The 72,089-nt window shown below is 35.8% G+C and overlaps 1 pseudogene; it reads right to left on the bottom strand.

Moving 5' to 3' along the window:
* Positions 1-21,657: 21,657 nt before the first annotated feature.
* LOC149141381 (heterogeneous nuclear ribonucleoprotein 1-like) lies at positions 21,658-30,264 on the bottom strand (annotated as a pseudogene).
* Between the last annotated feature and the right edge of the window lie 41,825 nt (positions 30,265-72,089).

Here is a 72,089-nt window from a genome sequence, read left to right as displayed (position 1 = left end):
CTCAACTCTTATGTCTTTATGTCTCTGACACATTTCACATCTTCCCACCAAATGTTTTTTTTTTCCTTTATGACTAAAAATAACTATCATGGCTTTCATATTCTATGTATAATCATGCAGCTCAAAGAACTTCTTCATCCCAAACATCCATGGATCTGCATCTTCTAGTTTCTTCATCTCTCCATCAAACTTAGGAGGTCTGAATTTCTTGAACTAATATGGAAAGTATCTCCTCTCACTCCTCCTATAAGGATGATAGCGATGATGTCCATGATACGTACCTGAACTAGAACTAGAGTAGAACCCATAACTACTACCTCTCCTGTTAGGTGTATCCAACCATCTGCCACCTTTGACCATGTATTCCTTGTCAAACATGTTCCCTCCATGAGACATGCTACGATATTCCCCATTATTCCTATCTTCCTGTCCATAATTGATCCATCGTTGTCCCTATCTCTGTAAATCTGATAGGCTCTGAAGGATAACTACATTAACCTCATCTTGCTTTTCCTGTGCCCTGGTAAGTCATTCTTGTGACTAAATTATCCTATCATTATCTGCTTTGCAATTTATGATTTTTTCCTTTAGACTTCTCAAGGTATTCATTATGTCAGGAGATTTCTATTCCCCATGTTACTCAGTTGATCTATAAGGAGAGTCACATGAACTGTAACCCACCATTCTGCTAATCATCCCTAATCTTCCTCTTCCCGGAAACATACCATGTCAGATAACAAAATATAAAAAAAATAAACATACCTTAGTGAAGTTCAGGGGAGGCTATCTTGTCTATACAATCAGTCTAGATTATCACGATACATGTATATACATAACCATATCAATATATCAAGATCATGCATGATATCATTAACTATATACAGTGACCTCACGCATGATAACCAATACCATGACAATGCATGCATAACAACATGCATCTATCCCATCCAGTCCAAGTATTTCAACCATGCTCTGATACCACCCTGTGGTATCAAATATCACCCAAAGAGAACATAAACCCACTCTTATACCACCATGTAACCACCTCCTCCTAGATTTACCCACTTTAGCTAGCCTACTAGGGTAAACATGAGTTGAGGGCTACTATGACATGAACTTACCTCCTAATTCCAGTTAAGGAAGTGGAGTCGACAAACTGAAACTTTACTGACCTTACTGAGGAGCTAGAAGACACTCAGGGGCCAGGGAAACACCCCAGGTGGCCAATCCCTTAGGTGAGTCTCTTTTTCACTAAGAAAACTCCCCAAAAGCATGCTTGACAAGGCAAGGTAACGATTATGAGCATATAACCACATGCATAAGCCTACTTCCCAACAGTTGTGACCCAAAATCTATAGTTCAGAGGGTGCAGTTTTGGATTCTGAGCCACCATTTCAGGCTAGCCTCCTTACCACTGCCCATAAATCAATGAGACTTTCCAAAATGATAAATAACATAAGGATAAATCCATTCATACAATACTTGAACAAGAACTTTACCTATCCAGGCCTAAACATAACAATCATTTCATCAAACACATGGTAATCATGTAAGCTACAGGTCATGAATGCTTATTTGATCATAGGCTTCTACAACTTATCTAAGAATCACCAAGAAGGTCTAATGCCCTATCATAATAGCTGCAATAAAACTTGTTAGCCATGCATTTACGAACCATCAAATACTTATCATATCCTTAACAAAGCCATAACTAGAGCACATAACAGATCCATGCTTATAAACAACATATAACCAAATTATTAACCATGATAGAACAACCATCAAATCATCATAATAACAAGTACAAGTGCTCATAGATTACCTTAAGTAAATAGCTCTTATTAATTGATGCAAAAGCCAACCAAGTTAGGGATTTCCACGTACCACCCGACCATGTATTAGGCTGAACCAAATATTTATTTCATCCAATCACCCTCGTGCCATATTCCAAGCATGAATGTGGGATCTCAAGACATAAACAACCAGGTATTCCTAGAGATTAAACCACATCCACCCTCATGCTACCACGATCATGCCAAAACCAGTCAAGAGATCACATAAGCAAACCAAGACAAGAACAAACAAGGCTTCTCGAATATTAAACTACCTCCACCCTTAGGCTATCGTAATCTCACCAAAATCGGTCAAGAGACCACTGAGCCCAAAACAAGCTTGGATGCCTCAGAATTTATTCACCATTACCTTAAGTAATTTTCTTATCTCCACCCACCTATTAAGGGATTCTCAGAGATTAAACCACCTCCACCCCCAACCCTTGGAAATTTTCCTAAGACCACCTCACCAATTTCCAAACCCCTCCTGCAATCCAAAGCTCAACCAGAAAAGAATCCCATCACACCATGGTTATCCAGGAAATGGAAAGGCAAGGCTGAAACCATTATCTAACCAAGAAAAACCCATTCCAATGACAACAAATGAACCAAATGAACAAATGCATGAACCATGCATTCACACCTCAGCTAGAAAATCACACATGTAACTTATTACCTACAATATTCTCCTATTGAAGATTCTTGATCTAACCTTCTTTTCTTTTCCTTTTCTTTCATTGTCCTTCCTTGGCTTCCTTTCTCCCATGCTACAATGCTCCAAGAATTCTCTAAGTGTGTAAGAGTATGAGAGAACCAAACTAGAACTGACAAAATCTGACAAAAAGCTATGAAATGATCCTTAGAAGCCTTTTTATCATTGACGCCTCTAATTTCTTCATTTCCCTCTATTTTTCCTTCAATTTTCTCCTCATGCAAATTTGTGACCCTTCATCTCCCTTTTCTCCTATTTTCCTTTATTTTCATAAATAAATTCCAATTAATTCCTCTTTGCCTTTCCAAAGCCTTTGCAAATGCCTTTGCCAATTTCCTTAGCCATAATAAATAGGTTATGCCCACTAGGATGTTTTTCCCAACATTCAACTTGGAATACGTGCCCCATGACCTTGGTCTTATTTTGCCTTTATTAATCTTTATTACATGAACATTTAACTCAGGGTTGTTACAAACATGGTTAACTTATCCGAAGAATAATCATATGAAAATATTTTTCAAGAAAATAACATGGTTAACTTTTATTTTTACGCACAAGAACCATGCAACCTTTTTCAAGAGGTTAACACACAAGAACCATGGAATTCTTTTTCAAAGAGATTAACACAATAATTTTATCTTTCTACACATAGAACCATGCAATATTTTAAAGAAAAAATAAACATATTTAGCCTATGTCTTTGCACACAATAATTCATGGAAGTTTTTCCAAGAATTTAATATAGGTAACTAGTCTTTGCATACAAGAATGCATGAAATATTTTCAACAAAGTAAACCTAGTTTACCTATGTCTTTGTGCACAAGATTTCATGAAATATTTTTCCAAAAATTCAATATAATTAATGCATACTCAAAATCATGGACGACTAACCTCTTCACGGATGTTCATGGCCTTGTCCTTGGAATTGCCTCATGGTAGCATGCAAAAGAGAGTGGAATATGTCTTTGACCTCATCAGCCCATCTCAGATATGTTAAATTCCAAATATTGTGGCATCCCAACTCTGCACATATGGGATTTATTCTCACAGATGACAAATCCATTACTTTTAAACCTACCCACATGCCTGCTCTATTCGTCAATATCACATCTCACCTTGTACACGAGATATTTTTGTCTATATAAATCTTGCAAATTGAGTACCCATCTGCCAGTGTAACATAGGAAAACATGGAAGAGAAATTGAGATATCAAAGGAGTGGCTATGGAATAACCACTTAAACCTTAGAAACCCTAACATAATCATAATACTTCAATAAAATGCAAATCTCAAATAAAAATAAACGATTTTCCACCACTGCATGGATACTTATCATCACTTGAAGTTACTATGCAACCATTATAGCGAACAAGCAAATCTAAAATTAACTCTAATTTCAAGAAACATTATCTGTCCAAGGGAAATGTACCTTTCATGGTAATGGTAAGCGGTTAAGAACCATAATGGATTCTTGATGCCGATCGTAGCATGTTAAGGGAATGATCACATGTCAAACACATTAAAGTAATATTATTTTCATATTATATAAATGCTAAACGTTAATATGCAATTCTAGGGATATTACAAATAGTCCCTTACCAAGTTTAGCTAACTTGATGTTGGAGTGAAGTAGCATATTGATGAAGGCCCAATGATCTATTTGGCCTTGGTTTTCAATACTTTATCTTTAATTATAATACATTTTCATGGTTTTGACATTTTAAAAAATTGCATATGTGTGTGCTAATAATTGATTCTGACAATACATGATGGCTTACATTACAGTATAATGAATGAGTATTCTTTCCAATTGTACTGAAAGAGACCTAAAACCTAATAACAAAATGATTACTAGTCTTTGAATTTTTAAACATTCTTATTCCTAAAATTTCCTAACAATAGCTAAAGTGCATAGATTAACCAAGCCAATAATAATAACTTATATCGACTAGATACATCACTTTTTTATTCAAAATACTCTTTAATATTTTTCATGCATTTCCAGTCAATATTTAATTTAGGAAACCTACCTTTAAGGATTAATAGTGAAATTTCATTTACATGATACACTGAGGAGTTATTCATCGTGCACTAGATAGATGAAGCAAGGAAGTTTGACCCTAATTCTAGAACCCATCACCATGATAATGTAGAAGTTCACTAGGAGATCATAACAATTCATTTGGTTAATATTGGGAGTGCAATATACATGCTAGTGGTTGGTATGAAGAAAACCTAATTATTCATAAAGCAACCTCACCACATGAACCACTTCACTGTAAGGTTGTATAAAATCTAAACGTTAATTGTTTAGAGCCTAGAGCTAAAGGGCCATGACAATGCACATCCAAGTATCTAGAAATTTGGTTATATAGAAGTGGGCCCTCTTTAGGGATCCAAAATATGGATCCATCAGAGCTAATAATTTAATATGTGGCCCTGGCTCAAGGTCATGATGGCTTGATGGCTTAGCCTTGAAGTTGGTCATAAATTGAGTATTTGGAGTTTAGGTATTATCAAGAGTGTCACCCTTTGTATACTCATTGTCTACCAAAATTTATGTGTCTTTTTAAAATTGATTATTCTTTGTTGATGGAATATTGGATGAATATTGACTTGATGTTCAAATTAGAATGGCTTCCACTGGGTTCACGTGCTTAACCTATGGTGATGAAGTAGATATCATCACAACATTCATCCTGTAAGGAACTAATGCAGTGACTAATTGATTCCTATGTTTTTCCATACCCATCTTTGTCTTTGTTCTTAGCCCATTGACATTTTTCAAGGGGCTAATCCATTATACCAAACTTCCTTTCAAGCTTGCATTTGTTTTCTATCTTCAAAAATTTTAATGAAAATAAGAATTTGACAATCCTAATCACACTATACAACCAAAAGTATTGAAATGGCAATTTCTTCTAGTAAATGACACTGCTTGTGTATAATGAACCTTATTTTTAAGCGACAACGTGCTTACAATTTTTGCCCTTTTATTTTATTCCAATGAAATCACACATTATTATTAACATGTGCATGCTTTTAACATGGACATATTGTTGTTATAACATATAAATTGGCCCGAAAAACATTAGAAGGAACTTTGTACAAAATATCTAGTCCAAGAATGGAATACGAGACTTATTAAAAAGGCTTGGAATACCAATATTGGGTCTCTTTGTCTAAGTCATGCTTTGGGGTCAAAATTAGTGGCTTCTAATACACTATAGATTTTTTCTTAGGCCCACAGTAGGAATTATCCTTTAGGTTGTGGTTAGAATTATTTAGCATTTGGGTGGGATACCATGGGCAGTATGACATAAACAATAACCTTAGGTCCTAAACATATATTCTTATGCTTAAGCACCATGAATGTGTCCTCATAGCACCACATGGGACATGGATGGGTTGCAAGTCCTTTGCCATCATCAAAGAATGAAAATGACTACCTTAGCATCTCATTAAAGCTTCTCATGCTCAAGAGCCATGAAAAATTCCTTGAATCAATGCATAGAAACATTATAGGGGTTATTTATCCTTCAAGTGGGACACATGTACCATTGAGTTTTGTGAACTAGAAATAGATGCCAAGGAATAAACATGGTTAGATGGCATTTGAGTTGAATATGAGTACCATTACGAGGCCTTTTGCATCATGGATTGCTCTCATGTCCTTAACCATTATTAAGAGAGAAACAAGATTATTTTTCTTTGTCTGAGTATCTCCTGCGAAAAAAATGTGATTTTTGCATTCACTTTTGGTGATTTTAAGCACAAAGTTTTCATTTTTAGTACTTATGTGGCACATGGCAGTTCAACACATGATTTTTTAATTCTAGTTAAGGAACTGCAATTGTATTATAATCCAAGGATAATGGAATGGGGGTTTATGGATATTGCAGTATATGCATATTGTATTGTAACATTGTAAAATAGAATATACTGAAAAATATTTCTGGTTTTCCCAGTTTGAGTTTCTAGGGTAAAATATCTATGTTTAATGTGTGTGTGTGTGGGTGTGCATGCACAACATTGCATCTTTTCTAATTTTATTAAGAATTTACTTGCATAAATTAATTGTACATGGGTAAAACCAAAAATTGGTATTAGAGCGGTTTGGCTTCATGGGGACACCTTTATGGCTAAGGATTTTGGCTCGAGCTTGTGGAAAACCTTGTTAAAGTGGCATATCTACAGTATCAATTCTTGTGGTGAAAGGAAATGGTGACTAGTTCAAAGATAGAGATTGATCAATTCAATGGGAAAAGTTTCGAGTTGTGGAAGATCAAAATGGAATATCTTTTGGTGGAAAAAGATCAATGGATCATTATGGATCCATGCACCATATCGAAAAAGATGTTAACAGAAGACTGGACCAAGTTGGATCGAAAGGTAGAGAACATAATACAATTATGTCTCTCAAATTTGGTATTATGGAATGTTTTAAGATAAGTTATAGTAAAGGCATTGTGGAACAAGTTAGGGGCTTCGCAATAGTTTAAGTCCCTGGTGAACAAAGTGTTCTTGTGGAAGAAGTTGTATAACTTGAGGATAAAGGATGGAGAATAGAGCATATGAATGCCTTCAATACTATGGTTAGTCAACTATTATTTGTTGATATTAAGATTTCTAATGCGTATGTGTATGATTTTGTTGTGTTATTTATTAGAATCATGGGATAATCTAGTTGTTATCATAGGTAGTAATGCGACTACTTTAAGTTTTGATGAAATAATCTCATCCTTTTTATAGAAAGAGATGAAATGAAAAATATGGAAAGTTAGAATGCAGATGCCTTATCTGTAAGAAGACGCTCCTAGGATAGCAATAAAAATATGTCCTTAAGAGGGAGATCTAAATCTCTAGGAAAATTTGTAAATCTATACTAGAGATATGGAAAAGAAGGGCATTACAAGAAACATTGTAGATCCAAAAGTGTTGCGAAAAGGAAGGGATCCATTGGTGCTCCTTCTGCAAAATAAAAAACCTCCCTAGATGAAAAAGGGGATGTGTTCTTGGCTTCTTCAAGAACACATACAAATCATGAGGCATGATTGGATGAATTAGTTGCGTTTATTCATATAAACCCTCATAGGCAGTTGTTTTGTGAATTGTTAGCTTGATGGGACCTGACCTAGATTCAGAGTTATTCGCGGCAACCAACCAAACCCTAACTACTAGCCCTTTTGGCAACAACCTGCGTAGCGTAGGTTGCAGTCTCACCCGAAGCAGTATTGGGGGATGCTAGAACCAGGTTTCTGCATCCAAAGGCTTGTGTGATGGTCTTCCTAAGGATCTTAAGGCTCAGATATACCTTCGTGCAACCCTAACTCTTCTCATTGATCAACTACTGTAAATCTATTCCAACAACTTCCAACAATTAGTGAAGGTCTTAAATTGTTATTAATATGCATAAAAGATACAGATCCACTACTTTCACGTAATAAAAAAGCATTAATTCACATAAGTAATAACAGATCGTAGAGATATACAAACTTAACTGAAACAATAAACAAGGCATAGATGCACATATTCGGCTCAAAACAGTCTTTATTAAGATGTAAACATTCAGATACAAACTTCTTATCCCTGCGCACCCAGTTGCAGGGGCCCGCACACTCAATTGCGAACTTGCGAAGGTCTCCTCACACTCAGCTGTAGGAGCCTTCCCCTTTCACTTAAGTACAGGAAACATACCTTTCCTTCCTTAGCACCTTGCTCTTACAATTATTCTCTACCAAAAATTATCTCTTTAGACCTGCTATGCCTCAACTATATATAGCCTTTTCATTACAATACCATGGCCCGCGAACCATGGGCAGGTCTCAAAACCATCCTATCACCTACCCATACAAGGGACTAATTCCCCTTTGACTCTTTCTTAGCTTCACGCTTCGCTTCCACATTTCACGGAGACTTTACATTCTTTAACAAAAACTATTACAAAAATTGACTTAACTGACAAAAAATGACCCCAGGGATCCCATCCCAAGAGGCCCCCAAGCCAAATATGGTGACTCACCCTCGAGTCACTCAGTTGGATTCTCCACTTTATTGCGGAGGTCACTGAACTCCAGCTTCAATACTTCAAGTTCTGTTGTGCTCTGTACTACGACATGCTGCACTTCTTCGACCAGATTCTCTGTAGTTGGCCCCTCCATCGCGAGGCACATGGTCCTTTGTGTCTGCTGGAAAGTCTTCATCTTCTCTTGAATAGACAGAGTAATTTGGCTCGCTTCCTCTATCCATGGTTGAAGTCGATGCTTCAACACTTTTTTTTTCGTTGCAGCTCCTCAACCTGTGCCTGCAGCAGTTTCCCTTATTGTAAGCGCAAGAAGCACTGGACTGGCACCAAAGTGCGCACAGTTGCCCTGATCTCATCAACTTTCTACTGTGCCTCTCAGATCTCTATACCCAGTTGCTGCAGGTTTAAGTCCTCCTGCAAAGTGGTCCATAAATCCATTGCATTTTCAAAAAGATCATTGTAGCCTGATACTGCATTATCTAAAGTAGACATGTGTTCTCTGATGGCTGCGCCACGCTGCTCCCTGACCTCTGGAAAAGTAACCGGCTTTAGTTTCAATTGTAGTTCCGATATCTTCATCTGAAATTGAAAAATAACTCAGCCTACCTCATCCTTAGATTGTCACACTGCAACAGTTAATTTATGAATCTTTGTTGAAGCTACTGCATCCTCTGGAATGTGTAGTTCTAGTATTGAATTATACGCTTGTGTAATTGTTGCTTCGAGGCTCTGCCTTCACATTGCTAGCTCTTATTTTTCCTTAAGATTCTGAGCCTTTTCGGTGAAGATCTTCTGATTGTTCATTTTGACTTCGCTAATTACCGATAGTGCGATGTTCTCTGATCTGAAGCTCATGTGAGACCCCTTGATGAAGCGCATGGACAGTCTAAAGTGGCAGCGCAACTAAATTAACACCCACGCCTTTGATATTTCCAAGTTGGATGTTATCTTCCTCTGAATCTACGCATAATGTTCCTTATGGAAAGGGAATGACTCTGAGGTTTAGATTCTATTCTGTTTCTCGCTTGAATCCCGCTCGCTTGTCCCATGCTCTCCTGAATTCTGCCTGTTTGAATCTGAAACTCGCGCAGATCCTTTTGGATGCTCCCCATCATCTGCATGTACTATTGCTCAAACTGTGTCCACAACTCTATCATTGTGTCTCTGACCTTATCCCCAATTTCATCAACGTCCCCCTCTGTGAGGACCATTTGGGTCAATGCGCACTTGATTGTCTAATTTGTGCTTTTTCCTTGGTCCAGTAGTTGTCTCGTTTTGGCACTTTGACAGCCTGAAGGGAGTGCTCTATGCATCACCCCCGCCTCCTTCCTGCTTGGACTGTTCCTACTCTTTAGTATGCTAGAAGCCGAGTCCTCGACTTCTATTGTGGCCTCTTTTGCAAAGCGCTCTTTTTCGGAAGCTACCTTAGCGGCATTTTATTTCTTCTTCTGATCAGCCAATTCCCGCGCTGCTGCTTGTGCTGCTTCCTTCCATTTATGCGCAGCTTTCATCTACACAGAGGAGTTGTCACCACTCCCCTGGCCATGTCCCCACAGTCTCATGTACATCGGCCTCCGTAACTATGTATGGAAACTTGTGCCATATCTTCTTAGGATCTCGCCTCACACAGATGTATACATTATGAAAATCAGCCTTAAATTCCGCGTAGGCCCGCAACTTCTCAAACAAGGTTGGAGACAACCTTGGCCTCTAATTGATCACCATGTGGAGGTCCATCTTAACCAGTATCCAGAAGAATTTTTCTTCCATGACCCTCTCCGGGTCCTTCGTCACCCACAACGAAGAAAACTTCGCTACCTCCAGTAAATCTTCATCCTGCGAAGGGAACTGACTATCCTTCAGAAGTCACCATGCAATGAGTACAATCAATAGCACAAGCCAAGCATAGTGAAATGCCTTGCCATCATCCTGCGCTTCACGGAAATTTTCTAAGAACTCCTTGCAGAGGTACTGTGCCTAGTTGTACTACACCCCCTTTGCGCACTGTGCAACCAATGAAATTACTGGTGCCAGAACCTCATCCGTGCAACATTTTCGCATGATTCCCAGCCAAAATATGAGCGGAAAAATGCACCTCTTGGTCTATAATAGAGCGGATAGAGTATCCACGTGACTTCTTGACCAATCCAAACTCATTTTTCATTTTATCCGATGGCTTTCCCATCCTCTGACAAGCATCACATGCCTTACAGTATGCCTTAGAATCCTTATGTATTGTTGGCCACCATAACCCTACGTGCATAATCTTTTGCACGGTCGCTTTACCTTCATAGTGTCCTCCTTCCACTCCTCCATGTGCTTCAGTGAGGATACTAGAGCGCTCAAACTCCGGAACGTATCTGTGCATTATTTCGTCAGTACCCATCTTATACAAGTGTCCCGCTATCACAGAAAAGTCAGCAGCGCAGACCACCAGTTCCTTCTTCTGTTGAGTATAATACCCTTCTAGAGTTGTTCTAGTAGTTAGAATATGAATTATATCAGCAAAGTGATCATCTGCGCCCCTTACAGCAAAGAGCTACGCATCTAGAAATCCTTCTTCCAAATTGGTTGGTTCTTCACTTGTCTTGATTCGGCTTAGGTGATCCGGTCCTGCGTTCAACCATCCAAGCTTCACTATTACTTCAAAGTCATACTCTTGGAACAACAACAACCACCTACAAGTCTTCCCCCCCAACACAAGCTTGTTGACCAGGTACTTGAGAGCGGAGTGATCTGTGTACATTTTGAAATGTGTGCCCAACAAATAATGTCGAAACTTTTGCAGTGCGTAGACCATTGCCAACCCTTCGCACTCTGTAGTGGAATAGTTATTTTCGGCTTTTGACAGTTTCCTACTTGCAAAGGCTATTGGATGATCAATATCACCTTCACTAGGCTGGGTTAATACCACACCCAACGCAATACATGAGGCATCGACATGCACATGGAACTCTTTCTTCCAATCTGGAAATACTAAGATGGGCGCAGTCACCATATTTTCCTTTAACACATCAAGACTCTGTTGACACTCCTCATCCCAACAAAATGTCACATCCTTCTTTAATAGTTTCTCCATCATTGTGGTTATCTAGGCATAAGACTTGATAAACTTCCTATAGTACCCTGTGTGGCCCAACGTTGTGCGCAACTACTTAACATTCTTGGGAGCATCTAAATTCACAATCACTGCGATCTTCGCAGGGTCTACCATCAATCCTTGCTTACATACTACATGGCCTAGAAAAATTCCAAAAGGCACACAGAATATACACTTCTTCAAATTCAGCGCGATCTCGTATTTGCGACATGTATCCAACATGAGGCACAAACTTGCAACATGGAGCTTCACCAATCTGAACACAATCCAGCCATCAAAATATACCTCCAAGAATTTATGAATAAACTCCTTAAATGCCGTTATTATGACCCCGGAGAAGATAGCGGGTGCATTCTTCAGCCCAAATGGAATTACTCTATACTTAATGCAACCCCACTCTGTTGCGAATGTTGTCTTGTTGCGATCCTCCGATGCAATCTTAATTTGATGGTACCCTGAGAACCCATCAGTGAATGAATAAGCCTCCTGTCCTCCAACATTCTCTAAAAATTCATGTGTAAATGGTGTTGGAAATGGATCATGAACGCATGCATCATTAAGCTTCATGAGATCTATGCATATCCTAATTTTGCCTTGCTGTTTCTTTTCCTGGACAACCATTGGGCTTGCCCAATCAGATTCTTCAACTGGTTCAATGATTCCGGCCTCCAACATCTTATCGAGCTCTTTGCACACCTTTTCCTTATACTTCAGATTGAGCCGATAAGGTCTCTTCTTTATGGGCTTCGCGTCAGGTTTCAAAGTAATTTTCATAACTCTCATATCTCTTATAATACACTTCAGATTCGAGAACTTCGTTGGGAATAGATCCTGGTATTCACGTAGTAGATCGACCACCTTATCGATTGTATCTTCGTACCAATAGTCTCCTATCTTCGTGAACTTAGGCTCCGCATCAGATCCAATATTTACTTGCCTAGTCTTCAAAGGTTCTGATATATCAGGGTTCTCTACTTTAGGTCCTTCAACCTCGCACTATCCCTAAGTTTATGGAATGTTTATTTTTCTTGGATCATCTTCCTCTTCTTCAGTAGTCACATTGTAGCATTCCAGCACGTGGCACAGCTGTGTACTCGAGTCTGGGTGAACCCATTCTACCGACTCTTCAGGTGTTCGAAAGATAGTGTCTTTAATCTCTTGGAGCGCTTCATCGATGCACTCAAACCCATCCTCAAAACTGAAAGTTAATAAGAAGCTTTCCCTCAAGATATCCCATTCAGATGTCCCATGGCATAGCTCCATTTCCAAATACCAATTCATGGGAATAGTATCTAAAGTGTGATAGAAGATGTGCACCCATTCCTACTGTGGCTCTTCTCCCCATGCTTTAGTCCACTGCACCAAGTGTTCGCGGGGATCACCCTTTCCACTATATTTTTCCATCATCCAGGTATTAGCATATCCAAACCTGAGATTCATCATTCATTTGTATTCCTTCTAGTCAGCGAAGATTTCCTTATGCGTACCCCACCAATGGGGAGGCGTAGCACGTAGTGCCAATTCAAGTGCCTGGAAACGATGTTCCTCGGGCACCTCCCTATCAAACTCATCTAAAAAAATATTAACATCATTTAAGCCATCATAATGCAAAATTTTTCTTACCTACATGGATACACACCGCAGGGATTTGGTCATCATATTACAATGTAGCGTAGAGACCTCATGCAACCTATTATGCCAGTGTTCGATATCTTCATCTAAGTCTGAGGTATAGGAGTTGTCTCTATCCCACGTGATCCGTCCATCTGCAGTGGGATTGATCCAATCTTCGTCGTGCGTAGTAATCTTGTAGATTTGATCCAAATAATTGTCCTCCTCATAGTCGCGGACTGGTTCAATATAGCGCGCTCCTTCAGTAGGGTCTAGTGGCATAATAACCCTGAGCGCCTTCTTCTCAAATGTCATCATTCGATTCTTTAGATTAATCATCGTGTCCATGTCGAAGGCCGAACCAATTCCTAGTAGCGCAAGGTAAGGATTGTTGTCATCCACTATTTCAATTACTTCAAAATCATCCAACACAGTCGCTCCTTCAATGTCCATTGTTACCCCATACCGGTGCCCCATAGGAATGATCTTATGTTGATTGGCCATGCGTAGCTATATAGGAGACCATTGTAGCACAGGTCTCCCCATCCTCTCCCATGTTTTCTTAGGTAGTACATTTGCATCAGAACCCAAATCTAGGATGACTTGATCCATTTCATACTCTCTGATTTGCGTGGTTAACCTCATCTCGCGCCTAGTCTGCTTCTTGTGTTTGCCTAGTTTCCTCACAGCACGTTGTTCCATAGGAATCTTAATTTTTCCCGTGTAATTTTCGATCAGCTCCTGGAGCCCTTCTACTGCCTTCTGATCCCTCAACAACTTCATACAAGTTTTGAGAAAAGTGGCTAACAACGAAGGATTCACATCTTTCACTTCACTATTTCCAATTGGTTTTTCCTGACTCCCTGACGTAGAAGCCTCAACAAAGTTATTCTTAGCCTCCATGAAAGTTTCTTTAGCCCGGTTAAGGTCAAACGCAACTTCCTTTTCAGCAACCTTGTGCACCCATCCCTCGGTTTCTGGCTGCTTCCCCTTATCTTCACCTGTGGCTATACCACTGCACATTACGATATTAATATTGTGATCTTCTTCGTGAGGCTCCGTACTCATCATCTGGATATTCTGCGTAGGTTGCTGGGTATGTGTCTTCTTTTCTTACATCTTTGATATAAGTATCGGGAAATATTCTATCACATGGTTGAACTGTCTGCAATATTGATAAGATGGATGCGTTGGGTTTGGACAGTCGCGCACAAAATTTCTAGCTTCACCACAATTATAACAAATAACTTTTCCACGACCTCTACCAACCCCTCCTCCTCTTCCTTGTCCACGGCCTTGGAATCCTACGCGCGCTGCACTCATGTCCTGATCCTGAGGCCAATTTTCTGCCTGCATTCAATAGGTCGGGGTTTTATCCATCATTAATTCATAACTTCAACAATGGCACTCATCATGACCTACAGACTTGTAGAAATTGCAAAACAACTATTGAGGGGTCTGTACAAACTTCTGTAGTAGATGAAAATTGTCTGTCGCATGTTGTCCTTTAACCTGACAGATAGCTCACCATGGCATTGCTCTTGCGCTTGGCCCAACAGTATTTTTTGGCTTCAGGGGGACAAGGCCTCCCCCAATAAGATAATTCTGATAAACCGGACAATGGTCCTTGTCGTGGCCGTGACCCTTGCATTTCAAGCACCAAACTTCTGCGCAAACTTCAGGTTGTGCTTCCTTTCCCTTCTTGAGGCTCTACAACTCCAGGTGCAGACTTGCCAGCTGCGAGTGAATCTGTTGTACTCCAATGTTTGTATCTTGTATTAGTGAGGCTTCCAACCTCATCGCGATCTCCACAGCTTCTGCTTGCATTGATATCTTCTACTATGATAATGGTAATCTGAGGTGAGGCAAAAACGAAGCAATGTACCAATCTTTTTGTTGTTCGTTTGTGATGTTCATATTAGCCTGTCGGATCAGGCATTTTAGCCTCTAATTGAAATCCCATGAGGATTCATTTACCACTTGCTGTATCTCCTTAAACTTTGTAACAGACTGTGCCTGAGACTTAGGATTATTAAACTCATTGTTAAACGCTCGTTGAGTATCTGCCAATGTCGCGACAGGGTGATCTTGACAGTACTTGATATACCAAGTCATCGCTCTATCTTGCAGTGCCATGACCAACTGCACTTTCTTTAAATTATCATCAGTGATCTGCTGGGCTGTCCACACAACATTTGCAACAAACGAGAATTGCTCGGGGTCTTCACTCCCTACCCCCTTGAATATCGTCATCTTCACTGCGTTTTCCATGTTGAATGGTGGAGGTGGAGGTGGACATGGAGGTGACGGTGTAGGTGTATGTGATGGAGGTGGAGCTAGAGGCAGAGTGGATGGATGAAGTATCTGCGAGATACCCTGACTTACCAACTGCAGGGCACTTCATGGTGTACTCAGAATAGTTCCTTCGTCGTCGCTTGAAGAGGATCTCAATAGAGAACTATATTCAGAGCCTGATTCTTCGTTCCTTCTGAAGGGTTTCCCGCTTCATGTAGTCCCAAACATCAAGGTAATGGCATAACCCATTTTTCGCACAACAACATCTTAATCCAAGTTTTCGAAGATTTTAATTACTTATCTTGTGGTCCCTTGAATAGCTTGCGCTCTGCTTCACTATAACTGATGGATATATCAATCACAAGCTCAGTGAAAAATCCTCCTATGGTACGATCAATCCAATGATCAACAACCTGCGCGATGTTGTTTTCTGATGCTTCCAAACACCTCACTACCTCTGGAGTCCACACAATAGGGCCGTCAAGTCTCCACGTACCCTGACTGTTCGCTAATCTAGACAACCACTCATCCAGTTCACAAGGGAAGAAACAAAAAAGGCTTCGGTTTCGTCTGAGTATAGGTATCTATTCAACCATTGTTCCTTGGATAACCGCGAATTTCTTTTCTCTTGAGATGCAAATGCATGTTCCTTCTAATCAAGCCACTTCTCAATTTATTTCTTAGTAGGGAACCACTTATTTGACATCACACATTCCTCAGATAGATCCTGGTATCAGCAACATAACCATTTGTTGGCTTGATGGGGCCTGACCCAGGTTTAGAGTTATTCGTGCCAACCAACAAAACCCTAACTACTGGCCCTTTCGGCAATAACTTGCGTAGTGCAGGCTGCAGTCTCCAGTATTGGGGGATGCTAGAACCAGGTTTCTGCATCCAGAGGCCTGTGTGATGGTCTTCCTAAGGATCTTAAGGCTCAGATCTACCTTCATGCAACCCTAACTCTTCTAATTGATCAACTATTGTAAATCTATTCCAACAGCTTCCAACGCTTCGTGAAGGTATTAAATTGTTATTAATATGCATAAAAGATACATATCCACTACTTTCGCGTAATAAACAAGCATTAATTCACATAAGTCATAATAGATCGCAGAGATATACAAACTTAACTGAAACAATAAACAAGGCACAGATGCACAGATTCAGCTCAAAACAGTCTTTATTAAGATGCAAACGTTCAGATACAGACTTCTTCTCTCTGTGCACCCAGCTGGAGGGGCTCACGCACTCAGCTACAGACTTGCCAAGGTCTCCGCACACTCAGCTATAGGAGCCTTCCCCTTTCGCCTAAGTACAGGAAACATACCGTTCCTGCCTTAGCACCTTTCCCTTACAATGATTATCTACCAAAAATTATCTCTTTAGACTCGACTCACTATGCCTCAACTATATATAGCCTTTTCATTACAATACCATGGCTTGCGGACCATGGGTGGGTCTCAAAACCATCCTATCACCTACCCATACAAGGGACTAATGCCCCTTTGACTCTTTCTTAGCTTCGCGCTCCACTTCCACATTTTGCGGAAACTTTACATTCTTTAACAAAAACTATTACAAAAATTGACTTAACTGACAAAAATTGACCCTAGGGATCCCATCCCAACATGAATAGGAAATGTATGATGGTGGTGATGTTTTCCTAGGAGATGACTTAAAAAATATAATCATAGGACAAGCAAAAGTTAAGTTGGAACTCATGGATGAAATGATTAAAACACTCCTTGACGTTTTTCACATCCCACGATTGGCCATAGTATTTATTTTTTCTGTAAGCAAGATGACTGATGCATGTGTAAAAATAGTGTCTGAAATGGAAACTTGTAGGATGATTCGAGTAACAATGGTATTACCATTATAAGGTATCTCCAACCTACTATAGTGGATTCCATGGTTAAACCACAACATAGGGCCTACATAGGAATATGTCCTAGGGCCACACTATAAATCATTTTGAGGTCCATGGTTGAGTTTTTTTAGCATCTGAGTGGGACTCTTGATGTTAAGGTTGACTACTAGATTCCTAGTTTAGGGAAAGGTATAACAAAAGTATTAGACCAATATCGGGTACCAAATCCCCATGAAAAAAGAACTTTAATCTCTTCCAATTGATATGATAGTTTGGGCATGGAGGGAAAAGAAAGAAGATTGTAGGAGGATCAAGAAAAAATAAATGTGGCATAGATGTTTTAATTCATCTACTTGAGGATGTCATGAGATTAGAAGGAAAAAAATCACGAATGAAAAATTGTCCTTTGGAAAATCAATTAATATATTATGAAGAAACAATTTCCATGTTTATTTTTTATAATATATTCTCTATATAAGGATAAAAAACTAATGTGAAGGGTAATATGTTGAAGAATTTCTCACACATTGGTGCAAAATCTAGAGCAAAGTGTTGAAATGCCTACCTTCAATAACTTCATGGGACATTTGGTTAGCTAGAAATGCAAGGATATTTGAGAACATGGATATCCTTCTCATCCAATGTGCTTCTCACGTTAAATCTATTTTTTCATATTTAAAATCCGGGATGCAAACCCTTGTAATGAGATACTTGTCCCATGCTAAAATTAACAAAATAGGGGCTTGGGGGTACTTTGACAATGGAAGTCAAGGTAATCTCCCCAAAAGGAGGAGTTGGTGGTGCTATTTTCCTTAATGGTACACATAAAATCCTATTTAATATTGGTTTAGGAGATGGTACAAATAATATTGTAGAACTATTTATTTTGAAGATCCTCTTAAGATTGGTTGCGCAAGTAAGAGTATAAAAAATATAGATGTTTATTAACTCAATCAAAGTAATCAATTGAATGAATGGCTAGAATAGAATGACAACTCTGATTTTAAACCTTGAATTTGATGAAGTAAAAACATCATTATATTTTTTTAACTTTATCTACTTTAAACATATTTAAATGAATTTAATAAAAAAATATCATTTGTCTAAAAACAATTGTTACATTAATATAGTAATTTGCTATAATAATAATTTCTTTTTTCAATCTCCATTTAAGAACCTCCTAAACAACGAGACTTGTAATAAAACTATGCTTGTATCCTTAAGAAACTCAAACTTCTAGAGATATACATATTTTTACAAAGATCTTCTCCACAATTTATATAAGAAATATGTTTTTTTTTTTGTTTTTTTTTTTCCTCCACGGGACATTAAAAATGTTTGTGTTTCTTTATAATAGATGTTTATATTTATATTAATTATTTACATATGAAATTGATAATCAATAAATATCGTTCATTTAAATATTTTGAAATCCATATTCCTCCTAAGCTCAATTGGAATTATAGTATTGAAATAGACAGAGGGTGAACAACTTATTATGAGCTTGAAAAAATTATAAATTAGCGAACCTTTAGACATTTGATAGAAAAATATTCATATTTGATATTTTTATCACTCTTTTTATCTTATACGATGTGAAGCTTGGTGATGAAATATCTCTAAATTTTTTTGGAGAAGGATAAGCAAAAGAAAAGAAAACTAATTTTATAATTTATAATATTACTATTCAAAGAAATGCACCCTATTTTATCCTCCTCATAAAAGCTACCCTCTCCCTAGTGAGTCCAAAGCCATGGTTAGGTCTTAAATGTGCAAGAAAAAATAAACAACATGAATGACAAGAGGTTCCCCAAAATTGCTTCCAAGTCTAGCCATAATCACTAACCGCTCATGCTAGGATGACACAAGAGGCTAGGTCTTGGCTAAAAATATCATTACATTTGAATTAAAACACCTATCCTAAACCCAAATTAAAATTCAGTTTAAAAATATTTGTTACAATATAATATGGTAATCTTGAAAGACTTTTTTTTGGCCTAGAAATAAGATTTTAAAAGAATTTATGTATTCTTTACCTCTTTTAAGTTTCTATAAACTAATTATAATCTCAAAAACTTGATGATAATTAACATCATCAATTCAATATATTACATTAATTAATTACTAAGGTAGTTATATAAATTAAATCATTGGTAAATGTCCATCTACATCAATTCGTGAAAGAAACTCTTGGCAAGGGTTTTTATGGATGTGAGTTGCATTTGAACAATTGGGTGATGGTCAATAAAATCAAGGAATTTACCTTTAATATTTTTGGACATTCTACTAAATTGCTAATGATGAATGTTTCTTGGCATCAAACCTTAAAAAAATTATGTTAAACATTAAACAAGACTATGTATTAAGGGAATTTTCTACTTTTTCATCCATGAAAAAGTTATGAATGTAAGCAATTATATCCATATAAATATTTTCATATGTTATGGATGTATTTAATTATATTCATAGAAATATTTTCAAGTTTATCATATTCACTTAAGTAAAGAATATTTTTTACCAATATTTTCTAATCTTAAAATTTATGTAAAGTTAATTTAACATAAATATAAACTTAAATGGTTGAAGTTTCAAATTTAATTTTAAAGAATAAGCAACTTTGCACATTCTTTATATTCAGTGAAATAAACATATTTACTAAAAGTTACTGCTCTACAAAATTTAAATAGGCAAAATTTAAAAGTTAATTTTCTTATGAATTTAAAATTGAACAATTACAATTAAAAGTAAAGATAACAATTGATTAAATGAATCTCTACCCATTCAATCTCCCTTCGAATTATTTATAAACATACTGGTTCTATCAAATCTAAATATAAATACAAACTCTCTCACAATAAAGGAAATTAAAATATTTACGGATAGATTGTGATGGGGTTTTCCATTGTAAAAAAATGTGGACGCAAATTGCTTGCACTCAGTTTTTTTAATTTATTTTTAATTTCTTCTCATTTTTTATTTGTTGGACCAAAAAACTGCATAGGCATAATAAGTCCAAGTCCATGGTACTTGTCATCCTGCTTCGCTACCTGCAAGATCCTCTCCTGCAAATCTATCCCATATGAGCTAATAGTTGCAATGTGATTTACCTACACTCTTTTGGTAAGAGCATATGCAACCCTATTCTCTTTACCCTTAATGCACATGTTCTCAAAGTTAGACTCTTTGAGATTGGCCAACCATTTAGCTTTCCTGACATTCAGATTAGGTTGGTGAAACAAGTATCTCATCCCACTGTGATCACTCATCAAAACAAAACGCCTGCAAGAGTATGAGAGAATAGAAGATAGATCCAAAACTAAACTGACAAAAGCCAAACCAACAAAAGTTGTGAATTGATCCTCAAAATCCTCTTTATCATTGATGTCTCTCTTTTTCTTCATTTTCGTTAATTTTCCTTCTCATGCAAATATGTGACTCTTCATCTCCCATTTCTCCTATTTTCATTTATTTTCATAAATAAATTCCACTTAATTCCTCTTTTCCTTTTCCAATGCCTTTACCAATTTTCTTATCCATAATAATAAACAAGTGATGCCCACTATAGATTTCTACCCAACATTTGGCTTGGAATACATGTCCCATGACCTTAGTCTTATTACTCCTTTATTATTCTTTGTTACACGAAATTTTGACCCGAGGCTATTACAACAAGAAAGGGATGATATAGGCCCTTATTCCTCATGCTAGGATCATTGGTACATAATAAGTCAAAGTCCATGGTACCTATCATCCGCCCACGCTGCACCTGCGAATCGAACCCAGCGAGGAACCCAAGATTTCCTGACAGACAGAGATCAACACACAGTAAGCATCCAACAGACCAAGCACTGTCATTCCTATTCTTTCAGCTCCGCACATCACACTGAGGTATTTGCCTCCATAACTCTCCCAGTATCCCCTGTTATTTCCTTCTTTAACCATGGTTCTCCATCTTCCTCTGTTCTGCATGCCCTGTCTTTGTTAAGCGCTTGTGACCCAAACTTTTCCAAAACAAAGTATCCAAAAATGAAAATATTGTGGTTTACCCTCAAATTAATCACAAACAAATGAGAAATATTATTAGAGACTTACCCATGTCAGGATTGTTTAATCCTTTGTTAGAAGGGTATATCCAGATCTTAGTGAGTTGGATCAGAAAAATCAATACCAATTCACTAATGCCAACTTTGATAGGAGTTTAATGGTTCAGACTAAACCTTATTGAAGCAATGTTTTTTAGGCATTGCACCATATCCACAATTCATACTTGTCCCATACCCTGGTGTACTTCCATACCTAGAAGGTCCATAGCTGGGGGCTGCAACATATGGAGCATATCCAGTACCTACAATAGGCAAGCATGCTCCATAAACCCCAATAAGAGTTGGTCCATAGCTTTGCATATATTGTGCACAAAAACTAGCTCCATGTCCTGTAGAACCTCTTGTATTTCCTGGAGACATGTCCTTGGGAATGACCAACTTCACCTCCATAGTCTTTTCCTTGAGCTGGTGGAATATTTGTTGAATAAATTTGTCACTGCATCCTCTGAATCATAAGTAATAAACCCAAAACCATGATGTGTTTGTGTAGTGTGATCATACCTTACAACTACATCTGTTGTATTACCAAACTGCTCAAAATACTTTCTGAAGTCATCCTTAGTAACAGGGGGTGTTAACCCACCAACAAAAATCTTCTTAGTCCTAGGTACTGCCATATTACTATTCCTATGAACATTTTGTTATTCATCCCTTGGTACAACCCTTTTAGCTTCAACCTATGCACAACTATACTACTTAAGAAAGGAAAAAACTAACCATGCACACCTCTTGCAATCAAAGAAGAAACAACAAGCAAACATTGAAAGAGGAAGTACCCACACTTCCCTTCAACAATTCATAAAACTAATGGGAAGATGTATATAACACAAAATTGAGAAATCAAACAACTTTTTGAAAGCCAATGAACATAGTGATATAGACAAAGTAACTATAGTTAAAGAGCCAAGAAGAAGAAAACATTCACATAGGAAGCACCCACCCCACCCTTCATTAATTGAAACAAAAACGGATGGAAGATGTATAGTACACATAATTAGAGAAACTGAACAAAATTTTTTAGGGTCAACATGCATATTGACCTAAAGTCTAGACACGGTAACTACAAACCTTTTAAACCACTAAATGTTGTAGGTAGCACACTTTTGGGTTGCTTCTGACTGCTTCTCAAGAGTCAAAACTCACTATAAATAACCATGCTGGAGATATGAAGCACTTGAAGCAAGCTATCATATAAATACAATGACTAACTTCTGAGGAAAATAATATGAATAGAAAATTTGAAATCTTTGGGATCTCATGATATTTATGGAAACCAATCACATCTAGGAGATTCAATAAATTCAAAAACGTAAAACACTAGGAAAGTACTTCCATAATGAATTTTAAACATCTACATTGAAGGAGATTCAAGAAAATTATATATTTGAGGATTTTGGTATACAAAAAATTGATAGTCAAAACCTAAGTGTGTTTTATTTATGCCAATATACTTTTAACATCTTTTCCTACATGATTAAGTGATGATTGTGGAAAGATTTAATTATAAGGTACAATTTTGGAAAGCACAGAGACACAACCAACTAAAAACCTCACAAATTTATGGGAATATCAACATTGAGGTATTGAAATTATGAGGACCTTTTAAACTTAACAAATGCAATTTGAAGACTCAAGAAGAGCGTAATGGGTACTTGACATAACCTCAAATGCATCTTAGTGAGAAACAACTAGTCCTCTCTCAAATTTTTGAAATTAGTATTGTTGTATTGAAATTATCAAGGCTTATGCAACTTGGAGACTAAAGAAGAATGTAATAAGTACTTAGAGGAACCTCAAAAGAATCAATGAATAAAATCTCGTCCTCATTATTAAGATCTTTCAAAAAATTATAATTTTTCAAAACCACACTTACCTTAGGAAAAACTACATCTTTTGAAAGAAAATTTTATTTATTTCCTAGTACAATGTTTTGATAACTATAATTTCAGGCATTGCGAGGTGGTGTTAGTAATGTCACATGTAAATGTTAGTAGATAAAATTTGTTGACTACTTAGTGGGAAGCCACTGTGAATAACGAAAAATCAACAATTTGGCCAAGCTCATTATTAAGCGCTTGCAAAAACTAAAACTTTATGAAACTACACTAAATTTATGAAAGCCTACATCGTTTAAAACAAATTTGATTTATTTTTTAGTATAATGTTTTCACAACAATATTGTTAGGTGTTGATAGTAACGTCACATGTAAGTGTTGGCAGGTAATGTTGACAGAATTCAGTTGACTACTTAGTGGGAGGCAACTGTGACAATTCCCAGTGTATTGTGTTTTTATGTCAATGTGGTTGGTAGAGAAGACACATTTTTTGGGAGGATAAAATCACTTTTTCGGCTTACACACTACTTTCCATCTCCTTGCTCAAGCAAGAAGTGTAACATTTTTTATGGAGGAATATTCATCATTGTGTTCAATGATTTGACTGACGACCTTGTTTGGTCTATTCAAGCTATTCATTATTGGTATTTTGGTACATATGGAGAGTAGAAAATGTTCCAACTAAAATATAGATAATCCTAGAATTTGAGTGACTACTTATCCAACTATTTATTTGTATTTTTTTCCTTTATATTTTCCTCAAAACTAACACAAAATATATCTTGAAGAGTATATACTTTTTTATTCTCTTTGTAATTTCCCAAAACTAACACAAAATATAACTTGAAGAGCATATAAAATGTTCTTATAACCTTTTATTCTCTTTGGATTTTCCCCAAAACTGACGCAAAATATAACTTTGAGGAGCATAATCATAATTTAGCATTGAAATTTATTAAAACATAATTGATAATGATTTGAAGCACTTTTCATAATACATTAACATTAGCAATCTTTGGGACTTCGGTAGAAATGCTAATATATCCATTGATAACAATATGAAGCACTTCTCAGAATCCATGAACATCTCATTTAGTGATATTCATAACTTGTAGAAAAACCATTACTTTAAGTTTTGATGAAATGAATATGTAAAGTTATAATGAAGATGCCTTATATGTAAGAATACGCTCATAGGATATAAATAAAAATATGTCCTTAAGAGGGAGATTGAAATCTCTAGGAAAGTTAGTAAATCTATACTAGAGATGTGGAAAAGAAGGGCATTACAAGAAACATTTTAGATCCAAAAGTGTTGAAAAAGGGAAGGGATCCATTAGTGCTCCTTCTACAAAAGAGAAAACCTCCTTAGATGAAGGAGGGGGTGTGTTATTGGCTTTCTCAAGAACACATACAGATCATGAGGTGTGATTGGATGAATTAGTTGCATTTTTTCATATAACCCCTCATAGGAAGTGGTTTTGTGAATAGGAAATGTATGATGGTGGTGATGTTTTCCTAAGAGATGACTCAAAAAATAGAATCATAGGACAAGCAAAATTTAAGTTGGAACTCATGGATGAAAGGATTAAAACACTCCTTGACGTTTTGCACATCCCACGATTGGCCAAAATATTTATTTTTTCTGTAAGCAAGATGAGCGATGCATGTGCAAAAATAGTGTCCGAAATGGAAACTTGTAGGATGATTTGAGTAGCAATGGTATTACCATTGTAAGGTATCTCCAACCTAGTATAGTGGATTCCATGGTTAAACCACAACATAGGGCCTACATAAGAATATGTCCTAGGCCCACACTAGAAATCATTTTTAGGTCCATAGTTGAGGTTCTTTAGCATCTTAGTAAGACTCTTCATGTTAAGGTTGACTACTACCTGCCTAGTTTAGGGAAAGGTATAACAAAAGTATTCGACCAATATCAGGTACCAAATCCCCATGAAAAATAACTTTAATCTCTTCCAATTGATATGATAGTTTGGGCATGGACTGAAAAGAAAGAAGATTGCAAGAGGATCAAGAAAAATTAAATGTGGCATAGATGTGGTAATTCATTTACTTGAGGATGTCATGATATTAGATGGAAAAAAATCACGAATGAAAAATTGTCCTTTGAAAAATCAATTAATATATTATAAAGAAACAATTTCCATGTTTATTTTTTATAATATATTCTCTCTATAAGGATAAAAAAATAATGTGAAGGGTAATATGTTGAAGAAATTCTCACACATTGGTGCAAAATCTAGAGTAAAGTGTTGAAATGATTACCTTCAATAACTTCATGGGACATTTGGTTAGCTAGAAATGCAAGGATATTTGAGAACATGGATATCCTTCTCATCCAATGTGCTTCTCACGTTAAATCCATTTTTGCATATTTAAAATCCAAGATGCAAACCCTTGTAATGAGATACTTGTCCCATGCTAAAATTAACAAAATAGGGGCTTGGGGGTACTTTGACAATGGAAGTCAAGGTAATCTCCCCAAAAGGAGGAGTTGGTGGTGCTATTTTCCTTAATGGTACACATAAAATCCTATTTAAGATTGGTTTAGGAGATGTTACAAACAATATTGTAGAACTACTTATTTTGAAGATCCTCTTAAGATTGGTTGCTCAACTAAGAGTATAAAAAATGTAGATGTTTATTAACTCAATCAAAGTAATCAATTGAATGAATGTCTAGAATAGAATAACAACTTTGATTTTAATATAGTAATTTGATATAATAATAGTTTCTTTTTTCAATCTCCATTTAAGAACCTCGTAAACAACAAGACTTGTAATAAAACTATGCTTGTATCCTTAGGAAACTCAAACTTCTAGAGCTATACATATTTTTACATAGATCTTCTTCACAATTTATATAAGAAATATGTTTTTGTTTTTGTTTTTTTGTCTTTTTTGTTTTGTTTTGTTTTTTTTTTTTTTACTGGACATTAAAAATGTTTGTGTTTCTTTATAATAAATGTTTATATTTATATTAATTATTTACATATAAAATTGGTAATCAATAATAAATATCTTTCATTTAAATATTTTGGAATCCATATTCCTCCTAAGCTCAATTGGAATTATAGTATTGAAATAAATGGAGGGTGAACGACTTATGATGAACTTGAAAAAAATTGTAAATTAGCAAACCTTTAGACATGTGATAGAAAAATATTCATATTTGATACTTTTATCACTCTTTTTATCTTATACAATGTGAAGCATGGTAATTTTATAATTTGTAATATTACTATTCAAAGAAATGCACCCTATTTTATCCTCCTCATAAAAGCTACCCTCTCCCTAGTGAGTCCAAAGTCATGGTTATGCCTTAAATCTACAAGAAAAAATAAACTACATGAATGACGAGGTTCCCCAAAATTGCTTCCAAGGCTAGCCATAATCACTAACAACTCATGTTAGAATGACATAAGAGGCTAGGTCTTGGCTAAAAATATCATTACATTTGAATTAAAACACATATCCTAAACCCAAATTAAAATTCAATTTAAAAATATTTGTTACAATATAATATGGTAATCTTGAAAGACTCTTTTTTTTTCCTAGAAATAAGATTTTAAAAGGTTTTATGTAATCTTTATGTCTTTTAAATTTCTATAAACTAATTATAATCTCAAAAACTTGATGATAATTAACATCATCAATTCAACATATTACATTAATTAATTACTAAGGTAGTTATATAAATTAAATCATTGGTAAATGTCCATCTACATCAATCCGTGAAAGAAACTCTTGGCAAGGGTTTTTATGGAGGTGAGTTGCATTTGAACAACTCAATAAAATCAAGAAATTTACCTTTAATATTTTTGGACATTCTACTAAATTGCTAATGATGAATGTTTCTTTACATCAAACCTAATTTTTTTTTATTAAACATTAAACAAGACTATGTATTAAGGGACTTTCCTGCTTTTTCATCCATGAAAAAGTTATAAATGTAAGCAATTATATCCATAAAATCAAGAAATTTACCTTTAATATTTCTGGACATTCTACTAAATTGCTAATGATGAATGATTCTTTGCATCAAGCCTAAAAATATGTTAAGCTTTAAACAAGACAATATATTTAGGGAAATTTCTTATTTTTCATCCATCGCAGAAATTTATCTGCTTTTTCATCCATTGCAGAAATTTATTAAACAAGACGATTGCTAATTTATTTGCTGGACCAAGAACCGCGTAGACATGTCATTCCAATGTCAAAGTCCATGGTGATAATAAGTGAGAAAACAAGACAATCGACTTTGGCGGCAACGCTCATTGGCCACCGGCTCGGCCGGCATCAACACGGAGGGCCGTCAAGGACACTGGTTTGGAGAGGCCACTCAACAAAGTGCAGGACAGGTGTTCCATGTTCCAGCGATGATGAGTCATGACAATCTAGAGCTGAAATTGACAGCGGACTACACGCAGATAATATGAATGATGTGTTTCCACCAAAAACACATCATATGTATATATATGTGTATATATACACATATATACACATATATATGTATATATATATTTTTATAGATATTCTCTATTTTCAAATAGAGTGTTTGAAAGTTTACTCATAAAGTTTTTCTAATATTTAAAAAAATTCTTGCTTTTTCTTTGAGAGGTTTTTGTTGGGTCTTGTCACCATTGAGTAGGTAAAGTTCTTTGTTTTTCTTGCTTTTGTCTTTTTTTTCTTCCTCATTGAGTGGGTGGTGTCATGTTTTTTGAGTTTTTTTTAGCATTTTGATATTCGTTATTTTCAATCTCTGTTTAAAAACGCGTTTGAAAGATTTTTTACTATTTTTTTTGGATGGTTTATAATGCATAAAGTTAAGCATTTTGTATAGTAAAAGTATAGTGAAAATGGATGAATAAGATTTTATATTATTTTTTTTAGGTAATTTATTACGTGGAAAGTTAGGCATCTTGCACAGCTAAGTATTTTCCACTATTTAAGTATTTCTTTGGTGGGTTATCATGTAAAAAGTTAAACATTGTGTACATTGAATGTGAATGAATAAGATTCTTCACTATCTAAAGTCTTTTGTTTTTGTTTTGGTGGGTCATAATGCATAAAATTAGGTATTTGTAAAAGTGGATAAATAATTTTTTTCACTATTTAAAGCTTTTTGTTTTTTCTTTCTTAGTTTATAATGCATAAAGTTAGGAGTTTAGCATAGGGAAAGTGGATTAATAGTGAAAATAGATGAATGAAGTCTTCACAAGGAGTCTAAAAAGTAAATGTTGAATTCATTAGAAGGGATTTGGAAAGTGCATCCTTGAATTTTCAAAGAATTAGCTCTCCAGAAGAAGTGTTGAAGTTTTGAGTCATCCCATCATTTTGTTGATATTCTATTTCATAATATAAGTATTAAGTATTTGTGTTCATATTTATGTTATGATAACACTCTTATATGATGTTTGGATAAGATAAGATTTTTATATATTCTTATTTATTATTTATATTTTGTGACATAATTTTGTTTTGTTATAATTTTGCATATATATTTTTAGTATAAAAATAAATTTATATGTTAATTTTTATTTTTGGGTTCAATTTATCTTCATAAATTGATATCAAAGCGAAATGTTGTAATTTTCCTACTTGGTTGTTGCCTCTAGAGTGGAATCATAGCTATATGTTTTAATGTTTCCTCATTCCAATTTATCAAACTCAATTTTTTCTCTTTTCCCTAATACTTGTTGGTTTTCAAAGTAGTTTTGTATCATTTTATATATTCTCTAATCCATTCACTTTATGTTTCCCAAATTGGTATTAAAGCTAGATGTTGTAACTTTCATGGTCTACTTTTACCTCCTAGTCACACACACACACACACACATATACCAAATGAAATTTGAATTTTTGATTTCTTTTAAACAATATCAAATTTGAGTTTCACTATTTCTTTTACATTTATAAATACTTCTAGGCCTAATGGTTGATACAAATATCACTTAATTTATTTGTTGGACCCAAAAGCGATGTAGACATGTCATTTCAATGTCTAAGTCCATGGTCATAAGTCCAAAAACAAGACATCACCATGCTGAGGCCATCCGGATGCACCATGCTGAATCAACGAAGGGAGGGGCTCGCCGCGTCGCCATGCTAGCATTTGTACCTGCCACTCTACCCTGTTGTCCATGCTTAATCAAATTAGGGTGTGTTTAATCATTCGTTGACTCCCACCAACAACAGTCCGCTTTGCCCGTGTTGCACCTGCGAATTGAACCCAATGAGGAACCTGAGATTACTCAATATACAGAGCTCAACACACAATAAGAATTTAGCAGGCCAAGCACCATCATGCCTGTTCTTTTAGCTCCACATGTCACACTAAGGTATTTTACCTCCAGAATTCTCCCAATATCCCCTGTTATTGCCTGCTTTAACCACGGTTCTCCATCTTCCTCTGTTTTGCATGCCTTGTCTTTGTTAAGCCCCTGTGACTCGAACTTGTCCAAAACAAAGTCTCCAAAAATGAAAATATCGTGGTTTACCCTAAAATTAATCACAAACAAATGAGAAAAATTATTAGAGACTTACTTGTGTGAGGATTTTTTAATCCTTTGTTAGAAGGGTCTATCAAGATCTTAGTGAGTTGGATCGGAATAATCAATACCAATTCATTAATGCCAACTTTGATAGGATTTTAATGATTCAGACTAAACCTTGTTGAAGCAATTTTTTTTAGTTGTTGCACCATATCCACCATTCATACTTGTCCCATACCCTGGTGTACTTCCATACCTAGTAGGTCCATAGCTAGGGGTTGCAACATATGGAGGATATCCAGTACCTGCAATAGGCAGGCATGCTCCATAAACCCCAATAGGAGTTGGTTCATAGCTTTGCATCTATTGTGCACCAAAACTAGCTCCACGTCCTACATAACCTCTTGTATTTCTAGGAGACATGTCCTTGGGAATGACCAACTTCACCTCCATAGTCTTTTCCTCGAGCTGGTGAAATATTTGTTGAAGAAATTTGTCCACTGTATCCTCTTAATCTTAAGTAATAAACCCAAAACTACGATGTGTTTGTGTAATGTGATCATGCCTTACAACTACATCTATTTTATTACCAAACTGCTCAAAATACTTTCTGAAGTCATCCTTAGTAATACTGGGTGCTAACCCACCAACACAAATCTTCTTAGTCCTAGGTCCCTCCATATTACTATTCCTCTGAACATTTTGTTGTTCATCCCTTGGTACAACCCTTTTAGCTTCAACCTACACACAACTATACTACTTAAGCAAGGAGAAAACTAACAATGCAAACCTCTTGCAATCAAAGAGGCAACAACAAGAAAACATTGAAAGAAGAAGTACCCACACTGCCCTTCAACAATTCATAAAACTGATGGGAAGATGTATATAATACATAATTGAGAAATCAAACAACTTTTTGAAGGCCAATGTACATAGTGATATAGACACAGTAACTACAGTTAAAGGGCAAAGAAGAAGCAAACATTCACATAGGAAGCACCCACCCCACCCTTAATTAATTGAACCAGAAATTGATGGAAGATGTATAGTACACATAATTAGAGAAATTAAACAACATTTTTTAGGGTCAACATGTATATTGACCTAGAGTCCAGACACAGTAACTACAAACATTTTGAACCACTAAATGTTGTAGGTTGCACACTTTTGGGTTTCTTCTGACTTCTTCTCAAGAGTCAAAACTCACTAGAAATAACCATGTTGGAGATATGAAGCACTTGAAGCAAGCTATCATCTAAATATAATGACTATCTTCTGAGGAAAACAATATGAATAACAAATTTGAAATCTTTAAGATCTTGTGATATTTATGGAAACCCATCACATTTGAGAGATTCAATAAATTCCAAAATAGAAAATACTAGGAAATTACTTCCATACTGAATTTTAAACATCTACATTGAAGGAGATTCAAGAAAATTATATATTAGAGGATTTTGGTATACAAAAAATTGATAGTCAAAACCTAAGTGTGCTTTATTGATGCCAATATACTTTTAACATCTTTTCCTACGTGATTAAGTGATGATTGTGGCAATATTTAATTATAAGCTACAATTTTGGAAAGCACAAAGACACAACCAACTAAAAACCTCACAATTTTATGGGAATATCAGCATTGAGGTATTGAAATTATGAGGACATTGTTAACTTAACAAATGCAATTTGAAGACTCAAGAAGAGCGTAATGGGTACTTGACGGAACCTCAAATGCATCTTAGTGAGAAACAACTAGTCCTCTCTCAAATTTCTAGAATTTGTATTGCGATATTGAAATTATCAAGGCTTATACAACTTGGAGACTAAAGAAGAATGTAGTAAGTACTTAGAGGAACCTCAAAAAGAATCAGTGAATAAAATCTCGTCCTCATTATTAAGATCTTCCAAAAGATTATAATTTTTCAAAACCACACTTACCTTATGAAAAACAACATCTTTTAAAGAAAAATTTATTTATTTCCCAGTACAATGTTTTAATAACTATAATTTCAGGCATTGTGAGGTGGTGTTAGTAATGTCACATGTAAATGTTAGTAGATAAAATCAGTTGACTACTTAGTGGGAAGCCACTGTGAATAATGGAAATCAACAATTTGGCCAAGCTCATTATTAAGTGCTTCCAAAAACTAAAACTTTATGAAACTACACTAAATTTATGAAAGCCTACATCGTTTAAAATAAATTTTATTTATTTTCTAGTATAATGTTTTGACAACAATATTGTCAGGTGTTGCTAGGTGTTGATAGTAACGTCACATGTAAGTGTTGGCAGGTAATGTTCACAGAAGTCAGTTGACTACTTAGTGGGAGGCAATTGTGACAATTCCCAGTGTATTGTGTTTTTATGTGAATATGCTTGGTAGAGAAGACACATTTTTTGGGAGGATAAAATCACTTTTTCGGCTTACACACTACTTTCCATCTCCTTGCTCAAGCAAGAAGTGTAACATTTTTGGTGGAGGAACATTCATCACTGTGTTCAATGATTTGACTGACGACCTTTTTTGGTCTATTCAAGCTATTCATTATTGATATTTTGGTACATATGGAGAGCAGAAAATGTTCCAACTAATATATAGATACTCATAGAATTTGAGTGACTACTTATCCAACTATTTATCTGTTTTTTTTTCCTTTATATTTTCCTCAAAACTAACACAAAATATATCTTGAAGAGTATATACGTTTTTATTCTCTTTGTAATTTCCCAAAACTAACACAAAATATAACTTGAAGAGTATATACAATGTTCATATAACCTTTTATTCTCTTTGTATTTTCCCCAAAACTGACACAAAAGATAACTTGAGGAGCATAGGGACCCTTATTGGTTCAATGTCAAGGTATAGATTGCTATTTCCAATACAACCTGATTAGTGTGAGAAACCAACTTGTCCAACTTATCTCCACAGGAAATTTGAGCAATGACATGTGGAAATCATAATTTAGCATTGAAATTTATTAAAACATAATTGATAACGATTTGAAGTACTTTTCAGAATACATTAACAGTTTAGATAGCAATCTTCAGGACTTCGGTAGAAATACTAATATATCCATTGATAACAATATGAATCACTTCTCAGAATACATGAACATTTCATTTAGTGATATTCATAACTTGTAGAAAAACAATTATATCCAAAAATTACTTTACGAAGAGAGGGAAAGATGCCATTCAATTTAACAACATATATGACTTGGCCTACATCCAAGTCTGTCAAATTCAACCTTTATTTGTAAAAATCATGCCCATTTGCTTCACTCCAAATCATTAGAGAAAATAATTTAAAGACTTTTAGAATAGTTATTGTGTAACAAATTCTCTAACCTACAATAAAATCACAGTTAGAGGAGGTATGAATAGACCAAAAATATATTTTATGTAGCCCATGCATTGTATCACATAACCAGAGATAAGAGCAGGACCAACATAACACCCACCAATCAAAATATTCTACTATGAAAAAGAGAGAACTCCAACTGCATATCCTATTCATTGTATCACATAAACATAGATAAGAGAAGGTCCAACATAACACCCATTTGGGAATTAAGGATCCTTAATAAAAAAAGGAAACTAATGTCTTCGACAATGCAAACCTTATGGATCCTTAATAAAAAAAGGAAACTGATGTCCTGGGAAATGCAAATATTATGGATCTTGAATGAAACTGGTGACGACAATGTACCCATTATCATTAGTTTGTATCAAAATCATCTATTGTTACAAAGAAAGATAATAGCAACAACTCTTGACACCATTCACAAAGAGGAAACACAATAGTTTGTAATTATCAAATTCCTAGATTAATATACCACCAACAACACATTCTACCCACCTAGAGGCAAAATCCTTTTCAATCTTGATTGGTATATTGCAGGTCAACACCCAAATAGAGGAAACAATCTTTAGACATGCACAATTATGGTTGTTTTATCCAACATGCATTTAAACAAGGGTGTGTACCTTATTTCTCCTTGAAACAGTCTACACAAAATGAAAAGAAGAAAATCATATAATTATAGTAGTTTCACTGACATCCACAATATTCGGAAAGATAATTCTAGTTTCATAATACATAACTTTGTACATTCTTAAAATAGTGTTTTATTCTTGATCTAGTGAGATGTCGACATGTACGAGATAAAACCTGGGAATCTAACTGAAGGAGAACCATTAAAAATTCTTCGATACATTTACTTTCCTTCAGAAGAAAATATGGAAAAGATCACTAGAAATTAGGAACTCTTGGAAACTTCCAACAAATTCCTCAATTGTTCCCCTCCCTTGAACTGATCCAAAACCTTCCATTTGAAAAAACAACTATATGGATTAGCAAAAAACCCTAAGGTTTGAGACTTTGAGTTCCCCTATTCAGTTTCCAATGACCTATGCTACCTCTACAAGTATTCTTAGCTTTTCCTATTTTTCCATTGCCCTCGTGACTCTTCTACTTTTCTTCTGTGGGGTCTTGTCAGTTTTTGGAGCTTATGGTACTTATTTTGTTAACAACCCCTCCTTATCTCTAGTAGGCCCTACTTCATTTTCATCTTCAATGTGAATAGGCTCCTTAAGCTTGGGATTCAGTTTAACTTTCAATCCCCACCTTAGTTTGTTTGTGGGTCTGGTTCTTGGCCTCCTTGAATATTTTATTATGGCCACATTCCTTAGGATCTTCACCCTTATTTCTGCCTTCCTCCATGGTCTCATCTTCCTTAGTCTCTTATCCTTCTGACTGGTGTCCTTTAGTGCTCCTTCTATAAACCCTAGGGATTTTTATCCTATTAGGGTTTTCTTATGTTTGTCCAACAACTTGTTGACTGCTCTTAGCCTACATATCAAGAGTCTTCTCCTTATTATTCCTTCTAGGAAAGGGGTGTCCCAATGTCCTCCTCCTCGACTGTTGTGCTTTCTTGTTCATTTCATGGGTGTATAGGATCCATATCAAACTGTGGTGTTGTACATTATGCGGGTACCAAACCCTCCTTTTTCTTGCACAAGACACCATCTTAATCAAACTTTGATGTAGGTAAAAAGGCATGTTCATCCTGTTAAAACCAACCAAATGTACCAGAAATCTCATATGGTATAAGAAAACTTTGGAGAAACAACCATCACATGTCAGAAAAACCTAAATCATCCTCATAGGATGTTATCATTCCAATTTTAAAATTATTGTTGTGCACCCCAATGCTCCAACAAGGATCATGGGAATCGTCCTTTAAGAAATAATTGAGATTTACTCCTTGCACCATCTTTTTCTTATACAATCTTCCCCCACAACCGATGTTTTCATTTCCTCCATGATGCTTTCTTCAATTACTTGAAACAACATCCTTGAACCCTAGCACTAGTTCCATCAAATGAGTCAATGAAATCAAAGGTGAGCTCAAGATCATACTCAGTGAACAGGTGAAAAATCGGCTCCAAGCTTGCTTCTCTGAAAATTGGCAACACTTCAGCCCCATACTCCTTAAAGAGTGTTGCTCCATCTGGCTCATACTTTCTGAGGTTCCCACTTTTTCCCATATGTCCAACTAGCAACAGGTCCCGAGAATTGACCGACTGAACTGTTTCCCTGACGCTGCAAACTAGCCCTTGCGTGCTCCACTTCCTCAGAAATGGTTACCACCGTTTTGAAATTTCGTTAGAATGAGACCCCTCTTTGATCTAACCTTGTTTTCTTGTCATTTTCTTTTGTTCTTCTTCCTTGGCTTCCTTTCTACAATGCTACAGTGCTCCAAGAATTCTCTAAGTGTGCAAGAGTATGAGAGAACCAAACTAGAACCGACAAAAGCTAACAAAAAGCTATGAAATGATCATGAGAATCCTTTTTATCAATGACGCCTCTAATTTCTTCATTTTCCTCTATCTCCCTTTTCTTCTGTTTTCCTTTATTTTCATAAATAAATGCCAATTAACTCCTCTTTTCCTTTCCAAAGCCTTTGCAAACGCCTTTGCCAATTTCCTTTGCCAATTTTTTGCATTCACTTTTGGTGATTTTAAGAACAAAATTTTCACTTTTAGTAGTTATGTGGAACATGGCGGTTCAACAAATGATTTTGTAATTCTAGTTAAGGAACTACAATTGTATTATAATCCAAGGATAATGGACCGGGGGTTTATGAATATTGCAGTATATGCATATTGTATTGTAACATTGTAAAATAGAATATACTGAAAAATATTTATGGTTTTCCGAGTTTGGGTTTCTAGGGTAAAATATCTATGTTAAATGTTTGTGTGTGTGTGTGTGCATGGACAACATTGCATCTTTTATAATTTTATTAAGAATTTACTTGCATCAATTAATTTTACATGGGTAAAACCAAAAATTGGTATTAGAGTGGTTTGGCTTCAAGGGGACACCTTTATGGCTAAGGATTTTGGCTCGATCTTGTGGAAAACCTTGTTAAAGTGGAAAATCTACAGTATCAATTATTGTGGTGAAAGGAAATCGTGATCAGTTCAAAGATAGAGATTGATAAATTCAATGGGCAAAGTTTTGAGTTGTGGAAGCTCAAAATGGAATATCTTTTGGTGGAAAAAGATCAATGGATCATTATGGATCCATGCACCATATCGACAAAGATGTTGACAGAAGACCGGACCAAGTTGTATCAAAAGGTAGAGAACACAATACAATTATGTCTCCCAAATTTGGTATTATGGAATGTTTTAAGAGAAGTTATAGTAAAGGCATTGTGGAACAAGTTAGGGGCTTTGCAATAGTTTAAGTCCCTGGTGAACAAATTGTTCTTGTGGAAGAAGTTGTATAAGTTGAGGATAAAGGATGGAGAATAGAGCATATGAATGCCTTCAATACTATGGTAAGTCAACTATTATTTGTTGATATTAAGATTTCTAATGCATATGTTTATGAGTTTTTTGTGTTCTTTATTAGAATCATGGGATAGTCTAGTTGTTTCCATAGGTAGTAATGCGACTACTTTAAGTTTTGATGAAATAATCTCATCCTTTTTATAGAAAGAGATGAAATGAAAAAATATGGAAAGTTAGAATGCAGATGCCTTATCTGTAAGAAGATGCTCCCGGGATAGAAATAAAAATATGTCCTTAGGAAGGAGATCTAAATCTCTTTGAAAAAATATAAATCTATACTAGAGATGTGGAAAAGAAGGGCATTACAAGAAACATTGTAGATTCAAAAGTGTTGTGAAAGGGAAGGGATGCATTGGTGCTCCTTTTGAAAAAAGAAAAAACCTCCTTAGATGAAAAAGGGGATGTGTTCTTGGCTTCTTCAAGAACACATACAAATCATGAGGCATGATTAGATGAATTAGTTTCATATAAACCATCATAGGGAGTGGTTTTTTGAATAAGAAATGTATGATGGCGGTGATGTTTTCGTAGGAGATGACTCAAAAAATAGAATCATTTGACAATGAAAAGTCAAGTTGGAACTCATGGATGAAAGGATTAAAACACTCCTTGGTGTTTTTCACATCCCATGATTGGCCAAAAACATTATTTTTTCTATAAGCAAGATGAGCGATGCATGTGTAAAAATAGTGTTCGAAATGGAAACTTGTAGGATGATTCGAGTAACAATGGTATTACCATTGTAAGGTATATCCAACCTACTATAGTGGATTCCACGTTAAACTACAACACAGGGCCTACATAGGAATATGTCCTAGGCCCACACTAGAAATCATTCTGAGGTCCATGGTTGAGGTTCTTTAGCATCTGAGTGGGACTCTTCATGTTAAGGTTCACTACTAGATGCCTAGTTTAGGGAAAGGTATAACAAAAGTATTCGACCAATATCAGTTACCAAATCCCCATGAAAAATAACTTTAATCTCTTCCAATTGATATGATAGTTTGGGCATGGACTGAAAAGAAAGAAGATTGCAAGAGGATCACGAAAACAAATGTGGCATAGATGTTGTGATTCATCTACTTTAGGATGTCATGATATTAGATGGAAAAAAATCACGAATGAAAAATTGTCCTTTGAAAAATCAGTTTATATATTATGAAGAAACAATTTCCATGTTTATGTTTTATAATATATTCTCTCTAGAAGGATAAAAAACTACTGTGAAGGGGAATATGTCGAAGAATTTCTCACACATTGATGCAAAATCTAAACCAAAGTGTTGAAATGCCTACCTTCAATAACTTCATGGGACATTTGGTTAGCTAGAAATGCAAGGATATTTGAGAACATGGATATCCTTCCCATCCAATGCGCTTCTTAGGTTAAATCCATTTTTTCATATTTAAAATCTGGGATGCAAACCCTTCTAATGAGATACTCGTCCCATGCTAAAATTTAAAAAATAGGGGTTTGGGGGTACTTTGACAATGGAAGTCAAGGTAATCTCCCCAAAAGGAGGAGTTGGTGATGCTATTTTCCTTAATGATACACTTAAAATCCTATTTAAGATTGGTTTAGGAGATAGTACAAACAATATTGTAAAACTACTTATTTTGAAGATCCTCTTAAGGTTGGTTGCTCAACTAAGAGTATAAAAAATATAGATGTTTATTAACTCAATCAAAGTAATCAACTGAATGAATGGCTAGAATAGAATGACAACTCTGATTTTAAGCCTTATATTTGATGAAGTAAAATCATCATTATAGTTTTTTAAACTCTATCTACTTGAAACATATTTCAATGAATTTAATAAAAAAATTCATATGTATACAAAATTATTACATTAATATAGTAACTTGCTATAATAATAGTTTCTTTTTTCAATTTCCATTTGAGAACCTCGAGACAACAAGACTTGTAATAAAATTATGCTTGTATCCCTAGGAAACTCAAACTTCTAGAGCTATACATATTTTTAAATGGATCTTCTCCACAATTTACATAAGAAATATGTTTTTTTATTTTTTATTTTTCTTTTTTCTTGTCTACGGACATTAAAAATATTTGTGTTTGTTTATAATAAATGTTTATATTTATATTAATTGTTTTTATATAAAATTGATAATCAATAATAAATATCTTTCATTTAAATATCTTGGAATCCATATTTTTCCTAAGCTGAATTGGAATTATAGTGTTGAAATAAATGAAAGGTGAACAACTTATTATGAACTTGAAAACAAGTATAAATTAGCAAACCTTTACACGTGTGATAGAAAAACACTCATATTTGATAGTTTTATCACTCTTTTTATCTTATAAGATGTGAAGCTTGGTGATGAATTATCTCTAAATTTTTTTGGAGAAGGATAAGCAAAGGAAAGTAATTTTATAATTTATAATATTACTATTCAAAGCAATGCACCCTATTTTATCCTCCTCATAAAAGCTACCCTCTCCCAAGTGAGTGCAAAGCCATGGTTAGGTCTTAAATGTACAAGAAAAAATAAAGAACATGAATGACAAGAGGTTTCCCAAAATTGCTTCAAGTCTAGACATAATCACTAACTGCTCATGCTAGGATGACATAAGAGGCTAGGTCTTGGCTAAAAATATCATTACATCTAAATTAAAACACTTATACTAAACACAAATTGAAATTCAATTTAAAAATGTTTGTTACATTATAATATGCTAATCTCGAAACACTTTTTTTGGCCTAGAAATAAGATTTTAAAAGATCTATGTAATTTTTACCTCTTTTAAGTTTCTATAAACTAATTGTAATCTCAAAATCTTGATGATAATCAACATCATCAATTCAATATATTATATTAATTGATTACTAAGGCAATTATATAAATTAAATCACAGGTAAATGTCCATTGACATCAATCCGTGAAGGAAACTCTTAAAAGTGGGGTGAGCTATATTTGAACCACTTAGTGATGGTCAATAAAATCAAGAAATTTACTTTTAAAAGTTTTGGACATTTTACTAAATTGCCAATGATGAATGTCTCTCTGCATCAGAGTTAAGAAAATTTATGTTAAACATTAAATGAGATTATGTATTAATGGAATTTCCTTTTTCATTCATGAAAAAGCTATAAAAGTAAGAAATTATGTTCATATAAATATTTTCATATGTTATAGAATATATTTAATTATATCTATAGGAATATTTTCATGTTTATCGTATTCATTTAAGTAAATAAGATTTCTTCTCAATATTTACTAACCTTAAAATATATATAAAACTTATTTAACATAAATATAAATTTAATTAAAATTTCAAATTTAATTTTAATAAATAAACAATTTTACAATTAAATAAACGTATTAACTAAAAATTAATACCTTTCAGAAATTTATTGAATTAGTTACACAAAATTTAAATAGAGAGATTTATAGAATTAGTTACACAAAATTTAAATAGAGTCATAGTTGAAAAACTTAATTTTCAGATAAATTTAAAATTAAACCATTAGACTTAAAAGTAAAGACCAGGATTGATCACATAAATCTCTACCATTCAATCTACCACCCAATTTGAAAATATACACGTTCTATCCCGACTAAATACAAATACAACTTCGCTCACGATAAAGGAAATTAAAATATTTATGTAAGGATTATGATGGGTTTTCCCATGGTTACAAAATTTGTTGACGCAAATATTCCTAAGGCCCAAATATCATATAGATTAAATAAACTTCATATCGAAATTATACTTATCTATTTCTTTTGGCTAAATAACTTTAACTTTTTTGGCTAAATAACTTCAACTTCTTGGAAGATCTCACCACCTAGCTAAGAGTATGGCGATGACGTCCAGACTCTCCCCCGATATCTTCCCCTCCAGAAAGTGGTATTTACTTCATCCATACTCTCCCCCAAGATCTTCTCCTCTAGACAGTAGTATTTACTAGTTAATTGAATCACTGTGAAACATCAAGACTAACTATTCCAAGACTCCCACTGGTTTATTTCACCCAGCTCAAGGAGGTATTTCACTAACCACCCAGCTCAAGGAGGTATTTCACCCCGCTCAAGGAGGTTCCTTGGACTATTTGACATCTTGCCTTCTCATTCAATTCCCACCTATCTCCTCCAACCCCCATGCCTTCCTTTAATTCCCCCTCTTGAGGGAAAGGATGAATAACCGCCATAATTGTTTCAGGAGGTTAATGCAACCAATTTTCTATTTTGAAATATGTCTATTTCTGTCATTTATTACAAAATTACTTTATGATAAATAAATGACAGGAAAAGTAAAATATTAAAGTTGTAAAGAAGTATCTCTATGTAGGTTGGGTGTTACATAAGGTTTACAATCTAGCCAATTTAGGTTTTACTAATGGGTAAATTGAGGTATTTGGTTAAATTGTAATTGTTTGCAGGTATGAACAACTTTGTTGCTAATTTCATTTGTTTAAATATGAATTCATCCACCACCATAAGTGGATTATGATCTAAAACCACTTTTCATTGGCTATTAGATTGTCTTCTTGAGATGTGAGAAAACATGTGAATAACCCAAAACCCAAAAGCATTTGGCATGAGTGAAAGTGCACTGTGTTAAAAACTACCAACAAAGTATTTTAGATGATGATGTTTTGTCAACATGCACATGATGATGTAATTGCATATTAGGATTTTAGATATTAATAGAGGATAAATCAAATATGTTTAAAATGACCCAAAAAAACTATTAATTTGATTTTTTAAATTTGATTAGAATTTTAGATTTATGAAAAAGTCTACTAATTTAAGATAATAAAAGAAAATAAAAATATTATTGCAAGGCTGGTTATATAGTATTATTAATTAAAACATGTTTAATTTTTATTATATTTTTAAAAAATTCAAAAAAACTTATATATAAAAATATAGTGTAATTAAAAAAATATATCTTTAACATTTTAGGAATTAAAAAATATTATATATAAATAATATCTTGTAATTAGAAAATGTAATTTTCACACCCTAAAAACTAGAAAATTACTTAATCAAACTAAATTGGATATTTATAATTTAGATTGAAATTTTGATATTTTATATTAATTATAATACAAAATTAATTCATACAAACAAATAAACTTTACACTGCCTTTAAATTTAATGTAGTTTTATCTCGTTGTATTTACACAGCTTTATATATTACATCAATCCACTAAATTAACTAACCACAATAACATTATAAAATTTCATCTTATATTAATGTTTAATTTATCTCTTATTTTATTTTAATTAGCTGGTGGTATTTGCAAAACTTAAAAAGCAAAACTTAGAAGAGTCAACATTCCTGGCAAAAAGAGTAGGCATTAACATGAAGTCAAGGTTCTCTCCCTTCCTAAGGGAGAGATAATAATAATATACAAACAAAAGCTATTGAGTGGGATTTCACCTTTTTATTGTCTTTTATTTTTTATTTTGTGCATATATTAGGTTGTTTGGATTATAATAAATTTGATAGAATTCTGATTTCAAAATAAAATTAGCTTTCCAACTTATAGATAGTTACTGTAATTAAATAAATATGTTGGATGATCATTCTTCTTTAATACACATAATTTATTATATAGATTATAAGAATTTGATAATTGGGAAAAATAATTTTGGAAGTCTTTTTTATTTAGAAATAATTAAAACATATCTATCACAGCCAAAATATCTATCTTAACAATATTGTAACATGACATGGTTGATGAGCATCAAATACTCTTTCAAAATGCTAGTGATATACTGTAATAAGTTATTATTTATCTTTTCAATCTAATATATCTTAATCTTTAAGCTAAAATAAATAATATATTTCATAAAAAAAATCATAATATAAAATTATTAAAATTATGATGATGATGATGGTTAATGTCCACTGAGACTAAACTTTGGTCTATCGGACCTAAAGAAACGAACTATTTAGTTCGATTTAAGATCTTATTCCTATGCTCAAAAAGCTTGGAGAGAAGCCTCCCGAGCTCACTGTAATTTTGATATTGTAAAATACTAGGAAGGTCAGTTTTGCAACAAAGATTATGACACTAAGATCTAATGTGGTTGTACGCGGGGCACTCTAAGAGGAAGTGATTTTCATCCTAGATGTTCATATTCTCAGAGAGATGGTAGATCCTTTCCATCCATGGTGTTTTAGGAACTGCCCAACGACCCATTTCACTATAGAGCTCATGAGAGTTTGTTCTAATCTTTGCTATATTAATTTTCTTCTTTGATCTAGTTAAAACAAAGAGATACTCTTGATCTTCTAGGGTGGGGTTGATGACCTCTTTATAATATCTTAATTTTCTTTTAGATGCTAAATCTTTCTCACACCACATTTTTTCTTTGAACTTAGAAGTAACAATATTTTTAATGTTATTAATGTTTTGCAATGCAACATTCTCGTCGATCTCCGAATGACTTAACCAGGCCTTGGTGTCTTTATACCAACCTCATTTGAGCCTGAGGTGGTTTTGGTTGGAATTTAAAGATAGCTTAGGAAGTCTATGGTCTCCTATGTTATTGAGTTTGTGCTTGTACAACATAAGCCTAGTCATAGCTAGGTTCTCGATAGGGAAAAGACCCACTTCTATCAGGAGAATAGGATAGGGTGTATTGCTTTTAATTTTGAGGTTATACGTTATAAAACGCTTCTAGATTTGCTGAATCTTTCTCCAAGATTCTCTAGAGATGTTGCAACCCCAAACCTCACATCCATATAAGATAACAAGAGTGACTAAAGTTTCAAAGAGGAACTTCTTTCTATCCCACATTACGAGGTTTGTCGTTTCACAATTATTTTTCAAGACCAAAATAAGCTTTCCACCCCCGATTAATCATTTTCTTAATGCTATAGTTCCAGTTGAGCTTGTGATGAATATCAATTCCTAAGTACTTGTAAGAAGACACTTCCTCTAAGTTACTATTGTCATACATAAAATTAGTGTAAGTGTCCTTCTTGGATTTGATAATCATAACTTTTGTTTTGTCAGTGTTAACAGTCATACTCATGGTAGATGTTATAGACATTTTTGTGCCTTACAGCATAGAGCATGAAATGTCAATAATCTAAGGGATCCAAAGTCCCTAAACAAGTTGTTCTTACCCTTAGAGGAACAAGGTCAGCAAACCACAGCACTGCAAGTCAGTTCTCCACTGAAAAACACTGAAAAACAGGTCAGTTTTGGATCATTGCAGCTGCTCCACTAGGCATCTGCGCTGCATAGCAGGTACAACAAAGGCTACCTGCGTTGCATAGCAAGTAGAACAAAGGCTACCTGCGTTGGGCGTACTTGGACATGTGGAGGAATCTTTTTCTCGAAGTGCCAGTGCCCAGGAAGCTTCTAAAAAGACACTTGATGATAAGATTCGCCTAATGATGAGTTAAGAGCTTCTAAAACTCCAAGTGGAAGACAGAAACTCCAAGTGAAGAACTGAAGAACAACTGGAGTTGAAGAGGACAACAAGTCACACATCAAGCTGACTTATCTTCACTCCAAAACTCTATATAAGGATCTCATCCCATGGGATCAGGAGGCCGGAATTTTGTGCAAAGAATTGCTGTTGGTTTACAGTTGTGAGCATTGGGTGATTGCTTGAGGGAGGTGAAGAAGAGATTTCTCTCCGTCGGGAAGGTGATGCTAGATTGAACCTCTCATGGTTGTATCATCGCCTGAACCTTACTTCCATATATTAATAAAGCATTTGAGGTTCTTCTATTCACATGTGTTTCAATGATGTATTGTCTTACTTGCGTATTTGATTTATGCTAATCCTTGAATCAGTTATGCATGCATGCTTCTTGTAGTCTCCTTTCTTTGTCTTGTTTGCAGGATCTCGTGTAGCTGGACCCGTGAAAAGACTTGGAGCTGGGAGCAAGCGGCAATCAAAGGAGATTGGATCGACCATTTGCGCAAGACATCGGTAAGTGGATCTCTTCCTTTTATCTCTTGCATGTCATAAAGAAGAAAACTTTAGATAGCTTTGCTTTCAGCTGTTGCTAAGGAACTGTCACCCTTAGAGTGGGTTAGGGTCATTCCGAGTTGGATACTTTCCCCCACAACAGACTGGCGACTCCACTGGGGAGCGTGTCTTGTTGGTAGCTTGTGTTTCTTGCTATTCATTTCTTAAACAAAAGAGTACCGAATCGAACTGCATGCGAGTCCTTCGAATGCAAAGTAGAGGGCAGCTACTCTAACCCAGTGCTGGGCATGTTTATGATCTGAAGAGCTGATCCGCAAGGACTCTTTTTAGCTCTTTGTGATAGTGTTCATCTTCCTTTAATCATCCTCTAGAGTATACTTGACTGATAGCAACTGATTTGGCCAAAAACCGTTGATTTTTGAGCAAACTGTGAGCCGGAATCTGAGAGAGACGAGAGTTGTCTCATTAGTGCAGCTGCAACAAAGGCTACCTGCACTGCATCGCAGGTCCCGAAGGGGCTACCTGCGCTGCATCGCAGATTGACAGTGCAGCACCTGCGCTGATCCAGTTTTGCCTTGTGCAACTTGGATTCTCCACTGTCTGTTGCCCAGTTTTCAGTATTGTTTTTGCAGCATGTTGTCAACCTGTATACCCAGCTGAAACCACTTCTCTTTGCCTTCATTCTGCCTCAGTTGTATGAAGAAACCGTGATTGTTCTTATTGTATTTCTTGCTGTCATTCACAGTTTCCCATAGCAAAAGTGAACTAGTCTTGCTATGACCTCTTGAATCTAGACCTGTGAGAAAGTGTCGTTGTGATTCTAAGAGTTAGTTTATTGCTGTTCATAGCTGCTTGAGCATTTGCTTTCGTTATATGGTTCGAATTTCAGTATTTCTTGTGTTGAAACGAGTGAATCTTAAGGTGTTCTTTTGATTGTTGGACAAACACTTGTTACTTTCGCTTGAAATTGAATTCGAAATTATACAACAGCTTTCTTTTTGTAATACATCAACATTAAGGAAGAAGAAAAGAAATACTTGCATTGTGCATGTGCATTTTGACAGTTTGCATGACGATTTAGGAAAAGTGCATCAGTGTGTGCTCTATGATCTGTTTGAAAAGATGATGTCTTTCTTTTCCTTTAGTAGTTAAGGTTTTCATAAGTTGAAAGAATTGAAAAAGCTTGCTTATCATTCTTAGACTGCATTTAGGAGTTGTATCATACATCACGTGGTGATCCGTAAAGGCAAACTGCTAAGCAAGATCAACCTAAAAAGAACTGAATTTATCTAACAACGCTTTGAAACATAACGAAACACAGTAGAGGTCTAGGTAGAGACGTGAACTGGCATCGTTAAACATAGTGACTGTTGATCTCTACGAAGGTGGGTGATTCCTCCTGAAGGACGATAGCACTAATACGGACTTGTGCCCCCGCGTACCGTCGCGTATATTGGGGGACCCCTATAGGAACAAAGCCTTTATCCATAGGAAGCCGTGTCGGCCGCCCTACTGATCGCGATGCAGTGAACACAGCATTCACGAAGATCGACCACTCGTACCGTAAAACGTATTCTGTGGTTTCGCGAAAGGTTTGGCATACCCTTGCCTAGAACTCCAGAGTAGTTTCTTTTGGCCTTTTTCAAACTCTATAACTGAAAAAGTCCATCCGAGCATTTGTCACTTCGGGCTCGTTAATACATCGAAGGAGACTAGAGTCATCTTTAGCTTTTTCTCGACTCTTAAAAAGTGAAAAAGCAAGTTGTGTCTTAAAAAGCGTCGTCATATAAAATTCATTCTAAACGGAATATAATCACCCCTAATTCCTACGTTGATCTTAAGGTTGAGAACATGGAACACACCAATCAAGGGATTCCACAGCATGGGACCCCTAGCCCTTTCTCCTCTTGGGGAGAAGTTGGTGCGCCCCACATGGCCACATTGTCGCTTCCAGGACTGACAATTGGCCTGCCAATTTGGCTATTCTCAACCGCTGTAGTTCAGACCACCACGGTTCCTGAGCAGTCGAGTCAACAGTTAGACCAGTCTAGAGCTACTCTCCAGCCTTCCACTTCTTATGAGCCTTCCTCCGATCCTTCTTCTTCGAAAGGTCAAGCCGCCAAAAGCGGAGCTCCCATAGAAAAGAAGAAGGAAAAGAAGAAGAAAGAAAAGAAGCAGAAGGAGCCAAAGGCGCCTGGGGGCAAGAAGAAGGTATCTAACGAAAACCCACACACTGCACGGACCGGGCCCAAATCGCCATGTGTCATATGTAGAGGGAACCACTTCCACAGTGATTTTCCCAGTATTCCCCGGATACTAAGGGACTGGTCCCCTCGTTTGCACGATTCGGAAGCGTCAACCTCTGACAACCAGGTTGAATGCTTACCGTCGACCAGCGAAAGTGAAGGTCCTAGACGACGAAGGGGAATGAGATTCCCCTGCGAACTGTGTGAAGGCAATCACACCCTTCGCCGTTGTCCTTTTTTAGACGAAGCCAAGAGAGTTTTGGAAGATCAACCGGTGGCACCGGTGCTACTTCCTCCTGGATATCAAAAACTCGTGCCAAGTCCTTCGTTGGTCGAAAATACAGCTGCCCCGCTCATAGGGCCAGCTGAAGTGTCAGTCACTGAAAGTGAACCTACTGAATCCGGACCGGACGAAAGTCCAAAGGTCGAAACGGCAGTTGACCCGGTTCTCCCTTCAGAAGTTTCATCTTCAAACACCACAGTCACTGAGGATTCATCTTCAGTTGACACCCCCGCCGAAGAGAATAAGGATGACACCGTCCATATTCTTTTCGTCAACTCCGATTCTGATGAGCATCTGGGAAAAGCGCCCACTCCTTTATCGCAGGAAGGAGCATCGTCAGGATCATATCCGGCCGTATATTCGGTCCCACCACCAAGCAACCTAGTTGTGTCCTTTGATTGGAACCAACTAGGCAGACCCCGGTTACCAGCCAGTATACCATTTAGAATTGTAGTCCAAATATACGAAATGGTGATGGCTGGAACTATCATTGATGAAGGGGCATCTGTGAGTATCCTGTCCTCTATTGCTTGGAAAGCACTGGGTTGCCCGGCGCTTTTGCCCGAGACAAGGCGTCTCTCGGGTTTTGACAGGGGAACCAGTCGACCATTAGGGATTCTACCTAATGTGCCTATTACCTTGAAAGGGAAGGCCGTCAAGATGAATTTGATGGTCGTCCAAGGACCCTTGGATTATAACCTACTCCTTGGACGGGAGTACATATATTGCATGGAAGCAATAGTCTCCTCACTCTTTCGAATAATGTGTTTTCCATACGAAGGAAGGATGGTCAAGCTCGTAGACCAACTTTCACTTCCGGGATCACGCATCGCAAATAGTCACATACCTATCCTCAATGGTCTTTTCGATCAAGAAAGGTCTCTTCCCCCGGTTCTTCTTCCTGATGAATGCGAGTGATTCGGGAAAGGAACGCAGGAGCCCAGGGGGCATGCATCCTGGTCTGCTCTGGAGGCAGAAAAAACCTTGGGTGTAAAGTAGAATTTCCGTGGGAGAATATGACTAGTCCGTACCCCGTCCCCTCCTTCATCTTTGTGAATCTTTCTCTGAGCCATCTTCGTGGAGAAGAAGGACAAGAAGACAAAGAGAGACTGGGAATCTCAGAAGGGGCTGTTAGGAGTGGGGTTGTTCTAGAATAGGATTCTTCTGTCAAGGTTACTTGTTTGACAAAGGTCATTCACCTTTGTCTAAATAGGTAGGCTCTACCAAAGAAGGGGATCCGTTTGCGGCAGCAAGTGGTAACCATCTTTGGATTAAAGGCAAGCCTCACCCATTAAAACAAATGTTTTAGAGGATAAGTAGGGGCAGCCTCCAAAGAAAGAGATTCTATTGCTGCAACAAATTGTAACCGTCTTTGGATAACCTAATGATAGACATCGCCGAAGAAAGTTTCTGTTTAAAATAATTAACAGAACAATCTTTGGGTAACCAGAAAGAGGTAGGCCTCTCCCGGTAAAACAAATGTTTTACCTGCAAATTGAGGGATAACCTTGAAATTAGACTTACACCTGGGGGCATGCAAACCTCTTGGAATGCAAGCACGGGCGGCTATTTTGTTTTTTAGTTTTTTAGGTCCTCCCTTTAAACCTGTAGGTCTAACCCGTTAAACTCGTAGGATTAGCTGATACCCAGCTTGCATAAAGAGAGGATATGGAGCATAGCTTCGTGAGATAAAGCTCCATAAAAAATAGCTATCTCACACGAGACCTTCCTACTTTATGACTGGTAAAACGAGCAGTTTTGGCAAAGTTCATGCTCGTTAAAAAATAAACGCAAAACCGAGCAGTTTTCGCAAGGGTTCATGCTCGTTAAAAAATAAACACACATGTGAGCAGGCTTCCCCCCAGTGTTCAAGCTCATTCAAAAAAAATGAACCGGTAAATAACCATTTAAGACCGTAAATTCATTAGCCATAAAAGCCTTGGTCGTGTTTGTGCACCGTCACCTCCACTTTTCATTTGGCCGATCATTCACATCCACTTGATTGTTTACCTATTTTGAGGAACAGCTGCGAAGAGTGATCTCACCTAGCCATCCTTGTAATACTGCCGTGATTGGAAAATTCCAACCTGTACCTGGAATCTGTTGCTATCCCTGTTTATCACTCGTTCCTCAAAAGACAAGTCTTCTTTGAGCTCTTTTCACTGACTCGTAAAATATGAAAAGTTTGCCGAGTTTTGGCCTTCCAGCTCGTTAAAAGGACCGGAAGATCTATCCCTCCTCTAGATTTTAATCTTTTTGGACCTGAGGGATTATTGCACAAAAAGATCGAGCGCTTGTCTAGTTCGGCTCGATAAAGATATCGAACATTCATCCCTTCTGTATTGTTTTATACTTTTTCGGACTTAAGGGATTAGATGACGAAAAAGGACCCCTGGAGTCCACTTTATGTACCCTTTTCAGACTCTCTAAAAATGAAAAGGACGAGTTGTCTTTGTCGCTGGGCTCGTTAAAAATATTAGATAGCGACAAACTTGTCTTTAGACGAGAACGAGTTTCCCCATCGTTAGGCTCGTTAAAACATAGCGATGGGCTTGCCCGAAGGGCAGGTTATAGAACAAGCATATGTTATCCTCCTCAAGCTTGACAAAAATAAAGAGGTACTGGTCAGAAATGACTGGGGAAAAATTGGGAAGAACCTCAAAGCTTAATGGTAGCAAGTCGCTCTTGAACATGACACTTTTGCCTCCGTAAATATCGGGTTGGGTTATTATCATTCACCAGTCCCTTCACCATGGTCTCGCCATACCATCCAAATGGGGTAATGCTACCGATCCATCACATCAGTGTCGAGATATGTTCAAGAGATGTCATTCAGAAAGTGTCAACCGGGTCCCATCCACTACCATACATCATCTTTCATCCTTCCATGACCGCCACCCTGAATCATATTTCACAGATCGTTTTCACCATCATCACTAGCTCCGTTCCGTGTCACTGATGTGGGATTCATTAAGGCCCTCCTTTGATGGATCACTTCTTGTCGACATCAGCTCATTATCCAAGAAGTTGATCTAGGAACACCCCCTCAGTACTTTGAAGCTTGCATGCCTCAATGGCAAGTTTCTCACTTCCGGCGATAGGTATACATTAATGACCTTCGACCGGGAGACTTTGCGTGGTGTTCGACGTCAGATCCTATATTCACGCCACGTGAATTGTGCTGCAGTACCTTGAGGGTCATCATCATTATCGGTGATTCCTCTCGCGCTTGTTAACAGTTTACATTATTGACTGGTAATCAAGCGATGTCTTTCCATGTTCGACTTCAAGAAATTCTCACATGGATCGACTTGTACTAGAGTGAAGATCGGACAAGTTTGAAGACCCCGGATCTAGTTTCATCCATCCGGGCTGCGATATATATTCAGGAGATAAAAACATAGACATGTGCAGCAGATGATCATCCTACTAAAAGGATGATAATTAAAAGCAGAGAATTATCCGTCTCTTATCAGACGATCGTCTGTTTATGTACGACAAATGTATTTATAAAGCTGATCATGGGAAATGCCCGCATCAGCTAGATCATGAAAAGAAAATATGAAAAGATAATGTATTGTATTGTATTTTGTTACAGGTCACCTCCCGGCGATTGAATGAACTTCGGATCCTCCTAATAAAGCATTTCACCCGATAAACGACCTCATACTTTAGGGGGCAACTGTTATAGACATTTTTGTGCCTTACAGCATAGAGCATGAAATGTCAATAATCTAAGGGATCCAAAGTCCCTAAACAAGTTGTTCTTACCCTTAGAGGAACAAGGTCAGCAAACCACAAATAAGTTGTTCTTACCCTTAGAGGAACAAGGTCAGCAAACCACAGCACTGCAAGTCAGTTCTCCACTGAAAAACACTCAAAAACAGGTCATTTTTGGATCATTGCAGCTGCTCCACTAGGCATCTGCGCTGCATAGCAGGTACAACAAAGGCTACCTGCGTTGCATAGCAAGTAGAACAAAGGCTACTTGCGTTGGGCATACTTGGACATGTGGAGGAATCTTTTTCTCGAAGTGCCAGTGCCCAGGAAGCTTCTAAAAAGACACTTGATGATAAGATTCGCCTAATGATGAGTTAAGAGCTTCTAAAACTCCAAGTGGAAGACAGAAACTCCAAGTGAAGAACTGAAGAACAACTGGAGTTGAAGAGGACAACAAGTCACACATCAAGCTGACTTATCTTCACTCCAAAACTCTATATAAGGATCTCATCCCATGGGATCAGGAGGCCGGAATTTTGTGCAAAGAATTGCTGTTGGTTTACAGTTGTGAGCATTGGGTGATTGCTTGAGGGAGGTGAAGAAGAGATTTCTCTCCGTCGGGAAGGTGATGCTGGATTGGACCTCTCATGGTTGTATCACCGCCTGAACCTTACTTCCATATATTAATAAAGCATTTGAGGTTCTTCTATTCGCATGTGTTTCAATGATGTATTGTCTTACTTGCGTATTTGATTTATGCTAATCCTTGAATCAGTTATGCATGCATGCTTCTTGTAGTCTCCTTTCTTTGTCTTGTTTGCAGGATATCGTGTAGCTGGACCCGTGAAAAGACTTGGAGCTGGGAGCAAGCGGCAATCAAAGGAGATTGGATCGACCATTTGCGCAAGACATCGGTAAGTGGATCTCTTCCTTTTATCTCTTGCATGTCATAAAGAAGAAAACTTTAGATAGCTTTGCTTTCAGCTGTTGCTAAGGAACTGTCACCCTTAGAGTGGGTTAGGGTCATTCCGAGTTGGATACTTTCCCCCACAACAGTAGAGCAGAAATCCTTAAGAAGTCTATGTTGCTTATCAAGATCATATGGGCACCTTGCGAGAAGAACAATATCATCAGCATAGAGAAGAAGGATGATGACTATCCTAGCTAAGATCGTGCCAGCACAACCTACTTCTTCTAAACAACCTTCTAACTTGTTGACGTAAATGCCAAATAGGGTAGGGGAGAGGGGGAAACCTTGTTTAACTCCAATATTACATTTAATATCTTTCAACCACCCCTCATTGCTCTTTAACTTGGCAATTACATTCTCATATAACCTTATAGCGGAAGATCTCAACTCGAAAGGAACCTTTAGCTCTTCTAATCTATTCCATAGGTTGTTTCTAGGAACTATGTCGAAAGCCTTTCTAAAGTCCACAAAGCAACAAAAGAGATTGGATTTATCATTGTGGCATTCCTCCACAATGATCCTAAGCGGAACGAGGTGGTCCATTGTTAAGTGTTGCCTTCTAAAACATGTTTGGCCTTTAGCCCGCTTACCTTCACTTTCAAGCCATATGCTCAGCTTCTTTTCCAAAATAATACCATATAACTTGGCTAAGAGAGGGTTGATCATAATTGTCCGATAATTAGAGGGGTTATTTGTATCCCCACTTTCAAAAATAGGGATAATGAGGCTCTGAGTCCATGGTTTAGGGAACCCTTGCTTGACCGCTTGATTGAAAAGCTTGTGAATGTGGGGGATGAGGACAAGACCTCCAATTTTTAAGATTTCCACCTGGTAACCTTCAATGTCCTTAGCTTTCCCATTTTCGAGGCGTTTAACTCCAAAATCAATGTCTTCTAATGAGAAAACTTCTTTTCGTTCAAAGTTATTCATGACATTTGGAGATTCATAAAGCTTTTTAAGATAAGAATTCACGTCGTGTAAAGAAATTTTATTATTATCTTTAATTTTCCTAGTTAGAATCCAGAATTTCTTAGGAGCTACCTTAGAGAGGTGTAAGAGATTCTCTTGTCTTTTACAATATACTGCCTTTTTTTTCCTTTTAGTTATGGCTTTGTATATTTTATCTTTCCAATTTTAAGAGATTCATCAACAACTTCCTTAACCATGGGTTAGTTTTGCTATTTCTTTTATTACTTGAAACTTCAATTGAAAACTTGTTAATAGAATATAAGAAAGTTGTAGTAATTTTTTTTAGAAAATTATTAATAAATTAATTATAAAATAAAATAAAAAAACTTACATTCTCTAAATTAAAAACCAGGATAATTGCTAATGTGATAGGTCGTTTCAGTACATGTAGTAGCAGTTAAGCAGTAAATGTAAATATACACTATTTACATTTGAAGTTGTATAAATGCATCACAGTTATAGTACAAACACTACTCTATTTACATTTGAAGTAGTACAAACACTACGGATAAGTAATAAGCAATAACATTTAAATTTGAAAACTAATCAGAAAGAATATATATATATATATATATATATATATATATATATATAAAATAATAAATTCAATTTCTAAATTAAATATTAATTTTTTTTTTGTCAAATCTAAAATAATGTAAATTTAACTAAAAACCATTGCATTATCTCCTGCCTGCCACAGACATGGATTGACACTTTTTCTTTTCTTTGCTTGTTGGAGAAAAATAATTGGGGAGATTAAATATTTGCATAAGGAGAATGGCTCTAATACACTTTTTTTTCAGAAGAAAAAACACTGTTTACAATAAATTTACAGATTTTTTAAAGAGGAAACAACCTTGCTTATAGTAAATTTACAAAAAGCTTCATTATCTAGGCAGCATGTGAGTCAAAAGTATGAGAAGCCCAATATTAACCAAAGAGACATAAAAAATCATCTAATATATTGCCCATACTATTCCATCATCAGAACATAGTTTATAGAATACATACTAAGAGTGCATAAGACAACAATATTGTAAACTGGAAATAGAAAAATAAAAAATCCTAGAAACCACTGAGGAAAGAGTTTTCAAACATATTCATGGAAGGGTGAGCAGGCCCTCCTACACCTACTTGGCCACTAAGTAAGAGAAATCTGAAAATCTGGAAGATGTGGATCAATCAGAGCTTTTGTATGGAGCATATCTATGAATCATATAATTCTTCTACTAATATATCCAATCAAGAGTTATTGCACCCAGAGGTATATTCTACGGCCCAGTATGACCCCTATGTGTAAATATGTACATGCTCAAAGTTAAATTTTAGCTAATATCTTCCAACATAAAAATAAAAAATTAGAAATCTAAACAATGTTTATTTTGGTCCCTCTAATAAATAATAATAATGAAAATATAAAAAAATAATGTTGGCTAGAAAAAAATGAAAATAGCCATATAGATTAAGAAACAACAATACAATTATCTCATGTGTTTAGATAAATAAATTACAATACAATTATCTCATGCAGTTAATAGTTTTTTTATCATAAACGTTGAATTTAAATGGATCACAAATTTACCTTCAATAGAGAATTTTACCACATTAAAATTCCAAATGAGGTAAAATTTTAAACATCTTTACTCTTTACTAAAGTCACTACCATTTCTTAAATCAAAATAAAAAAGTTAATTCAACACAAAGAATCCAAAATCTTGCTATAAAATATTTTAATATTTATTTTAATTAGTTATTTGTAAAATGAATCTTCAAAAGGAAAATCAAATCCTATGGATATATTAAAATCTCTATACACATAAATATTTCTAGATCAAAGCTGTAATATTCCAAAATATTCATTTGATCTAGTTTTATTATAAATTTTGTTTGTTATCATATCATATAACAAACATCATTAAATCAAATATTAATATTGAAAGAGTAATATTAATATTACTATTATTCAAATTAATATTCATATTAATATTATTATTAAATCTAATATTAATATTATTCAACTTAATAACTTTTAATTAATACAATATTAAATTTAATATAATATTAAATTTTTTATATTATAATGATATATATTAACTCTAGATATATATGGGAGGGAAGAACAAAGAAATAGAGTGATAGAGGTGGAGAGATAGACGGAGTGAGAGAAAAGAGGAGAGGGAGGGATACAAAATGGAGTTTGAAGGAGAGAAAGGGGAGGAAAAGAAAGACAGAAAGAGAGAAAAGTGGAGAGAGAGAGAGAGTGACAAGGAAGAGATGGAGAGAGAATGCTTATGCTTGGGGGTGAGATAGAGAGACAAAGAAGGAGAGATAGAGAGAAGGGGGGGAGAGAAGAAGAGGGAGGGAGGGAGAGAGAGAGAGTTGAGGGGGAGAGTTAGAGGGAGGTGGGAGAGAGAGGAAGGAAGAAAGGGAGGACGTGAGAGAGAGAGGAAGGTAAGAATAAATACTCGTAGAGAGAAAGGTGGAGAGAGTGAGAGGGAGTGATAGCGAAGATGGAGAGAGAGGGAGAGAGGAGAGAAGGAGGGAAGAGAGAGAGAAGGGGGGAGAGAGGGACGGAAGGGGAAGAGAGAGAGTGAGGGAGAGCGATAGGGAGAGAGAGATGGATAGATATGGAGAAAGAGTGTGTATGTTTTGGGGGTGATATAGAAAGACAAGATAGACAGAGGGAGATAGAGATATAGATGGAAGGTGAAGAGAAGGAAAAATAGAGAGATAGAGAGATAGATAAATATGGAGAGAGAGAGAGAGAATGTGTGTTTTGGGTGTGCGATAAAAAGACAAAGAAGGAGAGATGGAGGGAGATATAGATATAGATGGAGGGTGGAGAGACGGAATAATATTTATTGCACTAGATGCATTGATTTAAGTGTAGATGATGATTTCTAATCCTATTTGATTGCTTGCACTGAAGGAGATAAAATAAATTAGAGGGGAGAGGAGGAATGAAGAGACATAGAAGGAGAGGAGAAAGAGAGGGAGAGAAGTATATGGAAGGGAGAGAGGAGTAGAGAGAGAAGGAGAGAGGGAGGGAGAAAGTGGAAGGGTTAGAGGGCAGAGAGAGAGAGAGAGAGAGAGAGAGAGAGAGAGAGAGAGAGAGAGAGAGAGATGGGGGGAGGGAAAGAGATAGAAAGGAAGGAAAAAGGAGAGCAGGAGTGAGGGATGGGGAGAGAGGAGGAGAGAGGGAGGCACAAAGAGATGGAGTTGGAAGGGGAGAGAGGGAAGGAATAGGAAAGACATAGAGAGAGAAATGTGGAGAGAGAGAGAGGGAGTGACAAGGAAGAGATGTAGAGAGAGTGCGTATGTTTGGAGGTGGAATAGAGAGACAAAGAAGGAGATATGGAGGTAGATATAGATATATATGGAGGGGGAGAGAGGGAATAATATTTCTTACACTAGATGCATTGATTTTAATATACGTGTTGATTTCTAATACTATTTGATGTCTTGCTCTAGATGCATTTATTTCTGTGTAGATGTTGATTTTTAATGATAGTTGATTGCTTGCACTAGATGTATTGGTTTCAATGTAGATTTTGATTTCTAATCCTATTTTATTTCTTACCCTAAATGCATTGATTTTAGTGTAGATGTTTTATAATTCTATTTGATTGTTTGCACTATATGCATTGATTTCAATGTAAATGTTGATTTCTAATCCTATTTGATTGATTACACTATATGAATTGATTTCAATGTAGATGTTTTCTAATTCTATTTGATTGCTTGCATTGGATGCATTGATTTTTGTGTTATAGTAATTCAACCTATTAATATTGGAGAGCAAGAGAGACAAGGTATGATGCTTACTACAATAGCTCGAGTTAAATATTTGAATGGTTTATGATTTCAACTGCTACTTTCATGTAATCGATATGAAAATGTGACAAAACTAATAGTGCCACTACTAATATGTCAAAATTTGTGACACTCTGGACTTAGAGGGACACTATTATGAATTAATTAGTTGTCAAAAGTTGTGATACCTAAAATTTCAAGAGGAATCTTGACGTAGTAAATTATTAAAACTACTCTTCAAGATATATTTAGTAATACTTATTGGGACACTATTATGAATTAATTAGTTTTCAAAAGTTGTGATACCTATAGTTAAATGAAATAGATGTGCAGTATCAACCCTCTTGCAAACTATTGACAAGATTGTCTCCCTTCTTCATCACCGACTAATTACTAACAGAAAATTACATATACATATAGAAATAAAAAAACAACTATGACATTCATAGATAATACCATTGAAATCCAAACACATGAAGACACAAACCACTCAAAGCATCCAAACATAGATGTACAAACCATTCAAGACAAGCAACATAGACTAAATTAAAGAGGAGAATGATATGGTTCTGTCAAACAAAAGCAACATAATGTAAATTTCAAATTATGAATTTTATTTCAATCATATACATAATAATGATATTATAAAAATCTGACATTGTTTCCCTCAACTTGAACCAACATAGATCTGTCTAACTCCGGATCTATCATGCATGGATAGGGATTAAAACCCTCGAGGTGCAAGCCTTTCTCAAATTCTACACTCCAAAAAGATTGCACCTCAAGGGATTTGATCCCTCTCAGCGCATGATAGATCCGAAGTTAAATGGATCTATGTTGGTGCACAATGAAGTGGGAAATTGTAGCAATGATAACAACGATGTAAGCAAGTGAAGGGGTGAGATGGTGGCTACATTTATCATCTAGAATTTTGACATTGAAGATATTTGAGAAGAGATTGAAAATTTCCCATGCTATAAAAGATCAAAAATATTTGTCAACATTATATTAAAACCTCGAAACTTAGTTTAACCTAAAGTTTCCAGTGAAAATATAAATTCGGAGGAGAAAAGCCTACAATAAGGCTTCAAAGTTAATGTTCAATGATATTTGAAATAACATTTTTTCTAAAAATTATATATGTATATATAGATAGTTTATATGTACACATTGTGTATCAACAAAAAATATACGATTAAATTAAAATTAACAGAGAGTCAATGATCATTGATCAATGTAATCTAGCTTTTGAGATGGTGTAACAAGAAGGGTTTGATCATAACTAATATATTGTACTAAGTGACCAGCGTAAATCTATCTTAACTCTAAAGAAACCAAATCTCTTTTCACTCTAAAAGAGGTTTGCATCTCAAGAGATTTGATCCCCCTCAGTGCTTGTAGATCTGGAGTTAAGATGGATCTAGGCTAGTTTAATTTCCTCCTTTAAATAGACTATATTCCACATGAATACCATGGGTTCTCATAAAACTAGAGCTCAAAAACCACAAGTAACTTGACCAAGTCAAGTTTATCTTATTATTTTAGTTTAAAGTTATTTTTATGGACTAGCCTTTAAGTGAAACTTTTTGGAGCTTTAGACACATTTTTGAATGAAATCTCACAAAAAAATTGTGATCAAATCTTGATTTGTGTTGTTTAAACTGATTTTTTGACTGCATATATAGATTTAGCACCCTAAAAAACCCCTGGGGCTTAAGGGTTCACCTACCAAACTTGTGAGTTCAATGAATCTCGACAGGATTCTAGACAAATTAGACATGAAAATAAACCAAAAAAACTTTCCAAAAAGTAGCACTTAAAAGCTACTCATATTTTTATTTTTATTTTAAAGTAGGGTTATTTTTATTTTTATTTTATTGTTATTTTTATGTTTATTTTTATTTTATTTTGATTGTGTAAAAATGTTTACAAGGCATTACATTACATTATAACATCTCTATCATATTGGGTTGGAGAGTGTCTCTTGAGGGACCTACATGATGTAATGAAATAAACCATAAATTATTATTTTGGCATAATGAATATGTGACATCATTTTAATCATCCATTATCATTGATCTGCATTGAATCAGTATTTATAAATGGTGTAGTCTAACTTACCAAATGACTTTTTTGAAGACATTTTTCTGGTTAATTTTAATCAAAATCAAAGAGAAATTTTTAAAAAATTGGGTTTAAATTGTTTAATCTGCATAATTAGAGCTCTTGAGGGATTTTTCATGGCGTTGAATCCATTTGTACATTAAAAATGCATTTTAAACAACAAAAATTCTTATAGTTGATTTGAGTGAATTCCTATGAAAAATATTGTTTTGTCTATAAATTAAACTAAACATTTATAAATTAGTATGTTATAATAATGTGAATATAATCCTAACTAAAATATATAATATAGTTCATGCATTTTAAATTTATAATATTGCCTTGTTTAAGGTTTTATGTTTTTTTCCTTTTTCTTTTTATAAATACATTTTATTTAAATTTTTAAAAGTTTAGAAAGATGGTTAAAATTACAAATTTTAACTATTAAAATTAAAGGCTCTGGCATTAAGTAAATGAGGTTTGTTCTTAATAATTTTGTTTGCATATTCTTTGTCACACAGTCACGTGCTTAAGTTAGTAGATCGATGGTTAAATAAAAAAGGTTGCATCATCAAATAAGCTATATATATTATTTAAAAATCCATTTTTTTAAAATTGTAACTTTTTATTTTGAGTTGGTTACAAAATTCCAAAACTTATGGTACTAGCTAAGCAAACAAATATAAGAAACATATTAATTTTAATTAACATATATAAAAAATGGTCAGAGATATAATTAAATTTGTACAATAAAATCTACATGCAGAACACACTCTTTAATTCCTTCTTGTTTGTCTTATTAAATAATTAATAGTTGTATTTATAGTATAATTTAAATGTTATAATGTATTTATTTATATTTATTTTTTAGAGTGTTTATTTATTTTAAAGAGTTATGGTTTTTTAGGTGATAGGTGTGTTAGGATATCGTAAAGCAAGAATATAATTTTTATTCACTTAAGGCCTTGGTAGGTCAACAAATAATTTGGTTGAATATTATAATTTTTGCAAGTTTCAAAGATTGCCACCATTTTTAACATTTAAAATTTGAATATGGTAGGAGACTCGAAGAACATGATTAGGCATATGGTCTTGAATACTACCTTAGGTGACACTCCTCTAGCATCAATACTAGAATGGGTAAAATAAGAAGTTACTCATCTCCTAAGTCTTATTGTATTCTGTGCTCTGTGAAATTTTGAGATGATTTTGCAAACCAAGCCACTTTATTAACAGTGGTGGACAATATTATTAATGATAAATTTGGGACCCATCCTTACACCTTAAATTCCATGAAAGACATGGCTTGTTTCATTTGTTTAGCAAGGCACATGGTAAATTGTAAGGTATGTCCATCATTTGATGATCTAAGTAATGTGAACAGACATCTACCCTCTACTTGCAAGCCTCAACACTTAGCTTCACATGATTTTGAATCTACAAAAGGTATTTCTTTTCAATATGACAAAATAATGGCTATGATATTTGGCTTTCCGATGTGGAGGTTTTTACATGCAGGTCTAAACTCTAGGATGATGAGTAGTGGTTATTTGGTTTGGCTAGCATGCATTGTTTTGTTTATAGATAACCAGGTCATTATGCTTCAATGGCAATCATACAATTGAGGGTAACCTGAGAAAGGGATGAATTGAGGTTGTCCAAGCTTCGAAATTATGCATGTAGATGTTTCACGAGGCTCTCGTGGAGTGGTAACCTAGTATGATATCAATGATATAGATATTAGGGGCTAATATCCATAAGGCTTCAATTCTGAGAGAGGAGGGGACAAAACATACAAACCTGCCATGAAACTAATCACAGGAACATTAATGAAAATGCATGAACCAAATCACAAAAATATGAAGAGAGGGAGAGAGAGAGAGAGGGAATTGCAGAAGAAGGATTCCATTAAAAAGAATCATTACATGTAATGAGGCCAAATTTGTGACCCCTCCTTCTTGGCCTTCACTCTCTTCCCATTTTCTTCTTATAAGGCATTTTATTGACGAAGTCAACATTGATTAGGTTTGCCTTTGTCAATATCATATCTATTAAGTTCCATTTTATATAAAAATATGAGTTTATGACTTATACATCTCAACTTAGGCTATAAGCCCCCCCAAGTTTTGGATCATACATGTGAATTGGTAATGAGATTTCCTTTGTCCTCCATTGTTTCCAATTTGTTCATGGATAATTTTGGGAAAAAGGTCCCTACCTCTTTTCTGTGAAAAGCTAAGTTTTGGATAAGATTTGTGGATGATACTTTTGTCATCTAGCCACATGGACATGGGAATTTGAACAAGTTTGTTGACCCTCTTAATAAGTAGTATAGACATATAAGATTCATTGTGAAAAATGAAGATAGAGGATGATTTCCCCTTCTAAATGTCTTGTTGATAAGGAAACATAATGGGTCTATGATAGACAATGTATTTAGGAGAAGGAATCATACCATGTACTGCCTACGTGAAGAATGTGATAACTAATCATGTATAAATTTGGGGTTCTCAATGCTTTAACAACTAAAGTCCATGAATTATGGAAGGATATCGTTTGGAAGAAGAAAAACACCATCTTATTTAAATAATTATACACAATGGTCACATGGAACATGAAGCGGTGAAGACCTTTTAAAAGCCAAGAAAAATACCTAGGAGAAAATATCAATCTAAAGAAGTTTTAAATGTCTTATTTCTTGATATAAAAGGTATTACTAACCAAGTAGCTAGGTTTTTTCATACCCATTACCTCAAAAGCTCCCTAAAATCTATAAAGGGGCATATTGATCCCATGAAACAAAAATTTGTTTGCATGATTCTTGGTGACAACTCAGCTGCTTTGAAACAGTAAAGCTACATATTTACAAAAATTAGCGCATGGCCCTATGGGCCCACGTATATATCAGAAGCATTCTAATTGGGGGAATCACAAAGAAAACCCGACCAATCATCCAACGATCCTTTGAACGTTTATGGCCGTAACCTAAAAGGAAATTAACCCTAGTTCATAACTTATCAGGTCCGCCAGAAATGTTAACCCTCGTGCACATTCGAGCACGATTATCGTCTGATCATTCATTCAACTAATGATCTCGATGGTCAGAACTCAATGAGATTTTAAGCCCGTTGTATAAGACCTCACCACGTCTGTTTTTCATATTAAGGTCCACGGTTGTTGGCACGCGATATGCGTCCGATTACCCATCAAACGGACAGTCCGATCACCCTGAAGTTTAAACTCTTTTGGATGATTTTCTTGGGTTCGCTAGCTGAGATAACTTGCTCGCAAGTTTCTGCATGACCACTGTGGATCTTCTTCCATCGGACGGCTATGACTCCAGTTTCAATTGAATACTCTCCTCCGTTGATCTTCTCGAATCCAACAGTTATCTTGTAGTCACTGATTGATGGAATTCGCATTACACACACACATTTAGCTCTGATTTACTTGTTTAAGACGAAGTTCATAAGAACTTCTTCCTTTACACTCGCACATGCATATCTATTAAATTACAGGAAAGAACGTATATATAAACAATACACAAACACATGAAATACAAATATCACACATATTTCAATTATATACAGAATCTATTACAGGCTAAGGCCTCACGACCCGAACTCACGAATTACCCTGTGACTACATTGTATCCTCTCTATCCCTATTTCACGAAACACACACTCTTATATAGGAAATTACAAAGGGAGGGATCGTTTACAATCCATGAGTTTCAACCACAATTGCTCAATCAAATCCCCTAAATCTCTCTATACGTATACATGGCAGATAATTACATTTAATCAAGCCTTCTAAAAACTTATCAATTCCATCAATTTAGCTCTGTCTTAACAGAATCTGCCCTGGTTTACAATGACTGTCCACATTTGCCTTTTCCAACTTTGAATTCTGATTTGAATGAAGGGTGCTCAAATGCTCTTGCATCAATTCCCTACTCATGTGAAAAAATTACATTGGTGAAATTGATCTGACCATGAATCAGAATACAAGAGCGCACAATGTATATCAAACACTATTATATTTCCCCTTTGATTGGTTTGACAATGGGATAGAATGAAATGCCGCAATTACATTGAAAATGATAGAATGTTAACCTGAACTATTATTATAATAAAAATTTACGGAAATGATTAAGATTGAAAATTGGTTCAAATAACCTAAGTCAACATGGTAGGTGGAAGATAAACTCTAATTGGATCTTATTCTTACATCAATAAGATGATATTTAATAAAGCTATTAATGGAATTGGATAATAATAATAATCTAAACATGTAAAACAAAATGGAAATATATATATAAAATAAATATGGGAAATTCAAAAAATAATAATAATATTACATTCTAATTAGAACCAATACTATTGATGATGATGATGATGATGATGATTGTTAACGTCCACTATGGCCAACTTTGGTTTATCAGAACTTAAGAAATAAATGGTAAGGGATTATTCATTTTGCATTAAAATTTGATTTTTTATGCGGAAACATATTGGAGAGAGGATTACTAAATATCCATAGTTTCAATGATTTTAAAGGTTAGGAATGTTGGTGTTGTTGAAAAATATTTTGAAATTGAGAACTAATATGGACATACATGGGACATTCTAAGATAGGGTATCTTTCATCTTACACTTTCTCAACATCACAAAGACAATTATTTCTTTCATCCCATGACATTTTTGAAATAAGGAGCTCGTGAGATTTTGTTCTTAGTTTGACAATATTAATTTTCTTATTTACACTAGTTTTAGTAGAAAAATAATTTGGTTCTTCTATATTAGGGTTGATGGCCTCTTTATGGTATCTTGTTTTTCTCTTATCCTCTACTTCTTCATAAAATAACAATTTCTCCATAAATTTAGATGTAATAATATTTTTAATGGTGTCAACATTTTGGAAAGTGGCCTCTTTCATTATTCTTCAACAATTTTTATCAAAGAATTATCATTTTCATACCAATTCCTCTTAAGCTATAGGTGGATTCCACTAGAGTTTGAAGTAACTCTTTTAGTTTTAATAGTGTAGATTATAAAATGCTTCTAGATTTATTTGATCCTTCTCCATGATTCTCTAAAATTGTTACAACCCCAAACTTGACATCCATATAAGATAATGAGATTCATGACAATATCAAAGAGGAGTTGCTTTATTTCCCCAAATCTATTAGTCCACTAACTTATAATTGTATTCGAGGAAAAATTAGGTTTTCTACCCTCCATTAATTATTTTCTTAATGTTATAGTTCCAATTAATCTCATGATGAAGGCTGACTCTAAGTTGTTATTGTCATTCACAAAATTAGAGTAATTTATCTTTTTGGATTTAATCCATATTTTTGATGGGAATGAAATGATATATATATATTTATAACCAAAATCTGAAGATACAATGAAACTTCACTTCTATTAATAAATGGAAAGTGTTGAAACTATATAAATACATAATGAAAACAAACTAGCTCGAACAGTGGTAGCTTATCTCTGAGATGAAATGTGACGGTTATGTGCCTTCACCACGCTATATTACAATGAGGCTCGAAGGAATTTTTATAGTAAATAATTAATGATTAACCCTAAACATCCAAAACATAACCCTAAGCGATGAAGTACCCAAAGGCTTGTGGGTCCCAATAGGGTAAGATGGAATGTCAACTTACCCAAATTGTAATTTTTGCATACCGTCTCCATTTGGAGCACTCAGTATCTCGTTGGAAAGGTCTAATAGAGAAGTACATTTTCCAACTTACACTTAGAAATCTATAACTACCAAGTGCTCATTTTACCAAAAAACTTTGTTTAAGGCCTTACAATACCTCTAAAATTTTAAGGCCTAAAAAATGGTAGAAAAACTACCAAAATAGAAAATTGTGTTGTGAGCAAGTGGAATAAGTGGGTGGCCACCAATATCCACCAAGATTAGTCCTCCCCCCTTAAGAAGAAATGGAATCCATTGCATTTAGTTCCTCCATTAGATAGGGAAACTTCTATTGAACATGACCTTTGGTGAGCCACTTAACTTGGTGCAAGAGTTAATGTTTTGACAACCCAACACAGATGGATCCTCTATTAGAAAGTGCTCCTAATATGTGTGTTAATTATCAGATCAATTGTTTCCTGTTCAATGCAATATGGTTTGAGCTTTTTTAGGGTCTACTGCTATGTGATTTATGATGTGTCCAACAATGTTGGAAAGTATGGCTAAAGGAGGTTCACAGTGAACATTGGGTGCATGCCAACAAAGGGGGGATACTTAGTTCCCTACAAGTCATTCCTTCTGAAAATGCAATCAAACCTTATCTCCCACTCAAAACTTGTGTGGCACCCAGTCTTGATCATGGTGTTGTTTGTACTTAGTATCGGCTTTCTACAAGATATCATGGACCTGCTGATAGATGTGTTGAACTCGTTCAATAGTCTTGGTAGCTTTTTAAAATTTAAGCTCTAGATTGAACATCTGTAGATTATTCCTTTGTAGTTGCAAGGGGTAGTGCGACATCAATGGGACTCAATGAGTGAGATCCCAGGTCCACCTGAAAGGGTTTGTGGCTAGTTGAGCTATGGAGATCTCTGTTGTAGCTGCTTTGAACATAGGGGAGACTCACATATGATGTGTGCGGATGCTTGGAGTTTTAAATTTGCAAAATGTGCATGATCATATTATTAATGACCTTTGTGTGGCCATCAGTTTGGGGGTGGATGGTGGTTGAATTGGTGAGCTTGGTGTCCGACAATGACCAAAGGTTCAACCAAAATCCACTTAGGAACCTATTATCCCAATCTCATATGATGTTCTACGAGATCCCAAAATTTACCCGCACTCATTTGAATAAGAGCTTGGCAATGTATTCTATTGTGATACTATTCTTGTAGGCAGTTAGAATGACCATCTTAGAAAATCTATAAACAAACACAAAAAAAAAATAATTTCCATGCTTGGTAGAATGAAGGTCGGACATATAGTCCATCAAGATGGATTCCCAAGTCCAATCAGGAATAGGTATAGGGGTGTACAAGCCTTTCTTCTTAATGGTTGGTTTGGCAATGGTGCAAGCAGTGTAATACTTGATATAATTGCCAACATCCTATCAATGTTTCGGCCAATAAAAATGCTTATGCAGTACTACCACTATCTTCTCCACACCAAAGTGCCATGCTATCTGATTATAATGTGCTTCCTAGATTAGCTTGGCATGCTTACTTGAAGGAACACAAAGGTGGCCTAGGTAGCACAATAATGCACCCTGGAGGTAGGAGTATAAAAATTTCTTGCCTACCATCAACATATGGTATGTGGAAATGAATCATGAATCACTATTGAATAATTTTTTCCACCCAGAGGTATTGTAACCATAAGAGTTGAAAAATGTGATTAGTGCCATAATTGGGGGTCGACTGATCAGTCTACGACATGATTGGTGCTATCCTTTTTCTATTTGATGTTCAATTGGAATTGTTGCAGGTATTTGGACCATTTTTTATGGAATTCATTATGTAAATTCCCTTATGTTTGCATAAATTGTAGAGCTTTTTTACCAAAGTGGATGATCATCTCCTTCCCTAGAATATAATGCTTCCATTGTCAGCAGTCTTGCACGATGGAATACATCTCCTTATCATAGGTGGGGTATCTATGGACATTATCAAAGAGTGTTTCACTGTGATATGACACCATATGTCTTCCTAAATGAAGACTACACCAATAGCATAGTCATAGGCTTATGTCTCAATCTCAAATGGTTGTTGTAGTTCTAGCAGAGCGAGGAGTGGTGTTGACAAAAGACGGTGTTTTAGTTCATCGAATGTCTTTTGTTGTGACTCAGACCAAAAAAACTTTTCTTTTCTCCACCCATGGTCCCTTAGATTAATGGCTAAGCGATATATGATAATCCCAATACGGATCTTCGACAAATTCTAACAAGGCCCAAGACTTAATACTTGAATTTTCCAAAGTAGACTCCGTAGTAGACATTCTAGTCAATTTCATATGAATTGGAACTTGGTTGGATCCAAATGCACACCTTTCTCATCAATAATGTATCTAAGGTATTAGACCTTGCTCATACTGAAGGAGAATTCTTCCAAGCTAGTACATACCTTGTGTTGTTGCTGAGTGTGAAGCACTTGTTGAATATGCTACAAGTGTTTTTCCCAACCTTTTTTGAAGATGAGGATATCATCCAAACATACAACCGCGAAAAAGTTGGTGAAATTCCGCAAGATACCATCCATCAACCTCTTTAAAATTATTTGGGTATTCTTCAAACAAGAGGGCATGACCAACCATTCAAAAAGAACCTCCTTGAACTTGAAAGCAACCTTCCATACATCAGCTGGTTTTATTGGGACATGGTGGTAGTTAAAATTCAAATAAATCTTACTAAAGTACTTATCCCCATTGAGTTGTTCAAGATGGTCATCGATTCAGGGAATCATATATTGGTTGTTGACTATGATTTTGTCCAAGACTTGATAAGCAATGTAGAGTTACTAGATCATGTATTTCTTCTTTTCGAGTACAATTGGGTTTCTACGGGGTGAAAAATTAAACCAAATATTCCCTTTTTATATAATCTCTTGAACTTGTTTCTTTATTTACTGATTTTTATGGGTAGAGGTTCATTGGGGCTAATATCAATTGAATTCTTGACCTAATAGTGCAGAGGTAACCCAGTCGGTGAGGATAAGATGTTTTTGTATCGCTTTTTCCTAGATTTGTGGCATGTGCATCATAACCTTGATCTTATCAAAACTTATGAATCAGACATTGTAGAGCTCATTCCTCACATCGATCTTGCAGCTATGACATCCCACATCACATCCAGGAGCCTTCGACACTTTCATCTTAGCTATTTCAGGGTAAGTATGCTTCTCATGTCTTGCGTTGCGTTTCTGTCGCTTTTTGTGTTTCGCTTCGTGTAAGTGTCATCTACTTGATTTCAATGAATGCTTGTTGTCATTTTAATATATGTTAGCTTGTAGAAGCATTGTTTCAGTTTTCATTTGCATCTCACTGTTGTCACATGTATGACACTACTTTTGCACCAACGGTCACTGTTGCGGTGACCCACTACACACACATGCATGTTTTCCCATTTTTTGATTCATGCACTTACTGTTTGCATGCAAGGTCATTCACTCCTATTTACACTCGGTTTCACCATGCATTCAAACTTCTCATATTTTCGGTTTCCTGTTGGTGGGTCTGGGTTGCCTTGATCCAGACCTTGCCTTGCCAGGGTAGCATTGCACATTTATGGAAGTGAAGGCTCTACCTTCCCTCTAGAAATTGCACAATTATGGCCCATCACTGACCTCCAGGCTTGCATTGCGCAATTCTAGGAGGCAACGCCTTGCTAGCCCCAGAAACTACGCAATGCAGTTTGTTGGTTTGCATGTCACTGCTGACTGAAATTGCGCATTGCACAGTTTCTATCCTCAGAAGGCCATGCTGGACTATCGATTGCGTAGTTTTAGTAGTGAGTTAGCCTCCTGACAGCTCGGACTATGCCTTGTGCAGTTTTGGCAGTCAGTCTCCCAGCCTCCTGGTGAAAATTGTGCAATCTTCACAGATAGTCACATAGGTATGTTGCATGTCAGTCCTCCAGTTTGTTTTGGTTTTCAACTAATAGATTTCTTGCCATGAGTGTTGCTATGTATCCAGGTATCACAAGTGTTCATCTGCCTCTCAGCAGCACACGTATAATCGCTTCCAGGAGAGTAGATTTAAAGACACCATTGAGAGCACAACTGGGGATGCAGTCGATCAAGTGTCTATGAACTTTCCTATCTATGAAGACATCAAGTTGTTCATGGATGAGGATATCAAGATGACGGGCATCACAGCGAGTAACACCATCAACAGCAGCATAAGGTAGCAGACTTGCGTGTGACAAATGCAAGAGGAAGGTTGTTGACAACGCCGAGGCAGCGCAAAGTTGCGAGTTCAAGTAGATCCACTTGTGATAAAGAAGCTTTGGAGATTGAGGCTATGAGGCGAAAGCACGACAAAATGATCACACGAAAGCATAGAGAGAAACAGAGAAGGAGTTGCAAGTGCCGAAGTGGCAACTCAAGGAAGAACATGAGCTACATAGACGAGAGAAGGAGTTGCAGTATGAACAGGTATAACAGGAGGCGCAACATGCACAAATTGATGAAACTTTGCTCATATAGGTTATAGACCCAGAAAAACAACTAGCACGGAGCAGGTAGGGTGGGAAGTGTTGTTGATCGCATGCAAGGTGTTCAGGAGCATGGATGTCATTATGCGCATGCATGTGATCCCACCCATTGGCACATTCACCAAGGCGAAGACAAGAATCAAGTCCGACTGGAGATGAACATGTATTTCGACAAGTTGATGTGCATGGTCACAAACACACACTTGGAGATCAACACAGACACTATGCATTAGTATGTTGTTGGTCTAGCTATACTCAAGACGATGATGTGCATGTTGTCAGACGAGTTGGGCGGAGGAGCCATATCGGTGTACCCAGATGCAACAGAGGCAAGAGTTTGCTTTCAACAGGATGTCACCCTTGAGCACGTGGACACCGTCACAGACAACGAAGCTTTGCATGAGTTCGCCACCGTGGATCATCAGAAGGATGTCGAAGGGTTTTTCTTCCCACAATTATCCGAGTCTTAGTGATGTCTTGCATGGCTTGCTCAAGCCTATCTTATCTCACATGGGTACATGTGCAGATTGTAATGTAACATCCTCTAAAAGTGAAAGACCAAGTGTTGATAGTTGAATGTAACGGTCATGTAGTAGGTGAAGAGTCATGAGGGTAGGTGAAGAGTCACAAAGGGGAATGTCAAAGTTCAGCCCACCCTTTTCTATTTATAGAACCTCATAACTCATTGTAGAGGCTTTTGGGTAGCCAAGCTTTCGATATGAGCATCTTAGAGAAAGCTTTGAGAGTATTGTAATGAGCCTTGGATTCTCCATAGTGCAGAGCTAGTACAACTCTTTGGAGGAGCAGGCGACAGTGATTGTAACGTTCTATTATCGGGACTAGTGGTTGTTCATGGTTGTACTGTATGATTGGAACTTTCACTTCTTAGTATAATAGAGCCAACACGTTTCATGCATGTGTTGTTATTGTATTTCAGTTATCTATTTGCTTACGCATGTATGTATAGAATATTTCTATATATGTATGTATGAATCTTACTGAAATTTGTTTTTGGTTTAACCATCACTTTGGATTGCTGGTTCGCCTACCTTCTAGTTTGTGATGCATCTTTGCTCATGTGTTCCCTTCCAAACTGCGTGTTTACATAGGTTTCTGAGGGGTGCACTCATTCCACCTTCCGTGTGTTAGAATTGTTCATGTACCTTCCTTGACTTGCTGCAGATGTCACACCCTTGCTACCAACAAGGAAATCCTACTCACCTCTGCGCGCAACCGCGGTCAAGGCAATACCATATGAACCACTACTAGGACTCCTACACCAAATGGTTTGAGGTCTAGTTGGGACTTATTACCAGGGGGATCCCTTGACATGTTGGCAAGTCCAGCACTGTCAACATCATGATTTATTGTGTTATGATTTGGTACAATAATTTCCTGTTTACAAGTGAATTTGATAGCTAGATGGTGATTGCAATTAATGTGGTTTCCTTTCTATATGTAACATAACTGTTGTGTTCTTTCATGAATTTATTCAGTAGCATTTACAATTTGGTAGCATCTACAAGTTAGATTTGAAAAGAATTTACTTATTTTACATTAGAACTAGCTTTTGGATTTCACTTTCAATAGTTAATTTCCCCCTAATTTAGTAGAAGAACAGTCTTGAATCCTTAATGATAAAATGACCTAGTTGAGGGTGGCATGAGTAGAACTCCATCTACTATGTATATAGCACTGTCACTTCAAAATTTTTATGAAACTCGGGTTGATAAATAGATTTGAGGATCCCCTGGGAGTTGCAACACTCTTGGTGCAATACCAGGGCTCACCAATCTGATAGAGTCTAACAACTCCTATCTGCACCATGTCTCGAATGAAGTAATATCAAATCTCTATGTTCCTAGACTTGTCGTGAAATATGAGATTCTATGCTATATGTATCCCACTCTTTTTGTCGCAATATATTATTGTGGTGTGTAGGAATTTCTCAAATAACTCTTGAAAGAGATTCCTCAACCAAACTACTTCACAACTAGCCATGCCAGTTGCAATATACTCTGCCTTGGTGGTACTCAATGCTACAAACTTCAGCTTCCTGCTCATCCAATATATCATGTAATACCCAAGTCTAAAACAACATGAAGACATACTCTTCCTATCGATAAAGTTTCCTGCCCAGTCAAGATTGGTGTATCCATGTAGTCAAACATCTCTAGTAGAATATCTCAGAACAAGTGTGATCATCCCATGCAAATATCTCAAAATTTGTTTGGAAATGGTCCAATTTGTATGGAGAGACTCGGTCATGGATTGACTCAATGTGTTCATTACATAGAATATGTCTATATGATTTTTCACAAGGAACATTAGATCCCCAATCAACTGTTTATACTCAAACGGATTTTCCAAATCACATCCTGCAACTTCTCCACATAAATTATTGAAGTTCATTTCCATCAATGTGGTTAGGAACTTGCATTATGTAATTCCAAATATTTCCAATTGCTTCACAACATATTTTCCTTGTGAAAGGAAAATATCATTGGGATTTTTCCACACCTCAAGGCCTAGAAATTAGTGCATGCTTCCAAGGTCCTTCATCTCAAATTCAGAGGGTAGCTCCCTCTTACACTCGATCATCAGAGGCTCATTTCCTGTCAAGAATAGATAGTCAACATATAAAACAAAAATCAACGATATACCTTGAACTACCTTGGAGTAGAGGTTGGGATTGACATTACTTATTTTGAATCCAAACTTCATCAAATAATTGTCTATGTGGGTGTACCATGCTCTTGGGGCTTGCTTCAAACCATACAATGCCTTCTTCAATCTACAAATGTGTGTCTTTCGATCATCTACTTTGAAGCCCTGTGGTTGCTCAACACACACTTCTTCTTGTAACATGAGATGGAGGAATGCAATCTTCACATCCATCTAATGAAGTGTCCATCCTTGACTTGTGACAAGGGAAACTATTGAATGAATGGTTGTATATCAAGCCACTAGCGAAAATATATCATCATAATATTCTCCTTCTTTTTGTGAGAATCCTTGAGCCACGAAGCTTGGTTTGTATTTCTCAATGCTACCATCGACCCCATGTTTGATCTTGAATAA

The sequence above is a fragment of the Pinus tabuliformis genome, chromosome X (genome assembly GCF_031772625.1).
Source record: "Pinus tabuliformis cultivar Carrire ecotype Pingquan chromosome X, CPIR1, whole genome shotgun sequence".
Classification (NCBI taxonomy): Eukaryota; Viridiplantae; Streptophyta; class Pinopsida; order Pinales; family Pinaceae; genus Pinus; species Pinus tabuliformis.
Note: the sequence above shows the minus strand (reverse complement) of the source record. Positions and strands in the feature narration are given on the sequence as shown.